Source organism: Larus michahellis, chromosome Z (genome assembly GCF_964199755.1).
Source record: "Larus michahellis chromosome Z, bLarMic1.1, whole genome shotgun sequence".
Taxonomy (NCBI): Eukaryota; Metazoa; Chordata; class Aves; order Charadriiformes; family Laridae; genus Larus; species Larus michahellis.
Window position 1 is genome coordinate 45526983 of NC_133930.1, and position 72089 is coordinate 45599071.

Here is a 72089-nt window from a genome sequence, read left to right on the forward strand (position 1 = left end):
AAAAAATGATCTTTTGGTAGAGCCTCCTGGTCCTTAATCTTCTGTGTTCTTCTATGTGCACCTACTCCCCTGAGAGCTTCTCTTGTCCCCAGGGTCAAAGCCTTAGATCCCCTTGGATTTTCTTGGCTATAATGCTGGGTTTCTAGGTAAAAGTTTTGCATGGTAGTGTGTCAATGTACTTAAAATACTTCATCTCAGAGACAGTAAGATTATCTCTTGCTGTGTATATTCTGCAGTACTTCTTTGCTGAGTGCTAGAGCCAAGCCCAGTTTTCATGTGGCAGAACACACCACCACTACGTACAGATATATGTCAGGTAGTCTGATAAATTGATTGTGTTTTTTATTTGTCCTGAATTAGGTAGCTCTGGTTCCTCTTTTCTAATTTGCTTGGTTTATGTTACACAGCATTGATATGATTATCCCTGTATCTACAGAAGTTTCAGGGTTAAATTTATATTGAAATGTGTTCAAAGGAAACGGAGATACATAAGCATGTTGCTGGGATAGGTGATTTTTGTTTGTTCCTGTATGTCTATTGTCAGTAGAAATTATGCTAATAAAATATGTATGAGCTAAGATTCTTTACTTCATGGTCCTTGGTATATAGAAATATAGAAATTTCTGAACTGACTATAAATATGGAGAAAACTCCTATGCCAGCTATCATCAATAACTGTGTAAGTATAATGGTTATAAGAAGTGCTTTGTGCATATGGCAAAGATGTGTTATTTTTAGGTACCACTTTTGGAATTAGGGGAATATATTGAATCGCCTTTATACAGTGCCTGGAAAAATAATCTAAGATATTTTTCTAAGCTCTGCCACCACAGTTTATAAGAGTTGACATTGAAAACAGTTCATTCTGAATCACTGACATTATGTGACAGTATATTTATTCTTTCAATGGTGCTGGTAACAAATTTGCTCAGTTCATAATGTAGGTGGTTTTTTTCCTAGCTGCCAACCCAATCTGGGATCTGAATTTTGAACATTTTTTCCTAACTTCGTTGGCCCCATCCTGCTTGGTAGCAATGATAATCTTAATTAAGGTATATGAGAAAAATTTTATATGGCTCCCTCCCGGGGGCAAAGGTTAAGGAAAAAACACTGTAATAAAAATTTGAATGGAAAATATTAAATTTGTAAAAGTGTATGATGAAAGATGTAATTCATCTGTATAGAATTGCAGTCAGTGGGTGTAGTTTAGGCTAGGAGTTTGATGACATTTAGATACATCTGATATATTTCCCTCAAGTACCTGTCACTTATAGCATGCATTCCTGCCATTTCCATTTGTGGTTTTTATTCTTCTTACTTACATGAAAGCAACTGAATAAACACTCAATAAGCACTTATTTACTGTCTCTGGAACTAAATGTGACCTGCAAGCTCTTCTTCACAGCCATTGCTCAAGTACAACTTCAAGTCAGCCTAAATCTATGGTCCTGCTTCTGCTTACTGAACAGTGACCCTCATGTTCTTACCAGCATACTGCTCTACACACCTGCGACATCCCTTCCTGATGCCTCTGACGACATCACCTTGCAGTAAAAAATGACTGCTTTTATCCTTTTCACTGGTGGTTGTCTACAAAAAAGACCACAGTTGTAAATTAATCTGTTTAGTACTTTAGGCTGAGCAGTGCATGTACTCTGTGTTGCACTAATTAAAACTGGGTGTCTTTGTCTTTGCCTAACCTCGAAGGCATCACTGAGTGATCTTGAAGCCATCTTTTGTGTTGCAATGGATTTATCTTTGCTCCTTTCTTCTCACCCTTCAGCCACATTTACTCACTCAGCCAGATGATCATGCCATCTGCCTGGAAACCCATTTATTTCATTTCCACATGGTGATGATTTTCATCCTCCCTCTCACATTAGTCTTGACCACACAGTGAATGCCTGTCAATTTCATTCTTGCTGGGGTTCAGCTTTCATCAGCTCTTCAGCAAAATGTTGGTTTAGGTGAAGTATTATGAAACCTGTGTGAGGATAGCCTTTTCTTTGGCAAAAACGTGCAGAAGGTGGTGCAATGTCTTGCACTGTTGACATCTTTGGCATGGCTGTAGCTTACCAGCTGTCCCATTTGATAAATTTAAGGAGCGATAATGCTAGAGAGGGAACTGGACTTTGTAGCTTCATAGTGAAAAGGCTTTAGGGCTAACACTAGTTGACTCGGGAGAAAACCGATTGGGAGATTGCAGTTTGGAGCTTGTTTAATACTGTAGCAGGAGGACGAATATTTCCTTCATCTGTGACTCAGCTCTGTAGAAAAAAATAATTAAATAAATTAAAGTGTAATAGCTGGAAATTAATCTGAATGATGAGAATAAACAGAAACCAAGCCAAAAAAAAAAAAAAAACCCAGCCACAAAAGGAACAAGAGCCAGAAGGGCTATGTCTTTTATGTCTTTGGTGTTATGGTGATATGACTCATCCCTCTGTGGCTTGCTTTATTTGGTGTTCATTAATCACTCCACAGATAACTCCCTGACTCATCTGAGCTTGGAGCTAAACATCTCAATTTTTGAAAGAAATTTTGTGTTCGGGAAGGTCACTGAGCTGACAAAATTGTAGTTCTGTGTCTATGAATTGGCATGGCTTAAGTAGAAGAGCTTCAGATTTTCCCCCACTGTCCCACCATTCTTCTTCAAATCTGCCCTAAAGTGTACACCCCTCTAAGCAACATAAATGTTCAGTCACCTTGCTTGTTGACTGTGGTCTTAAACGTAGATAGGGCACTTTATCAGTCATGTTCTTCTTGTAAAATGGAACAGACAAGTGTATTTATTTGTTTTACTTCTGTTTTGAAGCAGTGCTTTAAGGGTGAAAGGTTCTTTTGTCTTACTTCCCAACTAACGTATCCCAACAGAGATTCATCTGACCTAAACTGTAACTTTATATCTGGCTGTGAACCTGCGTTTAAGACTCTCCACTTATGTATCTTAGAAAACTTTTTCTTTTTCTTTTTCTTTTTTTTTTTCTCAGTTAAATGTCAATACCAGCTTCGAACGGAGTTGCTCCCGAGTGAAACAAGCCTTGAGGTCTCAGCAGTATGCCCTGTCGCGGCGGGCTCCACTAGATGGCAATGTGTATCCAGGTTCTGTTCCCGTCTGTTTTAATGGGAGCTCTTCCAAGTGCATCAGGAGATTTTGCTGGTGGAATAAAATATTAAAAAAATCCATATGACAAACCCCTTATTTAATTAAGTAGTCTTGATTATTTTGTTTGAATTAAAAACATAGAGGTCTGTTTTAATATTTCCAGTTTAATGTGCAAAAAAGGATTGTTTTCGTATGTTTTATTTCCCTGCCCCATATCATAAAATGTATCTTTGTTCAGACAGTATTAGTTTATTGAGACAGATGACTCTGTATAGCAAATACAAGTAATTATGTCCATTCATAATTCAAATAATAACCTTTTTTAGTGAAGGAAACATTGCAAGTTAATTGTGCCTGTCTTCGTATCACTTTCTCTGCTCAGTTCTAGCCTAGTTGAAGATTGATTTTGAGAGCATCCTGACTCATACATGTAAATTGTAAACCACCAGTTAGTCCCCTACAGATTAGGGAGGTCTTTTTGGGGCAGAGATGAGCAAGGAGGGAGTTGCCTTGTCAAAGGAGATAAGCAGGACATACATTCCCAGTGATGACAGGCAGGAATAACTCCCTTTTCAGCCTGCATATAAGATATTCCCTGCTCCTGTATTACTGTTGGGCTCTGGTGCCTTCGTTCGTTACATGAAGTAATGGATAACTAGAGGCAGTTGGTCCCAGGGGCTGCGTTCAGTAATACTTGGGGAGCAGAGGGACTCAGTGCACAAGAGGCTGCATTTCACCACAGAAGCAAACTGGAATCAGGGTGATACTAAGGGAGGATGTTTTAGCGGATTTTAAACAGTTCACACACACACAGACAAAATGAAGCTCATTTGTGAGACAATGAAGGAAGAGGGAGCAGGGCTGTGGGAGAGAGAGAAAAACAGTTCCTCCAGGAACTACAGTACTATTAAGACTTGGTTCCCAGTGGATGTCTGTGCCTTATGGGGTCTAATAGGTATGAGCTCAAATCTAATCTTTGCTAGCAATTGGAATATTCAGAGCCTGCTGAGAAACACCAAGTTTCTCTTTCAGGGGGTATCTCAGGTGACTAATAATGTCAGAATGCATGCTTTAGCCTCTCCATCTTTGGGGCACTAATGTGGCCTCTCTCTTTTCGTTACCTGCCTATTTCCAAGCAACTTCCTTTGAGGCCCCTTTGTCTTATTTGGCTGAAATTGAACATAAAGTTCAAATATTGTCAAAGGGAAAGAGAATGGCAGAAACAAACCGAGGTATGGGCACATAGCAAGAGGTATGTAAAAGCAAGTTTTCATCCCTCATGCTGGTGGAGGGAAGAGCAGAGTGAAAAAATTAAATTTCTGTTCCTCGCCTTAAACTTTTGAGGAGACACAAAGTCAGTACTGAGGAAATGAGGCTGAACTGTATCTCCTGCCACACGTGAGATGACATGTATTTTAACAAAGATGTAAATATTTTGGGTGATGGATATTCATCTGAATTGGATTTCTCAGGACAAATGGAAATGGACTTTATTTTATATGCTGGTGGGCTGCTTATCTGTCATTTTACCCTCCATCTAGCCTCCTGAATTGACAAGAACCTGCTAATTTTCACCACTAGAGCATCTGAACAGTTCTTACCAGACATGGTCACCAACTTTCCTATAATAAAGGCAGCTCTATAGAAGAGCACATTACTGAGGGAATTCGAAAGACTTGCTTCTGTGCAACTGAATCTGTGAGCCGTAGACATGCATCTTTAAAATTTTCCTTCTGGCATGTTGTTGAGTTTGTTCTGGTTACTCTAAGAAATTATTCGCACAGTGTTGTTGCCCTGCCTAGTTGTAGTCTGTCTTTTGGGAATACCTAGGAATTTAGCAATATATCTGAACACCTCAATTTTCAACTTGTTGAAAGCACTGAGCATTTTCACAATGTTTCAAAAATATGTCATTTGGTAACACAAATGTGTAAGGTAACATGTAGGCTTGTTGAGTTATCTGAGTCACCAGCGGAAAATGCCTGTTTATTCATTCTCCGTCTGATTGGTGGCATAACTGATTTCCACATTGATGTGAGACTGACAACGTGATTCTCATTTTCTGATACTACCCAGCTGCTGCAAGCCTAAAGTGACCCTTCTCGATTTTTGCTGTATAAACAGAAGTAAAATTTTGACTTCAGTGAAATTACAACAAAATTCTCACCTACCTTAATAATGGCAAGGATTTCAGCCTGCAGCTGTGTAACGGAGGTACAAGGAAGCTAGGTGGGAATTTTTGAAAAGCACATAGCTGATATGGAGAGCTACCTGGGAGTTATCAGAAATGCCTATGTATAATGCCAAGCTAAGCAGGATTTTTGGCAGTCCCACTGTACTTCCTGTACACCTCTAATAACTCCAGTCCTGTGTGAATTGCTTGATGATACCTTGGTGGATGTAGGCATTGCACCACTTTCCACAGCCATGTCTTGACATGACCACTGAGCTTTTCTTTCCCATGCAGTGGGATTGTGCAATGAAATATCTTGTGACCTTGGTTGTTGCCTTGAAAAGTTCTGAACTGCATCTCAGTTCTGCAGGCAGGTAACTGCAACAGCTACAAAAACAGTATGCAAATAAAAAATCATGCCCTGAAACTACTTCGGGCAAAACAAAACCCAGCGTGACCCAAGAAAATAGAAAAATACCCTCCAATCTGTCACCTGATGTCCTGTGACTAGTTCTGCAATTCAGTCACCAGTGCAAACCAGACACTTTGAGCAAACCAAATGTTCCTGCCTTGCACGATGCAAAACTGCAAACAAGCTCTTTGCAAAAATATCAACCCAAAACGGAAACACTTCTTTAAAATTGGAGATGTGGTAGGTGAGAGCATCAGCAACATACGTTACACAGCATATGAATAAATCAAGTCCCATCGATGACTAACGAAAGGCTTTTTGATATGCTTAATGCTAAATTACTTTTGATTAAAAAGCTTACTGGAAAGAAAAATGTAAACTATAGCTAGGTGAACTCACGTTAGACAGTTATGTGCTGAATCTAATTTGAAATGGATAAGTGCTAACACATTTCATTTCCTGCATACTCAGTGAGACAATGTTCACATTTTTTTAAAACAGTAATTTCGAGTGAGTCTTTCAAAGTGCTTGAGTCAGCAACACAGCAAGAGTGTTTGGAAAGACGATCATGCAAATGGAACTTCAAGTGATTTAATATGCGTACCATCGCAGGTAGATAGCTTGATCTATGGCATACTTAGAATGATGGAACAAGCTGTGTACATCAGTGGCGTATTTCAAGCTCTTAGTATTCTTAGCAAATAATGTTTAATACGGGTTTATCTTTAGTCTGGAAAACTTACCAGGAAGTGTGATGAATGGCAAAATTATGGAAGCAACAAATAAGTAAGAGTTGGTATCTGGATGTAATAGCATAGGGAAGAGAGAAAATAAACTGACTGGGCTGCATCGTAACTATTTTTGAGCTCCTTATGCTAAATTGTGTCAGAACTGTGATTTCTTATGAGTATTCCTCGGACTGGAATCTGGCAATCTAAGAGGAATAGCATGTAGGGTACTACTCATCACAGGAAGGAAAGTATGTAATTATGTGGGAAAGGGTGCAACACTGAGTTCAGGGTCAGTGAAAGAGGAGAAGCAAGTACCTCACTAATATCTGAGGTAATGGAAATACTGGAAATTGGATAACTTTGTACCAGAAAAGGGTGTTTCCAAATGTAAAAAGCCTTGAGGTAAAGGAAAGAAATGTTGTACACTGATAAAAGCTTTTTAAAAAGGTAAGAGTCTGTAATGATTTTTAAAAATGTAGCTAATTCTGTTTGTGATTGGTTTTGCCCAGAGGTTGCATTCTAAACAAAGCAATAGGCACATAGTTCTGTCCCAGCATCATCCTTTTACAACTCCCACAAAGCAATGAGTACACTCACTCTTTACTCAGCAACACTCCCCGAATGGTTATTGCCCTCTGTAGAAATCAGTATAAACAGAAGTGTGTGCCTTTTTGGAAAAGGATGTAGTCTTTGCAGCTGTGGAAGTCTGAATCAGTAGACACTATTTTTTGCACTTATGGTTGCACTTAAAATCATTTTGAAACGTACTGAAATTAGTAAGTTTTTCAATGCAAAGGTATAGTTTGAACATAACTGATATTGTTAATTTTCTTGTGACCAGACTTTGGCCACAACTTCTGTGATGGCAGCAGTCTGCTATCTGGTTTGGTGTCTGTCCTGTAGCAGGAAAAGGAGATGTGAGGCCTCTGGACTATAGTGAGACAGGGTACCAGTGAGTAGGCACAGGTCTGTGCTGAACTCAGCAGGAGTAATACATTTCAACTGTTCCAAAACAGTTGTTTTATTGTGCTTTTTTTTTTTTCTGCTTCAAAATTATACTTCTATTAAATTTCTGCCTCAAAGTTATACTTATTCACAATAATAATTTCTCTTTTGGTCCAATCTGGTTGCAAGCAAATTGAAAAACTATTAATTTCCAGTAGGATAGAAATTGAAAAGTCTACATTGAACGGGATCCCTGGAAATCACCTTGTGCAACTTTCTTTTGAAAATGATGCCCTGGATTAGGTTATCCAGGGCCCTGTCAAGCTGACTCTTCAGTATCTCCAGGAAAGGACATTCTACTGTTTCCAGTGTTTAGTTGTCAGACTATCAAAGCATGGTTGAGGCAGGAAGGGTCATCTGGTTCAACCTCCCTGCTCAAACAAGTTGCCCAGGACTGTGTCCTCATGGTGAAGTATTTTATTCCTATAACCAAATGGAGTTTCCTCTGAAGCAACTTGTGTTTGTTTCATCTGTCACTGTGCGTCCCTGTGCAGAGAGTACCTTCACCTTCTCTGCATCTGCCCTTTAGCTATTGGAAGACTGCCATTAGGTCTCCCCTGAGCCCTCCCTTCTCTAGGCTAAGCAAGCCCCATTTCTTCAGCATTTCTTTGTATATCAGATTTGTCAATCCTCTAATCAACTTGGTGGCTCTTTATGGGACTCTCTCCAGTTCTTCAGTGTCCTTCTTGAGGTGCAAAATAGAATGAATTATTCGAGGTGTGGCCTGACAAACACCAAGACAAATAATGACAGCCCTCAAGCTCTGGTTGATGCAGCCCAAGACTCTGTTGGTCTTGTTGCTGCTAGGACACACTGCTCACTCAGGCTGAGCTTGCTGTCCCACAGGGACCTTCCTAGCAAGGCAGTTAGATGTCCCCAGCCAGGCGGTTATGTCTGTCCCTGGACTCATCCATCTGTCTGATCTGCTGACTCTTCTTACTCAAGATACCTTCCCAGGCTCCCCTCCACCACTCTTTACTGCCTGTGTGTGGATCTTATGTGAGAAAAATCTAAAACACAAGTTAAATGGTTAATTTTTTCTAGTCCAAGGGAAGTAAAAATACAGTGCTCCTGCTAAAGGTTTAGAAAAAAAGGGATAGGCATGTCATGTCATGATGTAGTAAGCTTCTTGTCAGAGAAAAGATACCCTGAGCCCAAATTGTACTTGAGCTTGGCCATTGACAAGGAGTTAGCCTGAATACTTAACCATCCCATCTCTGAGGAAGGAATGACAGGTTGTTTTTTTTCTGTTCAGTGAATTCTTTAATTAATGATGAATGAGTGCATTTTGTCTACCATTTACCTAACTGCTGTGGTGTTGTTTTTTTTTTAAAAAATTTAAGTACAGAAGAAGGGAGTCAAATACAAAAGAGGTATAATGGAGGGCACAAAAGAGGTACAACCAGCTCTCCAGTCCAGGTGTCACTGTGTTGATTCCATGTTACCTTATCTGGCTGAAATATCCTGTTCCTTCATGCCAAAATCAATTATATCATACCTCTTCCTCAACCAGACCAATGGTACTTATGAAGAGAATGCCACTAAACCATTATCTCAGAACAGTGTTTTTTCTCTAACTTTTAGAAACTGACAACAGTTTAACTGTGTTAAGGGTATTATACACATTGTGTTTTTAACTGGGCACTGTTTCTAATGTTCATGTAGACTATCTAGCCTATTGAGACAAACATCTGTTTTTCATGATTCATCAGCATTACTGTACCTACAGAAAAATGTGCATTCCTTTTGTGCTGAACCCAAATTGGCGTTAAAAAGTGCTATTTTTTAAATTCCCTAAATCAGTTTTGGACATATTGTTATTAATGTTCTTTTAGTAAATCTTAGATTAATCCACACACATATGCTTTAAACTGCCCCCTGTGTTTTCTGCAACCCAGAGGAGAGCACCTTCTAATATGTAAGATAAAGAAAAAAGAAGGATAAAGAAAATAGAAGTGGAAGAAACCATAATCTGCATTCCACTTGCAAAAGGTCTTTGCAAATCTGCCTAATAGAATACGTAAGTTAACATTTGAAAAGGAAAAAGTAAATGTAATACATATTGCATGAACATATTACAATTATATAAATTATCTGAAAACAAATGCTTTAGAAGAAGACATGACTTGAGTTTATAACAAAGGCTGAGGTTTATCAGATCACCCTCTGATCTGTAGCTGGGTGTGAATGCTGGGATAGTTGGGTGGTGTTTAAGAGAAAAGTCAAGATAACTTCCAGTGATGTATCATTGGACACCTCAAGAAATAAATGGTGGGATTCAGCTGAATGTTTGTCAGAAAGGGCAATGTACTGTGGCTTTAGGATGACATCCCTCCACATCACTTCACTTTCCCACTTCTCACAGCAATGGAGTTGGGTATGCAAGCCCCCTGCACAGCACACGGCTCTCACCAGTCATTTCTTCATTTTCTGCGGTACTGCTTGCTCAGCTCATCATTTATGTTGCAGCAGTCAGTGGATTACAGGGGCATATATATCCTCATTTGAAATCTTTTCACACACGATTACACCCCCTCTTGGCGTCTTTGCTGCTTATGAGGCTCTAACAACATAGGATAGGTGCAGAAAGATGCTCTGGGAGACTGGGAGTGTGGAGCCTTGTAAGTGAACTGAGTCGTCTGACACAAGAGGAAGAGCTGAGATATAGATTAACAGTCTAGTTACTATAGTGACGAAGGGGAGTATATATCGAATGTGACAGCATCCTTTTCAGCACCTGACATAATACGTATCTTTTCTAAAATAACAATATAATTTACAATAGCAAGAAAAAAAAGGCAAATGTGTTATCTGTGTATGCTGCTTTCTGATGTATGCATATTTATTTCACAAAGCTACAAGATGAAAAAAACCTGCAAAATATCAAGCCTGGTAACAGAAAAAACCTGCATAAATAGGTATACATGACCTGTTACATCAACGAACTAATGACTCACTAACACTAATGCTTTCATGTAAGCTCTTTGGTTACCTGGCAATACATGGAATAGAATCTGATCAGTAAGCATAGTCCTATTTTTAAAATCACCTACCAGTTTCTGTTTTATTTGTAAACACCTACTGTTAGCCCCCTTTGTGACACAGCTCCCACAGACTGCATAAAGAATTGCATTATCAATTAATTTGCCTGGCTTCGTTTCTCGGCTGTACATCAGTGTCATGCTATGCATTAAAATAGCTGTCTTTGTAAATTTTCCAGTAGGAAATAAAATCAGAATGATACCTTTGGAAGCCTAACTGAGAACTGATAATATAGACATATAATGTTTACTCTAGTGCAAAGAGAAAACTTAAATTTCATACTGATAAAAATCCCTCCTGTTGAAAATTAGGATCAGTAATTTTTTCCTAAGAGATTTTAAAATTTCTTTTTCTCATGGCTTCAGTGTTCTCTACTGCAATGCATGTGTTAATGTTATTATATAACTCTTTTCTACTCTTGGATGTTATTGCAAAGAGACCTACTGTTTGTTATCGTATAGTATTTTCAACAACTTTCATAAAATGATTGCTTGTTTTAACGTCACATCATCATGACACGGTTGAATTCTGCATTCTCCTTCTTTTTAAAAGGATTTCTCACAGGTCTGAATCCTCACTTTAGGCAGCAGAGTTGTCATTACTCAAAGAACTACTATCCTTCGTGGAACATTAATGCAGGCATTAAATGTTTATCTGTCTAATGGGTTAAATCTGTATGAAGGAAGAGCTGGGAGGACGTGTAGTAACGCTAATGGGAAATAGCTAGAAGTGACTGGCTGGGGAGTGTTGCAGGTCCTTCGCCAGGGTAGTGTCTCACAGTGGTTGCCCTGCATGTCAACATCTCTTATTCCTGGCTTGGGAGAGTGACTTCTATGAAGTACAAGCTCATGTATGTACAACGCTCATTTAATCTTTCGCTGACTTGCTGATACTGCCAACAGAAGGGTGTTTGAGCCATCTGCAGTGGTCATGTTCTGGTGGACAACTTTGCTGTAGGATCTGATCTAAGATGGCCAACTCGTTTCGCATAGATTACCCAACAGCCTTCAGATACAGCAGTGTTGGTTGTTACTGACCTGGGCTGGATTCAAACTGGCACTTAAAGCATGAAACTCTCCATATGCCAGTATCTCCCCTGAGCCATTAGGTGACATATGGTTTCAGTCTGAGAAAAATGATGCTAAGCTGATCTGAAATTATGTATGCAAAGGTTAAAGGTGCCTTTTGCCATACCTCGTGGGAGCTTTTTACTGATATTTATATCACAGAGGAGAAATTGGTACTGTGGAAATTATAAATCCCCTCATTCATTTAGTATGCCTATTCATGTTAAATTGAATGATCAGTGGTATCCTAAAATGACTGAAGAAGCCTTCAGGCCTTACAGTTGTTTTTTTGTTTTGTTGTGTGTGCATTGCTTTTTTTTTTTTTGAGGAGAGTGAGAGTAAAGATGGCTGTATTCCTATTTGTTCTGTTTTCATCCAGCTATGTTAATTGCTGATGAAAAATATGTCTATTAGTTTAATCTCTGTCCATAGTTACCTTGTCACCTGTCCAGAGTTCTTGTATAGGCTGTCCAACAGGACTCCTAAATCTCCCTTTGCTGCTTTTAGCTGATAGGCACAGCTGAACTCCTCTTTCTGCACTACTCCAAAATATGTTCAGAAAAGCTTTTGAGAAATTATTGGGAGGTGATTGGAATATGCTGTCTACAATGGAAGATCATGTTGAAATTCTAATTTCTTCCAGGCTATGGATAAAATTTAAAATATTCAATTTTCTTTTCCCATTTGAGTGAGTCTAAACAACAACACAGAGATTAGCTTGACCTAACTTACGTTTCATGCAGTCCAGCAGAAAAAGAATGAGCAGACTACAGTTCCCTCCCCCACCAAATTTTTAAGAAATCTACTAAAATTGAGCTTTAAGTACCTGAAGATTTAGAATAGCAAGGTGACCTCGTAGCTAGGTCTTGACTGAGTCTGAAAGACACTGAGTGGGGGAACAGGCCCAAGTTAATTTTCCACTTCTGCTAGAGCTACCCAAAAATTTCAGCTGGAAGGAAAAAGAAGACTAGGAGGATCCCATGATCTGGACTCGCAAAAATCTGGTCACAAATATGTGTTCCAAGACTTGTCAACACCAGAGAATTACTGCTATGCCTACCCTTAACTAGTTCTTATCTAAAATGTTTATAGCATGAGCATTTTAACTGGGAAATACAGCATGAGACCTGAAACAGACCAGGTGATTTCACTGAAAATTTTGTTATGCTTTTATTCTCCTCACATTGCCTTCTTCTTAGTATGCAATATAAGTGCAGATACTACATTGGGCATAAGAGACATGTCATTATTCTCAGACATGGGTCTACAACTGTTGCACCAAAGAAATGTTACTTCTGATGCCCCTGAACTTTTGTTGTAAATGTGTCCCCAGAAGAAGAAAATATGCTTGTTAAGGGAGGGAAATTATATGTGAGAGCATGCCTAAGAGGAGGCAGGGGATGATTGAAGTTTCAAGAGAAAGCCATAGGAGAAAATATCTTTTATAAACCACAGAGAAGCCTGGAGCATACTCTGTGGGATCTGGAGAAAGAGATAAAACCAAGTAATAAAAAAGTGTGCACTGATAGAATGATGTAAGTTACCAGGAGAAAGAAGAAGTGGTTGTGAAAAATGAAAATATATTTCAGACACCTGCTGGAAATAAAGGTGTGACAGACTAGGAACCAATTTAGAAAGTGATCCTGTCACTAACTATGTAAATCAGTTCATAAGCAACAGGAATGGAAAAGGTGTTTTTAGCCTTTACTGCAAATAAGAAAAAATAGCATGTAGTTTAGTAATTCAATTCTGTACGTCATTTTTGTAAACATATTATAAAATACAATTAGCCAAAGAATTGGAATTAGGAATTTTAGACCACTGAGGATGTCTAAGTGGATTGGAATGGCTGGCTGCCGAATAATTCTGAGGACTGAATATATGAAATACAGTACGTGTATTATCCCACACTCAGTATATTTTGCTTCACTTTGTTTCTGTGCCATGTCAGTCTTCTGTTTCTTTTTCTGCTCTATGCTATCAGGTATAATTAACTGCAGTTTGATTTTGTTGTTTTGTGGTGTTTTTTTTTTTCTTAGAGCCATCTACAGAAGCTCCCACTCCCTGTGTTTGTGTAGCTCTCTTAAGCGCAACCATGAAAAGAGCTGTCAAAAAAGCTGTTATGAGCTGGGCAGGACTCAGTGCTAATTAACAGAAGGACTTGGAGGAGGAATAGTGTGATTCTTAGTTCAAGCTTGGGATGTTGGACAGAAAAGAGTGAGGAAAGGCAGTTGCTTCTTTCAGTGTGAGAGCTCGTAAAGCCACAGAGGAGGAAGCTGCAATAGTAAAGATGAGACGATGCAGCAGATGTGTAAGGATTTCAATAGTGATGCTCTTCAGGCAGTGGCACTCCCACCCTGCTGCTTGCTGGGTGGTAAGGAAGGAGACAGGGCAATCAGCTCAAGGATGAAGTTCAAGGTTCAAAACTGGGTCAAATTTTTCAGTAGCTTAAAATTTTTGCAGCCTCCTTCGATGTTAAGTGTAAATCAGCACGCTTTCACTTAATAGAGGCTAGAAGGCCTGAAGGTATAGCTGGGGAGGGAGTGAGGAAAACCCCATAAATTTATCTGTTCATGGGATACAGAGAAGGAAAGAATTCACTTGTGGCATTGCCCGAGTATCTTCTCAACAGAAATGGCAGCTGAAGAACATTTTATTAAAACTAGTTGTACTGTCCCAAAACTGATTTGTAAGCTTTCTATAGGAGGACAGGACTGTTTTATCCCAAGGTAATTTCCATAGGGAAAATTAATCATCTACATTCAGAGTCTAAAACACAGCTAAACAGTGTGAGCCTAAAGATTATGTATGTCTCTGCAGAGTGCAAACCAGGATCTGATATAAAATTTACACCAACAGTGGATATAGAGCTTAGTAATGTGAATCAGGTTTTAAGCAGGTGGTTATTCTACTGGATCTGCTCTGATTTTTTCTATTTTATACTCCAGGGCTATAAATCTTTACTACTTTCTAGTGTTTTACCCCTCAGAGAGGGTGATTTTTTTTTTAAGTTACATGCTGATGTAAATTTTAACATAATTATGAATGGAACATGAAAAGTATGCATTTTCAAGCCTTTTAACTTGATACAGTTAAATGAACACTTTGGTAATAAATGATTATTTTATGCAGGTTAACCAAGATCTTTTTCATTTGTACATCTATTTCCAGTAGGTGGCACTCCAACAATTTCTGTAAGTGTTATGCTGTTTGAGTCTGAACTCTTGCAAAAGCAGAAGAGTCTGCAAATAATGAAAAATTGATCTGTAATTCTTTTATTTATATATCACACCAAAATCTTCAGTGTTTATGAATTATATGTTCGAGGCTGTAAACTGGGGAAATAACAGGGAAGGAGGAGAAAGAAATTTGTTGAATTGTTGGCTTATAAAATGTTGTGAAATGCGCTATAGTAATTTGATTTAGTATTCTATAGTCATCTCCCGAGACTACTACAGTCCTTGCCCAGGAAGGCTGGAGTCCCTGGTGTGTAGGTAGCTCTCCTGCCTGGGGTCTTCTGGCATTTGATTCAACGAAGGAGTGATTCTCCTGGCCCTCAGAGAGCTACTGCCAGTGAGAGAAAAAGGGAAGGAACAGAGCTGAAAGAGAGACTAGATTACAGAAGGACACAAGAAGGAACTATGAGGGAACTGTGAGGCTGGATTTACCTAAATTCACAGTAATGGTAAGATATTCTGAGTAGGTCTATGTGCTAACTCCTGAAGCTGAGCTGACTGCAACTCCCTGCCGTTGTCTGGCTGATGAATGAAGCTGGGGTGAAGTCCTGGCAACGCTGAATGCAATGGTAGAACTCCATTGAGTTGACAGGGGCTGAGGTTTTACCTTGTGGCACTTACCTTCCGTCTATCTGTAGCCATCACTTGTGACACAGATAATAGCAGAGCTATGGGAAAAACCACAGCTTTTTCAGAATGCTCTTTAAATCTAGTTTGGCCAAGAAAAAAGTGTATGTTCTTTGCTTTACATGAAACAAATTTGGTGACTCAGTGCAGTCACTCTGTGTGCCAAGCAGAGGAAGGGCATACAATTCAAAAGACTGGGGTGTCTCATTCCAGAAAAGCTTGATCTGCCAAGGAGCAGCATTATGACTGAGACCTTGTTATGCTGCTGGTGTTACATGTGTTTCCCATGGATCTTTAGTTTTATTCAGGATAGTCAGTCTTGCACAGTGAAACTTTGGCAAAGTGAAAAGTAATGCCTGGGTGATTTCTTAGTTTATTCTTGAATATGGGTTTTAGACATTCAGCCTGTCATTCTGGGTAAGAGTTCATCTGTCCCTCTCCCCAAAAGAAGCAAATTTGAAGGTAAAATATGTCTGTGAGTTAACATACAGTGTAGTAACAATATTCTAGCTCCATTTCCTAAGGGTTAGTTTGGCATGGTTAATGGAGGTGGAAACCAAAATTCCTGAAGGGTAAAAGTGTTTTTTAGTGAAACTTGCTGACATCTGTCAAGCCAAAACCAGATGTAATATTAATTAAGAAGTTCTGACATTGTGTATATTTAGTTTCATGGTTATAGTAAAGGGCACAAGATTTGCCTTCACTGCAGGTTTACCGGGAACATAGAGGACTTCACCCTATCCTAAAGGTATTATTTTTAATTTTGAGGGGATGAGTGAGCATCAATACGCAAAACCAATACATAAACTTGCATTGCCTCATTGTGAAGAACTGTTTATAAGCACGTAATAAGGAACTTTTTGTAACATTAACTGCACTGTAGAAAGTATACCCATTTGACAGCTGTTCAGATTGCTCCTTTGCCATGCCCTTCAAATCGTGTTTGGTCAGAGCATCTTTTTGTGTTGTCTATATTTGTGTTGATTAGTCTGTCACACCAAGTTAAACAACACTACAGCTGGACTGTGCAATATACTTTATTTTTAGGTTTCTGAAAAAGGTCTGTGTCCTGTGTGAGAGCTGTGGAGGAAAGGCATCATTATGGAGGAATCCTAATTGTAAATTGAACCACATAATTTCCTCCATCCCCAAATTAGCAGTATAAGGTAAGAGAGATTGGATTTCAAAAGCTATGGCACTCTTCCCTCTGTGCCAGTTTACTTGTCCTTGACTCATCTGGAGAGAAAACAAGCATGTTAAAAGGCAGTATAAAGCAGATAACTTCCATGTATAAACAAGCCTCACGAAGGTTTGGAAGGCCCAGCTATTTATCATGTTACATTCTTGCTCATTGCCTGGTTTCAGATATCAAAGCAATATGATCATACTTATCAGGCAGAGGAGCGAATTTCTTGTTGTACCTTCCTGGTGAAGGGTTCAATGTTTTAGCTCATTTGTTGACCCTTCTTGACATCCTACAAGGGATAAGATTTGACTCCTTTGATAATTTACTTGTTTTAATAGATCTGAAAAGTAGTTGATCGGGCTGCATAGGCTAACCCTGACTTTTCCTTGGTGCTGACCAAAATAGTTTGCATAGGCTGGCTTCCTGTGATGGCTTCAGCTGGGGGTTTAGGACTCCAACAGATTAGCTATGGTGGATTTAGCTGCAGGAATTTTGGACGTTACCACCCCCACCTGCCCATTTCTCCTTACCAGCTGCAGGTTACTGCATTTCCTAGCCAGGATGACAGAATGGAAATTGCACCTGTACTTCAGTTGTCTCAGGTCAAGGACTTGTGTTTCGGCGCAAAACCTCCTCTCTTGTCTTAAGCTGGTTCACCAAATTGTACCAGCATGCTTAAATGGGCTAGGAGCCTGGGAACTTGGGAGAGAGAGAACTGGGACCAACAGTTAGCTGCCGCAGTACTAAATCTGCCAAAACATCTCTGTGTGAGCCTTATAAAACACCAAAAATTGGAACTTCTGCCTTGTGTTGCACCAATAGATCAGTTTTCAAGCCACAGCGCAGCAGCTGTTCAGAAGAGATGGAAAAATGAATTTACCGTTTGGTTTTCATTTCTTAAAAAAAAAGAATCAGATCTGTGCAGGAATTATGACTCTTCTTTATCTCCTTTTGCTTTGAACTCATCAAAAAATATTTAAATTTGGCTTTTAGCTTGGCTATGAATAGATCTGTGAAATCGTAAGTGGGGAAAATGTAAATGCATAATTGGTAAAATATTTTTATGTATGCATATGCTGTATTTAATATTTATATTTTGTACATTATGTTTAATATATTGAATATACAAATAATATTTTTGTTAGTTGTTGCTCAGCATTTTATTTTGTTCAAACATATTTATATTTTTATCACAGTCTATGCCTACACAAAGTTAATTTTTAACAGAAAGCATATCTTGCATTTGGTTGTATTGAAGATCTAAGCTATATGAATGTCTGTGCTATAGAAAGAAAGGTTGTTTTTTTTGACAAAGTTTTTTAAATACACAGGTCTCACTAATACAACTTGACATGACATTTTAGGATCTTTTTAGGACTTCCTCAAAAAAACAATACCACGTGTGCTTTTGGAGTTCTCTATTATGATATAGCAAATCCTTTCTTCAGGGAGCAGGTAAAATGATGTCAGTATATTACCTGACAGTTGGGGAAAGATGTTAATTAAAGCATGAGTTTGGTTACCTGAGCTTATTAGCCTATCCCCAACTAAAAATGCAAAAGCCTGCTGAGTTTAGGGAACTGAACTATATTGTGTTGAACTCTTTTCCCCCTGTGAGAATTGCTGAGCTGCATCTTTTAATGATGCTTCCTCTCTTCGGAGACAAAGAAATGTTAAATGTTGTCAGTACCCTCCTTCCCAGTTTCTCTTTTAGCTCTGTCTGAATAACTTTCTGCTTTTACTTATTCCCTTGATGCAAATTTTATTGAAATCTCAATTCCTTGTAAATTGGATCTCAAACTGTCCTTTGAGTTTTATCTAGAAGAAACATAAAGCTACTGAGAATGACTGTTCCTCCTTGTCTCTCTCTTCATGCACTCAGTAACTCCATAGACAGTGAATTATTGTATGACTCATTTCTGTGGCACCTTTGCTCTGCTAGCTGACTAAGATATTTATGTCTTATAGTGTGACTTGAAGGTCATTAACGCTGGACTTTGAGAAACTGCCAACGAAGAGAGAATTTTTAAAAGTCAGGACACCTTACCAGTCCTGCTAATTTGATGAAGGAGGCACACTTAATCGATTGAGATTCTTTATGAATTTGCTGGATTTCCTCTGCTGCTAGGTGTAGTCAGGGCTTGTCTCAGAATTTTGAATCCCCCAAAGGCAAGAGCTTCCCAGTCAACCCTCAAAGCCTCACCAGGACTACAGCCAGAAAAGGTTAGCCAAAAGGTGACTGCTCTTCCTCAGGTCACATGAATCATGGAATGAAAAAAGCAGGGGGGCAACATACCATGGCTGTATGTTCACACTTAGCACCATAAAGCTGGAAGCAGGAAGCTGTGCTCTGCATTGATTCCATTTCTCAGGGGAGCTTCCAGGGTGTCTGGAAACACCCTGTACAATTCTCAGTGCTAAAGGCAGCAAAGGATGGGTGAACCTTCTGGATGTAGCCCTAGATATTGAAGACTGTTGAATGCAAGTGATTTTTTGCACATGACTTTATTACAAGTGCAATGAAATTGCTTGGTTTGGGTGCCCGTGGTGAGGTGTGGCATTCGGCAATCTGAATGTGAATATACGCCGCATACCTCTTCCCTACTGCAGGTCCACTCCCAATTTCACTTACATGACGTTTCATTGTGCCCACCCCAAGGGGCTTGTCTTGCGTGAGCCAGGTCTCCCTAACCTAGTAGAACTCTCACGCAGGTTTCTGCGACGCGGATTGAATTAGCAATGTGCAGAGCTGTGCAGCTGCAGGGCGGAAGAGGCAGAGCAGAGGCATGGGCAGGGCAGGGGAGACATGGTCCTTCTGGTAAAGCTGAATTGTTACAGCGGCTCAGTCTCTTTGTGTGATGTTGAGAGCTCAAGGGGGTGAAACTAGTGGAAGCCTCTCTTTGGGAAAAGTAATCCTGTAGAGCTATTTGCATCTGGGGCTGGATAGGATCATTGAATCATTTGGGTTGGAAAAAGCGGTTAAGAGATAGTCTTTTGTCATCATTTGTTTGCAATGTAATAATTTGACAATTTTAACTTACAATCAGCACTGACAGCTTTTAGGATTGGATCTCAGGATTTTTCAAGCTCTTTTACTACAAGACTGTAGAGCTTGAAAGACTGGAGACAGACTGAAAGTCATGTTTCAAGGCTGTTTAGGGACTAAAGATGCAAAAGATGTTGAAGCCTGCAAAGTTGTAGGAAAAGGCCCAAAAGCTTGAAACTCCAGAACAAAAAGAACAAAGCATTTTTACTGATTGATCTCTTGAATTTTTAAAGAAGTATTATGAATTTCAGAAAGGATAGTCCATGAAGTTTGAATGCTATGGATTGGCAGTACTGAGTGGTTTTCTGTGGTGTTTGAGTTAAAAATTATCATGACTAAGAAGAACTCTACCATAAATTCTGAGAAATGTTAATGTAGGGAAGAAGGGCACCTGAGAAAGCAGACTTCAAAGAACACATTCAAAATTTTCATTTAAACAGTCTTTTGTTTGCATAGAGAAATATACAAAAACAGTTCAAAAGCTTTCTTTGCTGGATCTTCTGTTTGGCTCCAGAGCACCTGTTAGTCTGGGTAGTACTGTGCCCTGGCAGTGTTGCCTTGACTTTAATTTCCATCTTCCAATTCACACTTGCTTATGCATTCCTCCTCTTGTCCTAGGGTTTCATGAGAACACCAAAGAGAAACCTTTCCTCCTGTGCACTGAGCAGGGTTTGTCCTGTGGCTGCCCTGCTTCTGCAGCTGGTTGCATTTGGAAGTGAAGTAGGGTTTGATATTATTAAATCTGTAAACTAATTGAAGTATGTACTTAATATATTAGAACTGTAAATTAGAGTAGGAGCTTAATTTAGGAGACTGGGTGCCTTAGGGCTGTACAAAGAGCAGATGCAACAGTTGCAGTACTAAATGTCAGAATTTATCTCCTATTTTTTAAGAAAGAATTCTTTAGGACAATACAACCTTGTAATAGAAGGTTCTCTCTCAAAACAAGGGGCCCAGCATTACTGAGGAATGCAGAGACTAGTCAAAGATAACACTTTTGATGCACCAGCAAAGGAGTAGAGGCCTGCAGTTCACCCAGAAGTCACAACGATGAAGAGGAGTGGAGGAAGTAAACGACGACCAGATGTCTCTGAAGACCACCGAGAGACTCTAGTGCACATGCAGGAGTGGGCAGTACCTTGTAATAGTGAGTTAATGAATAGGTAATAATTTCTTGGAAAACTAGTGAATATGCATACATAGTATGTATTTAAACTGTACATCTAAATCAGTCGGCGTGCACATTAGGGGGACCAATCCCCTGTGCGTCTGGTGCTGCAATAAAGAATACCTGCTTAATAGTCACCAAGGCTATTGAGTCCTAACTTTGGCATTGCACTGCATCAGTTCTGACATGAGAGCAGGCAGCAGTTCTCAGGCAGCTTCTGTCCCATGCAATTTCAGGGTGACAGGGAAGAGAAAGTCAGGGTGTATCTAGATTCCTGTCCTCAGAGCCCCTTCCCACATTGCTACTCGTAGACCTAGCAGGGAGTTGCTGCTACTCCTAATAACTGGAAGGCAGCTTTAAGTAGCTGGGGGAGGCTGTGGAAGAAGATCTGGAGGTATCTTTGGCTCTTAGCCCTGCTAGCAGGATGGTAGTTGTGGAGGTAGCTGCCCTGTGTGGCCATCCTTATGGTATGGCCGTCTGCACAGATCTGTGTGTCTCTTTGGCACTTGGAGAAGATGGTGGAGACATTCTCAGTGATGCAGATACCAAGGTGTAAAACACATCCTGCAGGAAAAGGCTTCAGACTGAGTTTGCCAATGCTGTCATGGGGACTTGAATGTCCCTTCTTTGACCTTGTTCCTCTGCCAGATACCCACTGCCCAAGAAAACCCTCCCAAAAACAACAGAAAAACAAAACAAAAGAATAAAAATCTTCTACTCTAGAAGCAACTTTATTTTGTGTTTAGAGGTTCCTAGAACCTGTGTGCCTGAGGTTGCTGGGGCGATGTGCTGGATCAGTGTTTTACATTCCCTGGCATCATCATCTTCTCTGATGTATTCCTCCTGTAGCTGGCATAAAGCCAGGTGAAATTGTGCAGAACACCAAATATTAAGAAACCAGGACAGAGAGCATGGTGTCTGTGTTGCCTCCAGATTGGAGATGGGGCATTACAAACTGACATTTTCCTAAATTTGAGATTGGAATTGCTGAAGCATTTGGGATAGTGTGTCTGCATGTACTTTTCTTTGGAACAGAAAAACTCATTTTTAACTGCAATTCCAGTCCTCCGTGTGGAAGGCTTTCATTGTTTCACTTATAACTGATTAAACGATGCTGCTTTCACACAGGCAAAATTCGTGTACACTGTTTAGCTTGGTTTCCTTTTTAATTGACGTGTTAATCTGGAGTAATCTGGAGCATCGGAAGGTGTAATCGATTGCTTTTATTTCTATTTGTTTTCAATGATTAAAAATTAATTTTCTGAGACAAGTTTTTCAAGTACTAGTTTCTTCTCAGAAGATAACGTGTGCAAGTCAGGAATTGCTCTGCAGCTTAGGAGATACAGCTTGCAGATCAGGGATACATAGTAATTGCATGTCAGATCAGTGCAAAGCTCAAGAAGCCTGTCACATTGACTAGAATTCATGCTAGAAGGCTATATTTTTCCCAATTAAAATTTTGCTCTTGTCTCTTTGCGACGTAAATAAAGCCCCTCTGTTAAAAAATCCTGCAGCCTGGCTGTGGACTTGTTGCCTACTTGCCGACAGAAATACCAGACTTTCTTAAGGTGCCTTTAGGACTGGCAGCCAGGAGAATTTGTCATTGGATGGGAGCCTTTACAACTGAGTGCGAGAGATTCCTGTTAAGAGAGTACCTGAAAGAGAAGATGGCACTGATGGAACTAGGCAGGGCACCTGCTCAAATTTGCTGGCTTTTGTTGAAAACAGTGACTCAAAACTAGCAGTATTTGGGATAGTCAGTATTGTACTTTTCAAAACTAGCTTGCTGGGAAAGGTGCTAGTCTTGTCATCGGGACCGGCTGTTTTCCCTGGTGATTCCAGGGTATGTAGTGGCAGTGTCCAAGTTAAACTATAAATATAGCAGCTAATGTAGTTGAAGGTATAGTTATTTTCTGCATCCTTAATCTTTGTACTGATATATTAACTGAGTGCTGCCAAAATCCCCACGGTAAAGCTGCACCTGTACCTCCCTTGAGATCTTCTTCAGAGGTGCCTTGGAATAAAAAAAAAAATGTTTCAGTTTTGAGACAAAGAGGATATTCTTTAATGCATCTAGCAATTAAAGCAATAAAACATCCCATGAGACACTAGTATTTTGTCAGAACGCAATGAAGTGTTACATATTAATTACTTTTATGTATTGATCCTAATTATTTGTAATGGCCAAAAGTAACCAAACCAAAAATAAACAAAGCACGTGCAGAAACTGCCTTGACCAAACACATGCTACAGAATTTTGATATGGCTCCAGAGGGCTTATTATGGGTTGGAAGTACTGAAATTTGTCTGTGGTTTAGGCATAAAACTTTTCAAACGTGGCTGCACTCTGTTAGTTTGTTGACAGACTCATTCCACACAATTGTCAGCCCCCTAGTACATATTATAGAGGGGTCATTAGTTCTGTGAAAACAGAGTATTTGTCATCACTGCAGCAGAAGTGCGTACATATCATAAATGGAGCCTGAAGGGATTTAGTTCCAGGTTATTAAGTGTTCATTTGAGATGGTGGATAATAACTGCTGTTTCTGATATTTTAGATTAGACTGCCCTTTCTGCTTATAGGGCTTATTTTCGGTGACTGTTAGTCTTGTTATTACAAATACATACTTCATGATTGAGGTAGTATCAACAAAATCAGTAAACTCATGTTCTGTCCAAAAGCTGCAAAGTATCAATTCATTAGTTAGCACTTTATCATTAACCAAGCTCTAACAAGAACTCTGCTGCAACAATATCCAGTAAGTAATGAGATAGTGTTGTTATATGGAACTTTCTACATGTAAAAATGAACAATTGTGTGAGTTTGTTCACTTATTAGAATACATATAAAAACACTGATACAAATCTTACAGAATAAATTTCTGTTAGAGAAGCTGCAGTGGAATCAACGTCACCCTGAAAAACCTAAATTAAGGTATCAGGGCAAACACAGGTGCTTTTTCAAGAGGTTTGTCTGAAATAACGCAGTTGTTCATTCCAGTAATTTTGTGTTTTCCTTGCCTAATTAGACTCGTAGACTATACTGCAACCTCAAACTCTAACAGTGGTGATGCAATTGTTAAATAGAATAGCACAGTAGAGGAGAAAAAAAGCATTAACTATAGCAAAATCTCTTTGAAAACATATTTTTTGGTGGTTATTTGCAAGTAGACAATGCAGACTGAGCTTTCTGCATCAGTATTTTGCAGATGTGATTCCCCCATGTTAGACATTAAATCTAATAGAATCAAGAACTTTTCACTACTAGGCCTATTTTTTTAACTGTTCCCTATGGTTGAACAGTCAAAATACATTGGTAAGTTACAGTTCTGATCAAATGGCATCAACGTTCATGTTGGATATCTAGTACAATCGCAGTGGAAACCAAACACAAAGGGGCTATTCTTTAAAGAATTGACCAAAAAAGCTAAAGTAAATATTATTATTCAAATTTGTTACTGCATCTTTTTTCCCCCCTTTGATTTATGTCAGATGATTATATTATTTCTGTAGTTGTTTGAAATTATAACTCTCCCTGGTGCTGCTGCTATTTGCTATGGAAAAAATACTGACCTTGATTGTGAGCCTTTGAAGTCATACCATTGTGAGTACCATTGAGGCTGAAAACTGGCACTAAGTATCAGGTAAAAATTAGGCCAGTAGCCTCTCACATTTCTGCAGTCACTAGTAGGAGATTATAATTTAATTTAAGAAATGGCATTTGAGATAAGTACATTTAATTATGGAGGTAACACATAACAACCTATTGTTAAGTTTGGTTTCTCTGGTAATATAACCTTTTTCCAGTCTATTTGTTAGACTGTCATTTTTTGGGATGGAATTTTCCCTGCTTTGTGTCCACCTTAGCTTGAAATATGTTTAAAATTCTGGACACTAAATAACACACAGATAAGTACAGCTGAAATAGGTGGGAAATAGGAGAAATAAGTATATTTTTGTATTGTCAGACCTGACTACTGAATTTTTGTATGCAATTTTGTCTCAAATGCATGACACCATGGATAACTCCTGTCCTTCTCTATAAGAAATAAATAATATAGTAATGCTTAATTCATGAAGGGAAGCGTCCTCAGGAAGTATAAGATTTTCTAGATCTACTCTTTGTTTCATCCCCATATATCTACAGATGCCCTTTTCAATCCACAAGGTTTTTCTATGTGATTTACTATTCCTTATTCACACTCTGGCAGTGAAGTCACAGTCAAGTGCTGTTTAAAAGGCAAGGTAGAGAATAGCATCCCTCAGGACACAGACAGCTTGTAATTAGGAGGAACATTTTGGCTAGGAAATTAGTAATTATCCTCATATTCCTATCATTTAACTGTTGAGCTGTTCCACACATAGCTGTTTTATGGTTCCAGAAGCCAGATCTATGCTGTTTTATTGTAGTATGGGTAGACTCTGTTCCAATACATTCAGCTCCAGTAAGTCCGTTGTCCGAGACGTGTACAGTTATGCATGCTAGCACATCTGCATGACTGTACAATTAAATTATCATTCCTGACCTCAGTTGTTGTATCTGCTAAGGTCCACCTTTAGATCTACATGAAACATGTTAATGTGCTTTGATCCCATCTCTATTGTTTCGGTGGGGTTATACTCACCTGCATCAGCAAGCGACTCAGCACATTACCAGCAACTCACTAGATCAAAGTGGCTGATGCTGAGGTCCCTGTGTTCAACTAAGCATGGTTCAGGGATTTATGGACTCAATCTAATTTGGTTAGTTGAACCGAATACCCCTACTGTGCAGGGATCAAAACTGTCTGAAGAGCTATTGTTTTTCTCAGATCCTTAGGGGCTAGGGTCCTCTGGTGTGCTCTTGGACCATGGCTTCTGGTTCGGTTTAGTTTCCTCCGAAAGAAATCTGGCTTGCATGCCTTAAATTTGCTCTGTGATCCAAACCAGTGTGTGGTAAGCACAGTCAATCAAGGGTTTCGCTTAAAAAAGGCTCTACTGCTCTGAATTTAAGTGCTAATTCAAGTGTAGCAGCTGACAGGTGTTGAGTGGCTGCTTATTTAAACATGTCCCATCTGTAACTTCTTGTGTGAGTGCTTCTGGATGGTATCCGAATGAAGTCAGACTGCAGCTCATGTGGTTTATATTCACCCTTTTGACTGCCTGAGTTTGAGTAAGCTGGACTTCAGCAACTGGCCACAGTTCAGAGACAGTTTAAGAAGGCAATCCTTACTGTCTCTCAAGCACTAGTCACTGGTTCCCAGATCAGACACAGATCTCAAGAGTAACCATGCAAATGAGTGCAGTATGTGCTCACATTGTTTGCCGTGCCCATAAGTTTGGTCATTGCTAAGTGGGTGTTCTGCAGCTGACATCAGTATGCCAGCTTAAGTGCATTATCTCATAGATATGATCCACATCTATTGCATCACAGATCATATGGTTAAAGTCCCATGACCACCAACATTAGTCTGACCTATGCTGTACAATTTTAGTTGTTGCCTGGTGTAGTCAAGTGCTGGACTGGCTTCTATACAGGTGTAAAACATGGTAACATCTTGCTAATGCAGGCTCAGGGTGGTACTGATTATGCAGACTAACATATTCAATTCCAATTCTTTTTCTATTAGGCAAATTAATACTCTCCAAGGAAAAAAATATCTGGGTAATTAGTTTTTCTTCTCAAATAGCTACTCCAACTTTCTTAATATAACTATTGCAATCTAAATTTTCATTTGAATCTTCTTTGTTATTCATTGGAAAGGGGGAGGAACTAGGGGCAAGGGAGGAAAAAAATGCTGTGTTCAGTTGAAGGGGCCTGCTCTCCCAACAGCTTGTGCTCACTGGATATCCTGTTTTATCAATGGGGGCTGTGTATATGAATGAGACAAATGTTTTTTAATATAACAATTCAACTTGAACTGACTTTTGTTTGCTTGCTTTTTTTAATGAAAGCCAGGTTTTACATTTTCAGGCATGTCTGAAATGCCTAAATTCAGGCTTGAATTTCATCGGTTCAGTAACTAAGGCAAAAGAACAAAATGCTGTCACCTTACTGTCTGCCTTCAGCTTTGCAATTTGCAAGCAGCAGCATATCTGGCTACATTTGGGTGTTAGACTTTATTATTTCGGGTACTTGATTCCTTTCTCAGTCTGATTGTATGTGCAGTAGCAGTGAAAAATGGATGAACACCCACTTTTGGGAACAGAAAGCATCTGGTGTTCAGTATCACAGAGGTGCCACGATACTGCTATCCTGTAAAATATGAGTTAGAATAATGACTAATGCGTATGCACTGGAACAACTCACAAAGAGCTGGTTTTGACTAAGAGTGGGAGGATTTTAGTCTTTCACACTTGGATGCACACGTTCTTCACTGCAGTGGATGTATCAGAAACCCATTCACTGCTGAACTGGGTTCCATGTACTGCTGAAGATAAACAATGCCCGCAACACTCCTCCAGTGTGTAGTCAATATGATGCTGCCTGCTTGCAGTGGAAGTGATTTCACACATCCCTCAACCTTCTCAGAGCTCCTCATGGAAAAGCTACGGCTCAGTGACCTAATGTGGTTTTTCGATACTCTCTGACGAGTGCTGAAAATTGCTGTTGTGTGTGGATTGCATCTATTGTGTGGTCTTTTTCCTGTGTCTCATATAACTTCATAAACAGCCAGATATACCGTCACTAAAGTGTTCCTTATGATTAAAAACATTGACGTTAAATGTAAAGGAACAATACATGCTTATTGGGCCAGCTTCTCTTGGATCTACTTCTCTTCTCACACTGGCACAGAGTAGGTGTAACCTACTGATGTGGTTGGCATTACAACACCATAAAGCAGTGGCTAAGTTAGCAAAACTAGTAGATCAGGTTTTTGGAAGTGGGGAGTCTGGTGTTTCAATAGCCCTGTCTATGTCCTTTAGCTACTGCTATAGAATAGTGAACTACTGTTAGATCTTCTTCACCAGAGATAATGTCCAGCCTGGGTGGCAGCAAAAGAACTTTTTAAAGAATAGTGGGAAATAAATGAACACAGAAGAAAGAGACCAGTCTGCAAAGGCAAAAGCAGCTACAACTGTATTATTTTTCAGCATTGCATTTCTAATAGAAAAAAAGAAAACAAACAGTGGGAGAAACAATAGCTTTTTGGGTTGGGTTATATGAAAAGAGACAGATTCTACATTCCCTTCAATTTTCAATAACAAAGGAACATTTTATAAGATTTCATTGTTTTAATCCTTCGTTCAATAGCAACATTTTTGTGATTTTTTCCTATGGGGAAATGTCACTATGTAGAACTGTGAACATTCTGTAAAATTGTGTCTTTTAATTAAATGTTGTTTTAAAAGGATAAAAAAAGCATTTCTGTGAGGTCAAAATGGTCTATTTTTTGTTTTGTTTTGAGATTTGTCACATGTATTCCTATCTACTTCTTCATTGTAAACACAGATGCAAGGTAAAATTCCATCTGGCTCAATATGGTTAGAAAAAAAATAGTTGTTTAGACTTACGGCTCTTCTCTTGCATATCAATGAAATAAATTAAAGAGATACAACATTTTTAATCCAAAGGGTATGGTGTTTAGATATACAGACATACAGGTAAACAGAACACACTATTATTACCCTGTGTTTGGTTATTCCTCCCTGTATTTCACCTGACCTAGAAGATGAAATGCAGCGTTTGGATTAGTGCACACCAGGTATGGCAACTGATACCTTGCAAAGTGAGCATTCCTGTGCTGTTATGATTAATTGATTCACTGCCTTCTATTTCAAACTCTCTTTCATACTCACTTACTCTGACATTTCTGACTGATTCATAATAACCTCAGTAGTCTTTTTCTTACCTATGCCACAAAAAGCAAAATCCTTTCCTCTCTTTATTTAATGATTAAGATCTGTAAATTTTCACATATGTTGATCAGAAAAGCTTGTTTTTTTTTTTTTCCTGGTTCCATTAAATAATATATTTCTCCTTCTGTCCAGTAATCCTTAACTCTCTTCACTGTGGTTCATCAAGACAGGCAGAACAGCTTATATCTGTATTAAGCCAGACTCGATGAGCTCTGTAAATGGAAATGTGCTATTTTGCATGCAGCTGTCTGAATGTATTATTCCTATTAAACAAGTGATTCTCCTTCCTGAAAATATGTTGTGTCACTTGGAAATGCAGAGTTACATAAGAAAGTCCTGCTGCATTGCAGTAATAATATATCATGGAGAATTAAAGGTGTCTGCTTCTCATCTATCCCTTTGCATTTTTTTTGAGATTATGTACTGTGGCCTTATTCTTGCACTGTATTTCATTAGCAGTTTATTAGTAGCTCAAGTAAATAGTCTGTAAAAGGGCCAGATTCTGACCTTTTGCTTGTTCAGCAGTGTAACTGCAGGTTTACAGGTGCATGCAGAACGTCAGAGTCAAGCCCAATGCTTTCTTGTGTTTTCACAGTAACTTTAAGCAACAGTTTTATCTGGCGAGGGAAGAGCCTCGATGGACAGCAGCGTCATCTGTTCTTTCTGCGTTTTCGTGTGCGCCTGGACTTGCCTTGCTCGGCCTTCCAGCCGCAGAGTCCATTCGTGGCGGAGTCTGCAAAGAGAGGACAAGTGCTTAGCAAGTACTGAGCCAAATCCTTCAAAAGAATCCAGGCCTTTTCAGCAGGGTAGAAGCTTTCCTCTCTTTCATCACCATAGCACTTGTCCCGTATTTACTTACCATCTACACATCTCTCTAGCTTGCTAGATTGGGAATGCAAGGGAGAAAGGGATAGTGCTGATGCTATCAGTGGTTGACATTGCTGGATTCCTAATGAGTCAAACAACTGCTGAAATACTGTCAGTGTGAAGAGCTCTGTTTTTTCCTCTGGGGTATTCTCAAAGCCACACAGAAGTACTGTCTATCCAGAAAGGTCATTCAATGTGTAAATTAAAAAATACAATTGCACTCCCTGACCTCCCAAGTTTACTCTAAAATGCGGTGCAGAAGAGCAAGAAGACCTTTAAACATGTCCATTTGGGTTTAGTCTGAAGGAAAAAAAGGAAAAAAAAGGAACCACTTTGTACCCAAAATCTCTGCAGACGTTTAATGAAAGGAATTGATGTCAGATGCAAGCGAAGCCACATAGCTTCAAGACACAAGTATAGTAGAGACAGAAGAGAAAATCACTAGGGACCACTGCAAGATATTGTTGGCTGGGTCATTTTCCAAAGGAAATGGTGTTACGAAACACCTGACACAGCAATGCTGAAGGATTAAGTATCATATGGTAATACCAAATGCATCATGGAATATATGGGTTTTTATATTACATTTGGTGTGTTAAAAAGAACAGTAGTCAATGATTTCACCTGAGAATAACTTAGCAGTAGCTGTTTCACATGGATACTTGTGTTAGTTTGGCTTCTGAGTTTGATTTCAGATTGTGTTTTAAACTTTTCTCATTTGGTCTACCCTGTCTTGGCTTCACTATTCTCTTGTGCGTAGAGTTAAGCCTCAAAAAACCTGTGCAATTAGTTAGTAAACTTTTGCCATTGAAAGCACTGGTGTTCATTGTCAACTAGTGTCCTTACTGTCACAGAGGGAGCGTTTGCCTGTACATAGAGCCATCTAATTCTCCAAGGTGCCACTTCCATAAGGTAGTGGACCTGTAGATTTTGAAATGACAGTGTCTATTACCTCCTGAAAGCCTCTTTTTTTTTTCAAATTAGAGAACACTTTTTGAACTATCTGGCCTTTGGTAAAGTGACCTTGAAGGAACTTGCTTGGGTCTGTTTCAGTGGGAACCAGTCAGTTAAGACACATTGAATATGTAAGTTAAGACATGTTCTAAGTTCTTTTGCTGGTTGGTTTTTGTTTTGTTTTTGTTTTGTTTTTTGGGTTTTTTTTTTCATTTTAGATAAGATCTTATAAAAACTTTTAACTTTTTTAACCTTGTGAAGTTGAAAATATCATCTACGCTCCTAATTGCAATTGGTTTGAGACGTCTTCTTGTGGTAATTTTTTATGAAGCTAGAGTAACAAATGTTTCCAGTGCCGCTGAACACTTTCCTGGCTTTTATTATACACGCTTTGTCTCCAGCAATTTGGAGATTTGTGTTTGGGAGTATTACTGACTAACCAGATCCTGCGAGCAAGACAGTCTGCATCTGACTCTGTTGGGACACAAAGCCTGCCCAGATCTTTATTTCCTCATCTTTAATATGATGATAGTAGCTTCCTCCTTGGGCACAAGGGTCAGAGTACCTGGAAATTTTTTTAAAGAAACAGCCCTTTACCAGCACATTCCAGTTTGTTGAAGCCAAATTAATTTATTTGAATGTCCCAGTTTTGAGGAAAGTTTACACAGGAAAATCTGTGTCAACTTCAGGAGGAAAGCCCATCAGAAAAACACAAGAGGCACAGGTATTTCTCATCCTCTTTCTCTGTCTGTTATTAGTTGGGGGATTCACTTAATGTGTGGGACACCCTGGTTCAGACTGCTGAGGTGGAACAGGTTGAGCAAGTATTTGAAGCAGTCTACCAGACATGTGTGGAGTTTATATATCACAGTCACAGCTCTTTCTAGGCAGTACCTGTTGTTTTATACTGTTTTGTGAAAAAAAAATTAAATACATTTAAATAGCCTTAATTTTATCTGTTGTATGGCAGGAATGCTTATGAAATGCATTTCACAGGACAGGAAAATCATATTGTACTGTTTCTATCTTTGGGCTTATATGATGCAAAGTGTTGTTAAACATGGTAAAGATGATATGGATTTGTTTATGCTACGCATTAAATGAGTGGCTTGCCTGTCCCTTTAAAGTAATACTATTTTATTTGTGTAGCTGTACCAGTTCCAGGTAAAAATCCTGATATTTTCTGTCTATCACAGGCCATAGTGCCAACGTGCTTTATTTTTATGTGGCTATACTCCAAGGCCTTTGAAGAATGCTCATGGGGTTCAGGGATAAGGAGCGTCTGAGTTTCCATGCAGAGGAGCCATGGAAACATGAGACAAGCAGCTGTGAGAGGGAAAGTGCCAAGATCCAGAACACAATCTGTGCTATGAATAAAGCAGCACAATAACGGGTTACCTTATTTTAAAGCACGTGATGACATGCTTTGCTGTCTTGTGCAAAAGAAAAAATACCACTTACTTGTTCAGGGCACTTTTGCTTAACCTAAACTCTTCACCTTCTCGTTGCTTAGTTTGCTCTTGGATGACTTTTTCCCAGAAGTTCTTCAGCCCTTCTGCATCATGACCACCCATATTGTGGCGTCTAAAGTTGGTATGCTTGCTCATTTTCTGAAAAACAATTCGGAGGTCAAAGCAGTCAGAACCCTAACCTGAGGCAGATACTGTGTTGCTTAGCCCCTTGCAATTTCTTTCTCATGAAGTGCTATTAAAGTATGTCACTTGAGAAGAATAGGTAACTGATGCTTACTCTGCCTTGAAGCAAAATATAAGGCATTGAAACAGGCCTTGGGTGATACTTAAATGGTACACCTATGTTTTTGTTACTGAGTTATGACTACGCATGGCACAGTTCACTGAAATATTGTGGAAGCCTCAGTAAGTGTGAGATTTTAAGTGGTTTTGGAAGAAATAGGGAAAAATACTTCCAAATATAGTGCCATCGTCACTGAAGTCCAGATGAGATGTTGTGAAGAGCTTTCCTTTTTTCTACCTCCTGTAGTTTTAAAAGAGATCATAGATGGTTGTTATCTAAGGGAAATACATCGCTCTTAAATGATTCTTTTTACTACTCCAAATGATATCAAACACAAAATATGCAGGGGAATTATGAATCTAAAGTCAAAGCACACAGAGTGCAAAGCCCTGGGGAGCTTGTTATGGCCTTGTTCTTTAATTTATCAAAATTCAGTCTTAAATACTGTTAAAAGTAGAGCTTGTTAAGATATACAGATGAGTGAATTTCTCCTTGCTAAATGCATCATATTCAAACATAGAGGATTTTAAAATACTCGGCATGTCTGAGGTGCTTGCTGATATCACCAAATATGCATTGGTTATCAGGTCTTAATGGTACTTTGAAAAGTTAAGTCCTGTTGTTTATTCCTAACGGAAATAATCATATACTATATTTGTTGCTGGCCAAATATTGCTTTGCTATGATGTTAAATAAGGTGCCAATAACCCGTTACACTTCTACCCCAACTGTGAAGCAGGGTTTCCTGCATCAGTCTCCTCCACTAGGCCCCTCTAGGAAGTGGAAGAATGCAAGAAAGAAAAAACCAAACCAACCAATCCATCCTCCTGAGCTTTCTGTGACTAGATCAGCACATAATTTGAGGGTTCCTATGAAATCCCTTTGCGTCCTTGCGTTCATCTGTATTCTGCTGTCACTAGATACTTTTGCCAATTGTTCACTCCATAATGCTGATGAATTATTGCCTCGTAGACCCTGATATGTACTTGTGAGTCTGCTTCATAGACTATGTCATACTTTATGAGCTATCCTTGATAAATATTACGAAGACTGTGCTAATGTAGGCCAATCTGAGGAAACCTTTGATTTGTGCAATGCTGCAAACGGAAGATAGAGAAAAAGAAAAGGACAGTCAGATGCAACCCAATGAAGGCAGAGTTGTGTAAGGTCTTCCTATCAAATACTGTATTTTAAAGTCCTGAAGTTTTAAAAGGGCACAAAAGTAAGATCTTGGCATCTTCCTAGATTGAATATTTTAGATTTGGCATCATTTTCACAAACCTGTCTCTTAGAAAGATCAATAATAACAAATAATTTTGCCAAACTCACTGCTAAGTGTGACTGGACTGGAAAACTTGCTTAACAAAAAGAAAATTCTCTTCCATTTTCAGATGCAGTATTTTTCCACATTTATGGAATTATTTAATTCCAGTTATTTAAAGACTGACACAGTCCAACTGGAGTGGTAAGTGTGAACTGGTTAGTCCATGAAATATAATCTGTTATATGATGGAGGATCAGACATGCTTGAGGGGTTCAAATACTGGTCCTCTTCACAGCAAGGTCTGCAATATCACCAAAACAATCAGATATTTTCTTCTGAGGCAAACTGCAGTTTTCTGGTGTTTCCCTTGCTGTGGACTGGGGATGCTGTAGATGTACCACAGTGGGATACAGCAAGTGTTGTTGCACCGGTGTGGGCACAGCAGTTTTACTACCACCTTTTGCTAAATGTGCTTTGTTTATCAATTATGTGGTCTAAATGTGAATACGGGTAATCTTTTATCTCACTCTGAGGCTCTAAAATAACAGTATTACTTAAGGCTTCATCTTGCCAAAAGGTATGCATGTCACGGACAGACTGGAACATGCCCTATCTGTATCTTAATTCTGTAGGCTTTAAGCAGTGTTAAAATAAAAGCTCTGGTAATAGCTTGTTACAGTGAGTGATGGAATGTGATTATTTCATCATTCCTAGACCAGCGGGTCACCTGGGTCTTTGCACCATTTAAAGGCTTTTCTATCAGTAACAGCTGCCCACTTGACACTCTTCAGATAATTATCCCATTGACTCAGATGCCAAGTGCAAGCTGCTGACAAACTGAGTAGGTTTGCCCTCCAAACCCTATTATACTTTGCCTCATGTAAAAGTCTGCCATAACACATTAACCTTTCATTAGAGATTAACTTTTTATCATTATTAAACTTAGAGTAGATGTTCTTCAAGTGGCAGAAAGAGGGCCTCCAGTCTTTATATGGAGTCTAAATTGGTTAGATTTTTGGGGGGCGCATGAGGGTTTTGGCTGCCTTAAATCTTGGCTACTCCACTCAGAGGAACAAGCTGTAGTCAGACAGGTACCCAAAAGATGGAGGTACTTCTGCAAGTGTTAGTATGGTACATCTGTGGGACTTTTTGCAAGCCAAGAACATTTGACTTGATAACAGTTCCTAGGAATGTCAGTGACAGCGAATATTTCACATGGTATTGCTGTGGTCCTGGCTAAGACAGATTCTTGATTTAACACTTTTGAAGATAGTGCTGTCTGGCATTATTAGCCAGCATCTGTCACGCTATGATGTGTGAAAGCACCCTTTTTTTGAGCCTGGCATTACAACATCCACGTATAGCCATTAGAGTTCACTTATACTGTGTAATACCTTCTTTTTTTCCAATTGAAAGATTCTTCTTAGGAGTTTGATTTAGATTTCTGAGTAATTCTCTAGGTTTGTTTTCTTTGTGTCAAACAAATTCTTTATTATTGTTTTATAAAACATGTTTTTCGTTGTTGTTTGTTGAGTGATTTTCTGCCTTTTTTTTTTTTTTGATGTCCCAATAACATAAATTAATGGAGTTACACTGACAATCAGACTTAATTCTGGCAAACCTGTTTTTGATTCCTTCACTCAAATCCTTCAAACTAGGAGGATAATTAAGTTTTCTAATTTCTACTTTTTTTACTTTTTTTTTTACTTTTTTTTTTTACTTTTCTTTTTTTTTTACTTTTTTTTTTTTTTTTTTTACTTTACTTTACTTTACTTTACTTTACTTTACTTTACTTACTTACTTTTCTAAAGTAAGTAAAAGCCACACTTTCTTAGAGTGACTCCACCAGTTTTGCCTGGATGGAAAGCAAGCAAGAAAAAGAGGTTCTTTATCATCTTTATTTTCATTTTGGATAGTCAGATATCATTCCAGAGAAATTAAAGAAAAGTCGAGGTGATGTCTTTCTGGCTACTAATGTCATATTGTTTTGGCATGTTTTTCCACTGATATGAAAGTAAAACAAGCAATAACAACAATTCCATAGGTTAAAAATGGTTCATTCAGAAGACTTGAATCAGTGTATGTATATTTTATGGACTGAAAATTTATGGTATGAAAATTTCTCCAGTACATTTCCTATGAAGGACAACTAAAATGTGTATAACACTGGTGCAAGGCAGAATCCCTTATTAAATCTTCAAATAAGATGGTTGAGGAGGACCTATTTTTGTATAGCTTATGCAGCCTACCTGCCCATTTGAAGTGTAGTTGGCTGCTTTTTTGGGGAGCCAAGCTGATAAAACAACATTTAAATAAAGGTAAAACTAGATCTTGGCTAAAGTGACTTATGCATTTGGCAGCTTTGAAACTCAACTGTCAGAAATATGTGTACATGTGTATCAAAGAAGTTTTTACAGCATTCATTATTTATGGGAACTAACTTATGTGTTGAGAAATTATTCATTTATAGAGAATGACCACAAGAAGAAGTAATAGTAAATAAAATTAATGGCACTGTAAAAGAAAAGTCTCCTACATTTATAATCAAACCGTAAATCACATGGCCATGCAGCAATCTGTAAGACAGCATATCACTCATGAAACACAGATGACATCTATGTACAATATACTGGTTTAAACTCTGAGCTGCTATCCCAGAGCATGTTTAAAGGAAGTTCCAAGTGTGAACCTCCAAAGCTACCTGAGGAAGTAGCTTTCCTCAACAGATCTCACCAGTTCAAGGGAGAGGAAATTTTGCTTCCAGCTGGAACTTATTAAGTGCACAACTTTTATTCACTGCCACAAAATTAATATAGAAACAGCCAATGGTACAACCTTCTGTCTTTTAATCTGATCTGCAGGCTGAGTGTGCTTTGGAAAAGTGTTAAATTAGAAATGGCTATTGATGTTTTGAACAAAAGAGCTATTTTTACTAACCTTTATTTACAATAAACAAACAAAAGAAGAAAAAACTTGACTGAAACTTCAGGAAGCATTTTTTGCCTTTTTTTAGTCTTTCTATTTAATACATGTCTTGAGCTAGCCATTGTCTTCAAAATTCAGTATTTTGTAGAGAGAGACAATACTTGTTCATACAATGAGATTCTCTGAAAATTTTTTAATTTTTAGTAAGAAGTATTTTCATGCATTCAGTAAAACTGTTAACAGAACATATTTTGAGAAAAACGTCAGTATAATTTTTAATCTAAGTGATGTGTAATTTAAAAATAAATTGGTTTAGCTAATAAAAAGAAACGAACCAACCCTATTTTTTGTCTTACTGGAGAGCATTCCAACCAGCAAGACAAAATAATGTTTGAACATTTCTAGATTTTATTTCCAAAGTGTTTCCTGAAAGAACAAAATCTCTAACAAGAATGATTGGGTTTTTGTATCTTAAAAAATGTTTCCTTTCTAAAAGGTGGAGGTAGGGCTAATTTCAACACTTTCAATGAGTTTGAGGATTCAGCCAATTTTAATGTTGAACATGAACATGTTTCTGAAAGAATTTCCACAGTCATTCAGAGTTTTCTGAAGACAATTGTAAGCAATGGAAAGATTATCTTTGACTTCAGCTGGACTCATTCCCTTGGGTTATATCATGACCATGAGCTATTTTATCTTTGTCAGGCCACTAATTAGCCTCCTATTCCTTTTGCCCTTCACTGTTTTTTTTTTTGCCTAAGCATACAACATTTTCCAGCATTGGAGAATTATTACAGTAAAGTATAAGAGTTCAAAGGGTGTTTACGGTGTTGGGTTTGTTTTTTTTTTTAAAAAAACTTTATGTTCTGAAAAGTTTTAAATTACACTTATAGAATGCATCATTAAGATGAATATCCCCTTATATGTTAATTTTATGATGGTTTTCCTTTCAGCTGAAGTATGTGTAATACAGAAGTTTTAGTAATACTGTGAACAGACTTAGGAACAAATAACAAGTTAATAATTGAAGTTAAGGTTAGAGTCAAACAAAACAAAGGCAACATACCTCTGATATTTTATAAATCTAACTGGATCAGATTATCTTTCAATAAAATATACCATAATATACAGAATTCAAGGCCACGGAGAGAAAAAGAATAAAGCGTTATTCAAATTCACTCAATTTAACAAAAAGTAAAATAAATGTATATGCATGTATGTCTAGGCATGTTTAATAATCAAAATAGGAAGAGAAAATCTTATTTTGGCCAAAATACAAGAATATAAATGCTTACTTTGATTGTATAGTATCTTCCTCTTCTGTCAAAGTATGGATTTCTTGAGTGATTACTGAATAGTGTCAGTTTTACCTCTGGGTTCCCCTTTTCAAGAGGACTCCAACTGCCAGGAATAACTGATGAAATCTTTTAATCTGTCACTCATTTTTATTTGGGAGTGATGACATCTGCTATTATGAATTAGTTTAATGGTGGGGGGGAAAAAACCCAAACCCACAGTCTCATTTTGTGTAGTCTGCAACACACCAAGTGGAATGACCAGACAGTTACAGGGCACAAATTCTGAATGCCACATTTGATCTGTGCTATAATTTTTGGCAGGTGCCACTGATGTCATAACTTGGCTCTGGAGAAACAGTTATTCTTTGACAAGTGCAGATCACTGGAACATAACTTCCATATGACTTGTGAGAATTCAGTAGCGTCCCCTCCAAGAAAATGAATAGATCTGGAAAGAACATCTTGAATAACACAGCTTGTCTCAGGATTGTGCTACTGAGTGACTGACAGATAAATAGATTTCTTTTTCACCCCTTTTGAAGTGCTGGTCTGTAAGACCACCTGGTAGGCTACATGACAGGATTCCAGCTAAGCTGTTAATACACTGAATAGTGCAGGAATCTGAACTCAGACAGCTGCAAGCTGGAATCAGAGTGTATATAATTTGTTACAGAATCTAGCACTTCCACTTCTTGGACAGATTCTTCCTACTTCCACTGGTACCACTGGGTGAACAGAAAAACACAGGGAAGTAAGGTGCTATTTACTCTGACAAAGGGAGCAAAGACCAAGAGGGACCTCCTGCTCTTAGCTATTATTGGCAACCCAGTTCCTTATTTTGTTTGGATGTCACCGTCTGAATCTGGAATCATATTTATCTTTTCCAGAGATGTACCATGCTCACAAACACTCTCTAATGGATTAATGCACCCACCTGGTTCTCCTCTTATTTTTTCCAACCGATAAGGTCCAGCTTATAACAGAAATTTTATTCAGATCCTAAGTTCTTGACCTGCCTTTTGTGCCACTTTCTCTATTTCAGTGCTTCAGGTCATCTGTTTCTTTTGTCTTTGAAATTCAGTCCCCTGTGATGATGGCAACCTCTCTGTCCTGAAAATTTTTTTTAACTCATTGTTTCATTTTGTGCCAAATGTCACCACTCAAAACTGTAGTAAGACTGCTTCTAAGACAGCTCTGGAGGAATTCCTTTTTTAACCTTCTCGCAGGCAGGGAGCTTTTGCTAAAAGATGTTATCTGATTTTAGCCACTCCTTATCTACTTAAATGTCTTGTATGAGGGTTTGGTTTTTTTTTTAACAGCTTATCTAATACTTTTCCTGTGGCACTATGTTAAATATTTTACTGAGGTTCACCATTTACCTGGTCCACATGTATCTGCCCACATTTATCTTGGTTGAAGAGAAGCACTGAAGTAACGTGCCATGGTTGACCTTTGGCAAATCCATTTTGTATTTTTTTCATTTGCCTTCAGGTCTTTCATTATTAAATCCTCCAGAGTTTTTCTGAAAGCCTTGAATGGTGTAAAGTCAGATGAATATCTCTATTTGAAATGTGACAGAATATGGCTCCACCTGTAACACAGTAGGTTGTATTCCAGTTCTCTGTCAACGCTTGAAGTTTGGATGAGATTCATATGTAGAGGTAATATCTTTTCTTAGATCAGCTAGTATAAGGTGGGAAAAATGCACAAGGTCTGAAATAGAAGCAGCAAACTTCAAGGCTAAATATCAGTTAGGAACAATTGTTCTACGTTTAAATAGATAAACCTCAGTGAGACCATCAGAGAGAAAATTTGGTTCCTCTGTATGAAAGAGAAGATAGTACAGGAGAGGTAACGAAATTTACCTTATCTCTCACCATAAAAAGAAACAGGTTATTTATTGCTTGCTGAATGTACTTAGTTAGATGGTGAGAAAGGAAGACAGAGGGAGATTGTAATGTGCCATGAAGTATCCCTATTGAGTCCATAGCTAGTTTAGCTGAACAGCAAAATTAATTTTTCCACTAATCATTCATTAAGACACTCAGCACCACCATTGTTCATGGAAGATAGCCATGAAATGTAACATGAGTTTGGTAATTCACTGCTCTGGGGCAGACTGCTCTGTCTGATAGCTGATCCTGGGCCCTAGGCAAATGCCCAAGATGCTGCTGATGGTGTCAGACTCTTGCAGTTTCTCTTCTTGGAGCTGCTCCACTTCATATAAATAATGCAATACTCTGGGCTTGAGAGACAGAGTCAACGGCACACTTGTTTAATCTCCTGTGTGACTCAGAGCGGCGTTTTGCACTTTCCCATGTATTGGATAGATTGCCTCACATTTTGTCTACTAGGGATTCTAAGGAGTGTTTTTTCATGGCGAGGGAGTTGCTTGGAATTTCCTTTGAAATATCTTGATTTCACTATGGCCCTGACATAAAACAGATCTCAAAATGCTGCTTGTACTCTTTTGTTTGAAACTGCCCAAACTCAACATGTCTGAGAACTCACCCACAGTTCTGCTGTGTAATTTCAGTAATGCCTACTGGCAAGAAAGCATATGAAACTCTAGGCAGAGGACAAGGGGCAATGGGCACAAGCTAGAACATAGGAAGTTCCATTCAAATACACGGAAAAACTTCTTTACAGTGAGGGTGACAGAGCACTGGAACAGGCTGCCCAGGGAGGTTGTGGAGTCCCCTTCTCTGGAGATTTTCAAGACCCGCCTGGATGCAGCCCTGAGGGACGTGCTTTAGGCAATCCTGCTCTAGCAGGGGAGTTGGACTAGATGATCTCTAGAGGTCCTTTCCAACTCTGAAGATTCCGTGATTCCGTGATTCCGTGACTAGGCCACTACAAGGCACACAGAGAAATAATCAGAGCTTTCTGATCTTTGTAAATTAAAGTGGCTGAGACTTGGCATGCAAGACTCAGTCTGATACTACATAGAGATCAACGATATAGTCTACTCTGGCCTCCTGGTAGTACAGAGTCAATTGCATGAATATCGTGTAACTTCAGAATTTGCATAGATTTACTCTATAGATTTGCCAGACAAATAAATATTTTGAGTTATTTCCATTATTTCACTTGAAAAAGCACTTAGATACCTCTATACATTTGGAGGTTTATAGCCTAACCTGGTAGTTTCACCTAAGAAGTTGGCAGGTCAACGGTGTAGTGCTCCCAGTATGGCTCTGACAGTTGCTTTTGCTCATTTGTAAGGATTTAGAGCTGTGAGTAGGTCTCACATAGTGTTGTCTTGCACTGACATAAATATAACTGATTGTGTTTTGGAAGTTGTATTATAGAAATTCACTTTGTTACCCCGTCACCACCTTGGTTTTTTTCCTAGATGGTGCAGAAAGCACCATTTATATAGGGCTTTTTGTGCTTTATGTGAGCAGTTGTAGAATATGGCTGTGAACTGTGGTGTTTATAACAGTCTCTTTTGGAGTGTTTCCTTACTGTGTTACTCTCAGGGCCTGGAGAACCTCAACAGGCTTTCACAGACTTGCCCAAGCATCCTGTTTCAGCTAAGGGCCAGGAATCTTTTTCCTGACTGAGTTCTGCCAAACAAATTCCTGTCTCCAGCCCTGTTTCTTGCCTTGCCTATAGATAGACCTCAGACCTACATTGCAGAGCAAGCATCTGGCAAAAGTATGGAGTGACAGCATCACAGGTAGTTTGCCTTCGGACCTGTCGCCTAGATGTGCCGTGGGCCTGTTTCATCCCCTTGCCATTCCTGGGGCTGACAATGGATGTTGTTACCAGCACCTGATGTAGGAACCTGTTTGTCCTGCCATTCTGAGATCCCACAGGAGGATGACTACTTCTTGGTGAAGGTACTGCCTGTGCTGCAGTCACACTTGGCTCCTGTCTCATTCCCCTGTCATGGGGCAGCTCCACTTTTGTTTCTACCTGACCATTACTATGGATGCAACTCCTTGATTGATAGCAATATAGGTGCATCAAAGATGGTGGAATACAGTCATTAAACCCAGGAAAGAGTGTGGAAGAAAAGACTGCCTTGCCTACAGCTGGGGATCTCACTAATATCTGTGTAATTTTGTAAAAAATGCTGAAAAATATTAGTGTTGACGGTGCTGCATTCTACCTTGTTGATGTGGAGTCTATGTTACTAATAGCTACAGACAGTCACTAAACCATCTTGTACGCTGAGAAACCGTGAACCTGTCTTCCATGGCTGTCATTGCTGTTTGAGATGGACTTACATTAGTGGCTCAGAACAGTTTTGTTTCATCTGAATGACTGAAAAAATACCTTATTACTGTCAAGTCCAGTAAGAAGGTGGAGAACAGCTGAACACAAAATACTTCCCTAGTGGTTAGTGAATTCTGTTATTGCATGTGGTCAGTTGTGTAGATACCTTTATCTAAACATGGTACCTAAAAGTGGATACCTAAGGCTGCAAAATGCCTGTTTCTTTCCCCAGTTATGCTTGGTCATATGCACTTGACTACCTGAAGAGTAGGATGCCCAGTCTCAGATTTTTGTTTGACTTCCATTTCCTTATCAGGACTCTGTTTGCCTTTTGTATATTGCACGTTATTTTCAAGTATGAGGGGAAGCAGACATCAAAAGGAGTGAAGAATAAATTGCTCTACAGCAGCTGGTTACTGGTTTTTATTAACACAAAGCTCCTCCTAGCTTGCAGGGCCTGCAGTACATGCTGTAAGCTCCCTCATGAAGGGCTGTGTTATGGATGCAAGATGCATGAAACAGGACAATGTGAGAGGTGCTGGTGATGTGTAGATGGTACTACAGTCTTCCTATGGTCTGTGAAAGTGCCCTTACTGTCTCAGCATTGTTCTTCTTGCGTTCCTACTCGGCAAACCCAGGCACCAACTTCTTATTCAGAACATCTCTGTAGCGTTCACTTGCTGAATCTTGTCTTACTGCCATGTCCTTCTTTTCTTTACTCCCAAGCTTTCACCTATGCTGTGTGGACGTGTCTTCAGTTATGTGGCTTTGGCCAGAAGGGTCAAGCTTCCCAAAGCTTGAAAATCAAGACGATTAATGTTTTCTCTGCAACTAGACAGATGAACAGCCCACAGCATTTAGGGCTTTGTATCACCATCTTCTCTTCTGTGTCAGGGGACAATGCTGCTAGTGGTAAGGTCTATTTCAATGCTCTCTGTGTGCACCAGAGAGGGAGACATGGGGGGTTCCCAGGAGAAACATGCCAGAGAGAGTGCAAAAGTAGGGGATGAGATGAAAACAGTGCAGTGTGTTGGCCCTGTGAATGATATCTCTGAGCCCATGTAGACAGACATTATACTGGAGGAAGTGACATTATTTCATCTGTGTTGTTCCAGATTGGCAAGCATGTCTCTCCAACAAACTCAGCTGTTATCGTGTCACTGGTCCTGCATGAGCTAACTGAAGAAATGTAAAATAATTGGACAAGAAAAGCAATTGGAGAAGCCTGGTATCTTGAGAACTAGGACATTGTGTAATACTACCTTGATCTACAGCTTAAAGGAAGGCTTGAAGGACTGACCAATGTGAAGCAAAAGTCTAAGTACAGAAAATGTCCAGAATGGAAGACAATACAGGGGCCCTATGTGAGGGGGGCTGCAGGGTCTAGAGAGGAACGGGAAGGATCTAGTACCAAAAAAGAAATATTTGTGAAAAGTCCAATTGAAAAAAGTCCAATCTGCAGGAACAGACGTCAGGGAACCAACATAAAATCTATCAGTGCAAAATTAACCTGTCAGAATATTTTGGCTGAATCTGGTTTTGCAATCTGAGTTTATAGCCGGTCAGTGCTTTGCACTGTAGATTTGTATTACTGGAACTGAAAAGCTGGCCTCGCTATTTGAAGGAAAAATGGCTTAGAAATGCTTGCCTAAGAAGAAATAGCAGGGTATCCAACTTGTTCAAAATCCATGTTTAATAACTTAATAGCTCTCCAAAGTAGAGAAGCAGTGGACAGATTATTATACCCGTAAAATCTGGCAAAATAGGCATGTAGAGGAATTTATACTTCAGCTGACAGTGAGAAAGGAATTATATAAGAACTGCTATTTCCCAAGTTGATGTTTTATTCATATTAACATGTTCAGATCTGCTAATTACACTTTGATGTGCTAAAGAAGTAGTGCAGTGGTTTTCTTGTTGTTGGTTTTTTTTTTTTTTTAAATTAATTAGTTTATCTACAAAAAAGAATTTCTGTTAGTACTCCACTGAATTTTAAGCCAACTTTGCTTCATGGTATTTGCAACCTGTTGCAACCTTGTGTGTTCTTATAACATTTCAGGAAATCCTTTTATGGACATGAACATTTAAATTTTAAATACTTTCTAATAAATGAGTGAGCTATTCCCAAGTCTATATTATTTATTTTACTGAGCCATTCCTTTGAATTGCTTCTTTAATGATTTATCATGCCCTATCTCATCAGGGCCGCAAGCTGTTCAGGTTGCAAACCATATTATACATCACAGAATTTAGCATGATCAGTCTGTAGTCCCAATGGGCTGCTTGGTCCTTGGTATTCTATTGTAATACAAATAAACAGTATTTATGTTAATAAACTTTATTTATTTTTAATAGTACTTAAATATCAACCTCCTCTTAAATTTTTGACTGTTGTCTAGGAATATCTGTGGTCTTAAGTACACAGACAAATCACCAGTGATCTCTGGTAACTTTTTCTACATGTTATTTTAGGCTGTGGCAAAAGTGAAGAGCCTGGAGGTTGCAAAGTATTCAAGGAACAGTCTAAGTCAAATCTCTACAGTAACAAGTAGGGCATAATAAAAAAGCATCATTAGGGCAACACGGTGGTGAGACCCTGAAGTCCACAGTCTGTGCATTTCAGGCTCTTTAACAGGCTCACATCTCTATTACAGACAATCTCTACTCTGATCTGCAAGTCTGTTAGCAGTTGGTTGATGTGTACTGGGTGGGCTCTTGCAGCATATCTTTTGGCTTAGCCTTACCTGAGATGTCTTTTTTTTTTTTTTTCCTTTTTTTGGTGGTCTGAGGAGCGAACCAAAGCCTGCTAAGTGAGGGCAGTTGGGGAATTAATTTCAAACATGCCCTTTGGTTTCAAGCCCCAGTGCTAAAGTATAAGCAACCTAACTATATTTTAATTCCTGTTTGTTACAGGCTAATAAAGTGGATCCACAGAATTAACATCAATCAGATGATGTATAGTAACTTGCTCCACATAGCAATGTGTTTATGTATACAAGCTGTCGAGGCACTGTATTTTCCTTTTTTTTTTTTTTTTAATACTAAACTGAGCTAATTTCACAAATTATGCAAGAATATGGTCTTCTGACTTACGGTTAATAATTCTTTTTTCTAGAGAAACCTAGGACAAAAAACCCATTGCCTCAGACATTTTAAGTTAGGCCGGGCAAAGCACTGCCAAGTGCACTGAGGAGTCAGTAAAATGGCAGGAAAATGGATTGAAGACCTCATAGGTCTTTTCCACTTATGATTTTTATAGTTCTATATCCCTATATATTTGCTTGCTTTTACTTTTTTTTTTTTTTTTTTTTTTTGTGACAGGTAGGCTAAAGTTAGGGAGGCAAAACTGATTCTATGAGGCACAAAACACAGTAATGGAAGGGTCAGCAGTTTGTGGGGTTTTTTTTACCATGTTCAGCATTTCACAATTGGGCAGTTGTAATATGCATTCTGTTATTGTTTTTTATTGTTCTTGAAGCTTGGTATGAGATTTGATGAAGGGAAGCTCTGACCTGAAATGAGGAGTCTGGCAACAGTAAGACCAATCACAAACAAATGCAGACTCTGAAATGCTTGGGTCTGGGGAAAATCTGTCACTTTCAAAAAGCAACCCTCCTAGGCAAACCTCCTATACTTTCTAGAATGGTATTGAACAGCTTTACAGTTACTCTGCCAGTTCCCATAATTTGTGTAGTTTCTTTATGAGACCCCAGCTAATACTTTTTCTAGAAAATGAGACCCATCTTAGCTGACATTGTCTGGGTCCTAAATATTTTAAACACAGACAATAAGAATGTTGAAATTTCTGGTGGCAACACTGATTTTCTGGCCAGCTATAAGTGACAAGAATCCCTTCTTCCACTACACAATGCCAAAGGGAGGCGTATCACAGTGAGGACTCTTACTTTTGGCTGGCATGCAAGCATCACAACATATGAAAATCTTTCTATCTTTTTCTAAATAAGCAGTAGCTGTCACAAGATAAAAAACAGTTTGCTGCCAGCAGGTGATTTGTTGACTTTTGTGCCTTGCCTTTGCTTTGGTTTACCCTAAAATCTTAAAATATTTCATTCTGGAGCGTCCTCCTAACATATTCTGTAGCTCTTAGGCTTCATTTTTACTGTATTGTTCCTCCTTTCTGATTTTATTTAACATTATATATCAATGTCATATGTGTTACTGGCATGTTCACTGTTACACACACTATGCACACATTATTTCACATTACGCATGTTCAACACTTCCACACCCTGGATGCAGCTGCACAGGCTGAGGCGATGGCCACCACCATCCTGCCCCAGCTATCCATCACCTCCCCCATGCCAGTAGTTACCTCCTCTCATGCTCTGCCAGATGCAATGCTGAAAGGAGTCACCAAGCTCTTCATCCAGTGCAGACCAGAGGTTTAAAGGATCTGAAGAGTAGATCCCTGCTTTTGCAAATGTTTTGATGGAAATGGTTTGGGGCAAGATCTCATGAGAAGCTCAGCTGGCAGGTTGAAGACAGGAACTGAGACTGTCACAGGGCCAGCTCACTGCGGCTAAAACCCACTTGTAGCAGTCTGTATTATCTCAGACATGAAGGAGAGCATAAGTCTGTGTTTTCCTAATGCTCTTATTTGTTCTCTGTAGTCACACTGATTAACTAAACGCTATGTTTCTCTATTCGAATGTTGTTTGGGTTTTGTCCTAGTTAGAATTTACCTTAGAACAATAGTTAGCTCCGGGAATCTAAGAGGAAATTATAAAAGTAACAAGTATTTTTAAATGAGCAAAACATCGCCTGAAGGTGGTGGAAATAAAACTGTTCAGAAATACTTAAAAAGAATACACGTCCATCATGGTGATGGATGTTTCCAGGTGGGGAAAATGCTATGGCTAAGAACATTTTCTACACTGTTTTTTGTGCAAATATGGATAAGGCAGTGAGCACCCTATTGCCAAAGCATCTTTAATTTAAATTAAGTGATAGCCTAAAAGCTGAGAATAAAGATGAAATCAGTTATATCACAGTTGGACGTGCTTTCCAAAAGGTATAGATGAAGTCTAACAACATATTTAAGTGTGAACATCCACTGATTCTCTTTCAAGGCACAGATTGCTACTGAAAAATTATGTCTTTATGAGTATAGGACAGATGATTTAGAAAAATAAGGATTTTTTGAGAAATAAAAATATTTTGGCAAATGCAGAAATAAAAATCAATGCTGACGTTAGACTTTGGGAATTCCAGGGTCCTGGGCCCTGGACAGTCATCCCAATGAGCTTCCTTCAGTCTGCCAGCTAGTGTGTGAAAATGACTTCCACTTTGCTAGTCTTACTCATTTGCTTCTGTGTCCTAAAAACAGTGTTTTGGTTTGGATATCCTATAGCCATTTTAAAGAAATTGTTACCTTAAACTCCCATTGCATGAAAAAAATTGCAGCAAAAGAGGTGAAATCTCTTATGGAAGAGAATTTTTAGAAGAGACATTTCCAACATACAAGACATTCTAAATTTTGGTCTTTTCTGCCTTCATCTCACTTTTAAGCCGTTTTTATGTCTTTGGAGTATGCTATGAGTGCAAGGTTATGGGCAGGGATGGGGACTTTAGCATCTCAGGTTTCACAGCATAAGAGCTCCTCAGGTGGCTAATGAATGTCAGTTTTTCAGACTAATTTCCTTAGAGGTGGTCAAGCAAATTGTAAACTGTCCCAGAAGGGAAAGGTTCCAAGTATATTGGAAAGCACAGGCAGAAAAAAAGAAAAAAATATTAAAGGAAATTAAATTAATAGATATATTGGGGAAAAAAGAGGAAACACCCCCCCACACACACACATTCTAATAATTCAGTGAAATTTTGTTTGGTTAAGAAATATATTTCTGTTGAGATGTTACATCCAGGTTAGTTTAAAATTAGATCTGAATCTAGTTATGTTCTGCCCAGCCTACTTTAAATGCAGTAATTTTCCTTTATAATCAAGCTATTAGAATGACATTAAAATGTAATCCTCAGAAACAACATAGTAATTTATCAAATGTTGCGTTAGCCTGCTTGACATTTTAATTTACAAGCTTTTTATTATTAGTTTGGTCTCTCAGTTATTAATTGCTTGAAAAACATGTCATTTTTCATGTCTTATATAAACAAATACAAGAAAAGGGGTCAAATTTTAATCTTGATGAAGTCAGCATAAATCAAAGATAACTGTACTAAGCCAGTGAAAAGTTACACTAGTATAAGACAGACATCTCCTCTCATATCTAAGCAGACGCAAATGAAAGTCTCCTTCAAGCTTTATGTGGGAAAGATATAATTTCTTTACTTGGATTAAAAAAAAATTAGGCTGGGTTTCTTTTGCCAGTAAAAGAGACTCTTTCCCTTTTGTTTCTTCAGTAGTAAAATCCTATAAAGCAGCATCCAATTTCTCAGCTATTGTGTTTCTTCCAGTCGAGCTATGTCTTGAAACGGTTCCTGTAAGGACTTGGATGTCTGAAGTTTCTGAAGCCTATAAATAAGGACTTCTTGAGCAAAAAAAAAGTAAAATCGCCTTCTGCTCCCATTGGAAAAGCACAGGGCTTGTGCCTGTTTATTAGCTGGTATATATGGCACATATATTTATTTTATTGAAAAATAATTACTCTAAGTTTTAGCTGAGAAAACTTGACATTGATGTAATGCCTATTGTCATTTTATTCCATTGTTAGGACCATGATTACCAGACTGCTTAACAGTCTGCTGTTTTTGCAAGCTGTACGTGAGCAAATTTGCCAAAATCCTCCTGTTAAATTGTCATCGTAGAAAGTAAAATATTGAGCACATATAACCGTCTGACCTGGAAAGCGCAGGACTGTACATCAAATGAAAACTTGCCCTTTACATTCGTATCTCAAGTAATAGACCTAAAAAAAGTGATAAGCTAACACTGCGGAGGTGATATCAGAGGAGATGTGACTTTTTTTCAGAAATTCGGAGAAAGCAAGAGTGGCACAGCCATCAGTAGCAGAAGCATGAGGAATGGTCTGCTTAAGTATGGAGCTTTTTACTTAGAGACTTTGCAGCATTTTATTTGGAATATAAGCATTAATGTTTTCATTTTATGGATGGTAAGAATGAGACTTTGAGGAGTAAAGTCATTTGTTCAAAGCAACTCTATAGTTGATCCAGGAATCCATTTATTATACAACTGCAGTGAACCCGCCCTGTCCCACAAGTACACTGGAGATTGAAACAGAAACTTTTGCTGAGTTATTCACTTTTTCATCTCCTTTTTCATCTCAATGAGCTTTCTTTGGGCCGCTTTTGGGCATGAACTAATGCTGGGATAAAATCTGTTGATGATGTGATGATTCTAATGCAGGAAAAATCACAGAGCTTCAGAAATCTTTCATGTTCTTCTGCTGTTATAGAAGCTCAGTAGCCCTGTAAATACCGTTAATGTGGCTGTGTCACCAGTGAGTAATAACTTTTAATTTCTTCTTCTATCTTTTAATCTCATTTAGCCTACTATTTTCTGAATTGCCATAATTAGACCTTGATAAAGTATTTTAAAGAGAGAGAGAAAAAAACCACACCACCTTTCAGCATAACATCTGTCTGCCTTCACACCCTTTAATGTGTATTTTAGAGAACACCATGTGTGTTATGAAAGAAACCTTATTTCTGCTTTACTGTGGGAAGTCAGGGCATAAAAGAATCGACATATTATTACCACTCCATATCTTCTACAGACAAACCACAAGAAGTTGCTGCTGGCTCTGTATTTTTTTCTTTGTGTGTTCTCACATTTATACTCCGTCCTTTTTCTTGCTGTCCTTTATTTCCAGATAGTGTTCAAGGTCTTTATCCAAATAAGACAGTGAAAGATTTTCAGTTAATCTGTCAAAAATTCCTGATGGGATCTGACTTATTTCCAGACAAGATCTGCGTGTTTTCCATTTGTTTTGTGACAGTTTATTTATCTATCTGATGTCCACAAGTCTACAGTTCATCTTGTCTATATTACTTTTTTTTTTTTCTTGGTTTTCTTTGTAAATATATCATCTCCACCAGACCTGTCCTAAGCAAACAAAGGCTTCTTAAAGACCCAGCCCTAAATCTGTAGGACTAGCTGGACCTAACATCATATTTTAATATGACTGAAATTCCTCATTCAGTCCAAATTCAATGCCGTGGTACTATCTGAACATGTCAATTAATTTGGTCTGAATGTTATGAAAAATGGGAAACTCTCTCTTGTGGATTTCCTGGGCCAGTCCAAATCCAGTCCATAAGCAGGAGATGCTTATCCTCCTTTTCTTTGGAAGAGGGGTTTCTAGGATTTGGAAACAACTGTACATGCTGGCAGGTATATGAGTGCTGGAGATGTAAGAGAATGGGAACAAGGGGATGGAGGAAAACAAAGCTATAAAAGTTGAAAAAGTGAAGTAAGTGTTTTATTTATGTACCCTGAGTAGCCAATGCATGGCTTGCAAAGGCTACGTTCCCTGCTCCTCTGTTTTGAGCTGGGTTTTCATACTTACTATAAATGACTGAACGGGCAGTTTTAATTATAGTAAAACACAACAACAGAAATGAATCCTCATGGTTAACAGGTCATGAGACTGCATCGCAGTCCTCGGGGACTGAGACGGCGAGGACTCAAATGCTTGTAAATAGTGCAGGTGTTGAAAAGCAATATGAGGTTATATAACTTCTTGACCAGAGAAGTGCCAACACACGTCTTGCAGCATTGTGGTGTATGACAGTAGATTTCTGGTGGCAATTTACAGGCAGAGAAAAAGGTCTTTGATCTCACTACAGTTGCCAATCTTTACATTTCATATTCACTCATCACCCTCTCAGGATATGCTGTTTTCAGACAGAAGTAATAAGACTAAGAAAAAGTGGCCAACTGTGCTGCTAATTTTTTAAGAAGAGATCCACACAGTTGGTGTGAATAAATTTTAGACAGTTATATATGAAATACTACTGTTATTAGTTTCAATTTGTTACTCTTGTGTGACTAGGGATCTAAGCCCCACAGCTCTGTATCTATTGTTTAACTGAGTGACCAAAGCTTGAGAGGAGAGCAGAAAAAATGATGAATGGCTAATGATAAAGAATTGGTGTAAAAATAGTGGCATTTCTGTGATGATTGAAAAGTAATCCATTGACACATGTCCATGAAGACACAAGATGGGTGTCAAAAAACTGCATACCAGTGACATTGGTTCATACCATTTCTCTGAACAAATTTTTGTATTACGTTTTGTAATTTTTGTTCACTGTTGATGTCCATGTTTAAAGCTCAACTTGTTCTCTTGTCCAGTCAAACTTGCTGTGCTGTGTAAGGTGATTCTCACAGCCCAATTAGGGCATAAGAAAGAGCAGACTTTATGAGATGTTTGTAAATAGATGCAATACTTTCAGGGCAAGGTTTTAAGGAACAGTTTTCTGTTTTGTTTTTGGTTTACTTTTCTGAAAGAACTTGTGTTTCTGTAGTGCTACAGAAATATTACTCCTATAATTGCTCGCTCAAGCCTCCAAAATGTTACAATATTGTAATTTCAAGTCAAATGATAAGACATTCCATTTAAACCACACTGTTGCTGTACAGTTGCTCACACTGTGAGCTGTACTCCGGTTTCTCTGTAATCCAGATTTATTACCCTTCTTATTGTCAGCAAACGTGAGCAAACAAGAAATAGTTTTCTATAATTATATAAAAAGGAGATATAAACCATGTTTCAAAACCTTCTATGAGATGGCAAGACCAGCCGTATGCTTCTGAATAATTTCCTAAGCATCTATTCATTCTGACTATTGCAGTGTCCAACAGTGCAGATATGGTATAAATAATAAGGACAGTACCATTTACTGGGGTCTAATCGTGCAACTGTATGTTTTGCAAAAGTCCTGCTGAAGGACATGGAGTTTTGAACATGGAAATTTTGTGGGGCTGAGCTGGGATTTTAGACCAATCTTAAAAATCAGTATCCTGCTTCACCTTTGCTTCAACAATGTGCAACTATAGCCTGAAATCAGACATATAGCTACACAAAGGGAAACAGAAAGAGTTAGTATATCCCAGCACAGGGAATTAGCTGTCCTTTTCATAGTTGGATTTTGCAGAAGACAGGGGTTTGAAATGTGATGGTCTGCAAAACTTGGCAGCTGGTGCACTTAACTGGTGCACAATAAAAATCTGATAGGAGACCTCACTTCTAACTGTGGCTTCTCAAATGACTTTCATAGGTTGTTTTTAATGTTGAGTTCATAAAAGACATCAAGAAATCAAAGACCTGCCAGTTCAGAACCCCTTTTCACAGAAGAAAGTGTCACAGATTTTATCCCATGGTGACACTACTTTTTTGTTGAAATTTCTGCTGTTTCGTGGAACGTCAAGTAGGAGAGACATTATCTTGATAGCTTTTTTGGTGACAGCTCCAATGTATATTCTCATACAAATACATATTTTTATAACATTTTGAGACGAGCCTGAGTCATCCAGAAAGACTTGGTCCCTATTCGGGTCATTTGCGGCTTCCTTGGCTTTCTGGCAGCTGTTCCTACATCCCTCTAGGAGAGGGAAACGCTCTACATTACACCAACAGCACACAGACCTCGTGTACAGCTGCCAACACCGCCTTCCTAACCAGAATACACACTGTGTCTCTCATGCTGTCTCAGCAGCTAAGACTCCAAGCATGGCTATTTAGTGTCTCCCAAAGGCTGTAATTTTACCAAGATCAGTTTAGCAGTGTGTCTGTCCCAGGATCACTGAGCAGACCAGGTGCTTCAGGATACCTTTGTGGCTGAAAATTATGGTAACATGCAGCAACATCTCCTCTAGAGAACACAGGAACTGGCACATGTCTGGGTTGCTGTCAAGGCACACACAGGTGTATTTGTGGTCCAGACCCAGATCTGAGCCTGCTGTTTATCTAGCCCTGTGCAGGACCATGACACCCTGCCCAGGCAAAATGGGCTCAGTGCTTCCCTGAGAGAGAAGGAGGATAGGGCCAGTTGTTTCCAGCTGAGGAGATAAGCCTTTAATTATGACTGTTGTAGTGAAATTTGCCTTTTCTCACAGTTCCATAAAGAATTGTGGAGAGAAAAATATTAAGAATAAGAAAAATTGAAAACTCCTCTGTATTTCAATATAACTAATACTTAAAGTAAGGCAATGAATAGAAAAAAACGGAGTTTTGAAAGAATAAGAAAAGTCACCTCAGTAATTTGTTAATAACTATCATCTGTAATGAATACATTCTATCAGAAAAGCAGAAGTACAAATATTGGCTGTCTTTTGACTGGTAATTGTCAATCTTGTGCACTCCTGTCCTGACCCCTTCTGTTGCCTAGTAAAAACTAATGATCACTTCCATGATGGGATAACGTGTACACTGGGAAAATATGTTTAATCTAATTTAATTGTTTCCAAGTTAAATAATGTTTTTTCTCTCTGGTGGCTCTGGTTCTCCTTTTGTGATGAAAGAGAGATCAGAATTAAGCTAGTCTACATTGAACTGCTCTTCCGACATTTACATGTAATAAACACTGAGTGCACTGAGTGAAGGATTGGTGTTCTATTTCCTTCCTCATTTTCATTTATTTGTACGTGGATAAGAAAAATATACATGAAATGTATCCCTTTAAGTGCTTAAACCCTACCAGAAAAAAACCTGTGTGTTAAAAAGGGTTGACACAACTTTCTGCTGTTATCTTAACTACATATCAGTGCTTGCTATCTTATGACAGAGTAGGACATGGATGGCCAGTTAGGGTTTTATGGAATACCTTATGGACTGGTTCTCTTAGCCTGGAGCAATGCCAATAATTTATTAGGTCAATCAGGTTGTGGATATTGCTACATGTGTGCGTGTGGATGGAAAGCATAGAGCCAGATATTGTTGGCAGAGTTAATTGAGTGCAGCTGTATACATTGCTTCTGAAAAGTTGGCTGAAAGCAGAACTTGTCCCGCGTATACATTGAACTTATTTGTCACAGATTTGGCTGGGCGGGAAAAAAGTCCATTTCTGAGCTCTTGATGATTTCTTTGTCTTTTCTCAAAAAAGTTAAAATACTTTAATCAGGTTGTCCTAAGGGAGGAAAAGACAAAAACTCGTAGGACCTATGGGGAATCAGACAATCTTTGAAGAAAATTTTGGTTAAATAATTTTTTACTTCCTTCCATTACACCAGCTCTATCCTAATCAGCTAACAAGATTTTAAGCAGGATTTCTGTGAGTAAAATGCCTACCGTTGTACTGCGTAGAACTGTACCCGAATCCATTTTCCCTGCTGAAAATTACTCACAATGACTAAGTTACCAGTGGTCTGTACAAGAGCAGTTGTGTGACTAAAATTCCCAACGTAGGAAAGAGTTATGAAAGAGAGACTATTGTTGCTTGTGCAACAGATCCCACCTGAGTATGAACATATGTTGTTTTTCATACCCTACCTCACTGACTGTATACGGGTAAACATGGACGTTTTTTGTGTGTAGAAGTGTATTGTGAGATACAGTACCATATCAGGTTACGCTGAACTTCCTGTGTTAGGATAGGCAAAGACCTCTTCTAATTCCTTTGATTCCCTTGTGGGGAAAAAAAAAAAACAACCCAACCAACAAAACCTGCTCTTGGGAGTAAAGAAATCAATCACTGAATATGGTGAGAATTAATGAAATAACCATGACCCAAGGATGCTGTGTGTCCTCTAGATAAATATTAATATTATGAGTCCTACTGCAGTGATCTATGTATCATAAGTAGCTTCCTAAGATTAGTAGAAAGAGCAGTTTTTCATTCAACTGGTGCTAGTTTTAAAGACATCATGCTTAATAAATGAATGTCAATAAACCATTATTGAAACATATATTTAGCATTTGGCTTCAATGATGTGCTAGCTCTGTTGTAATGGGCATAGGTATAAATCTGCTCTGCAGTACTCTGCTCTGCAGACTTTTCCCTAGAGGAAAAAAAAAACCATGAAAAGTGGAAATGAGGTTGAATTTTGTGGTTTTCCCAGCCCCATTTTTAGTTTCAAATGAAACTCTTCAAAGTAGAAAAGTAAACAATTTGATCAGTTAGTTACTTATCAGAACTGAAAAGGCTCTGAGCGTGCACATTGAAAATAAAGACATCTTTATTTTAAGGTGTTAATACGTCTCATGTGAATTTTCCAGTTCTGCTGAAATGAAAAAGTATAACTGAGAAGAGACCCCAAGATCAAAATGTTAAAGAAAAGAAAATCAATAATGCTATTTTAGTTTTTGAAAGGAAGATTTGATATCTCAAAATTTCCCTACTCTGTATTACCTGGTGTTTTCTACATAGTTTACGTGTTGGAAATGCAGCTTCAAAATTCTGACAAGCATTAGTACCATACGCTTGTCATTTTAAGAAATGGAACATACTAAATGTTTGAATTAGTTTTGAAATAAAAATTTACTATAAACGCTAATAGCAACTAGAAAGGTGAAATACACACCTAAAACCTCAATAAGTATTTAAGATGCAAACTTTTAAAATCCTAATTCAAGACAAAACTTTCTCTTGGAAAAAAAATCAAAACCAAATAACCCCACAAAACCAACAAAACCCTACTCCCCCAAACAACCTTACACATAACACTATGAAAACAGTTTTGTCTTCTCAGTAGCTGAAATGGGCAAACAATTAACAATAAGTTTTAAAAATAGCTAACAAGTATATAAAGAAGTTTTTTTTCTTCCACTGAGAATTGATCTTTCAATACTGAGCAATGTGTCAGTTGTTGGATGTAATAAGGCCATTTCAAGATGCAGAGGGGTGGGGTTTTTTGCATCTTCCTTTCAGTTTCCAGGAAAGGTGCTATTCCTCTAGTGCTGTAGCCCTGCCATTCGTGCAGCTGTGGGGAAGGTGGACATGGAGGTACCCTGCAATCCTCCCACCGCAGGCAGATAGCAGTCCAGTCTGGAGCTGCCAGCTACTTGAAGCTCCATATGCAAACTGTTTTGTCAGTCAGGCTAACACTGTTTTGTTCCTTTCTGTCGCTCCTTAGAGAAGCTGCCAAAGCAGTGGGAACAGGGTTGGCACAGGAAGGATGTAGGCTTTATGCTGAAGGCTCAGTCCTTCAGAGCTGGGCCCAACCTGCATCCAGTCAGGAGGATTTTCTTTTGTGAGACCTGAACAAACGAAAAACTTCCATTTAAATAGCTTTAAATTAAGCAGAGACAAGAATGATTTGCCTGGGTTGTTTCAAGTTCTTTATTGCTTTAAGCTGCTTCCTTTCAGCCTTTGCAGAAACTACTTCAGCTGAACAGGCAGTGATAGAGGGTACTTAAAGACAGTGTTCACAGTTTTGAAAGAGCAGCAAACAGCAGCTCAGAACGTTTAAGAAATGACTGATGAGATTTTATGGTGCTTTGGAGAGAAAATATCTGAGTATTCATATGTAAATCTCAGATATTCACCAGAATGTTGCTTTTTAAGTACTGCCATATTTTTCTTTGCAAGTGCATATGAAGTAAGTAGCTGGAGGTAATGTTCCCTCTGGAGACTCAGAAATTTGTTTTAGTGTGAAACAAAAATGTCAGAGTATTAAAGCTCTCAGGCCTTTTCTTCCTTTGCAAGGAAAGTCCTCAAGGGAACACGGATGGAAAAATTCATTCTAAAGAGATTAACAAAATCCAATTAACCTGGTAAAACCATTAAGTAAATTAGCAAATTTGGTAATCAGAATGTTGTCCCTTTTTGTTTGCTTAATTCTAACATTAATAGCTTAAATGGTAAATGTTTAACAAAGAAGAGCCCTCTTTTTTTGTCACACCTGAACGTAGGTAAGTTCATGCATTTAGAAGACTTTTGCTCAAACTGAAGAGCCTCTGAAAGGAGTTCACCATAGTTACTCATGAATAAAATTAGATCAACATCTCTTTTGGATATAGAAAGCCAGTATTTTGGTGTTTTAGTATATTGTGTATATATACACTATACACATAGATAAATATAACTGTGTATTCATGTCTCTGCATGTGTGCCTTTTTTTCTTATGTATACATGTATGCATGCACAGACATTTTAAGTTTCTAGTAGGTCAGATAAATTGGAATCACTCATGACTGAAAGTCGAAAATTTGAAGTGTTTCCTCTATTTGCTTTCCTACAAAGGGTAAGTTTCACACTTTGAACAAACCTAAAAACTCCAAATATTGTTTATCCAAACCTTTCAAGCTTCACATTGAATTTAATTTTCCACACTGTGGAAAGAAAACCTCAAACAACCCACTCCAACCCCCCAAACCTCTACTTCTTTCCTAAACTAACACCATAAATAGAAACTATATAAGCAATGCCCTGTATGTGCCTCAAATCTGGGTCTACATGAGTCATTGTAGGAAGAAGAGACTACACTTGTTTTTCAAGCGTCTCTCCACTACTGTGATGGGTCAAATGTCATTGTTTCTAATGTAGAAAAGATTTGGCAACTAGTAAAACCTAAGGTTACTAGTGACAGGCTGGGCTTGATGCTATCTAGTGGAGCCTGTCTTCACACCCCTGAGAAGATTTCTGCAACCCACATTCCACAGCCCCAAGTCCCACCTGTCCCCTTCCAATCTGCCCCAAGCCACATCCACCCTTTTTTCTGTGGGGAAAAGTAAGTGCCACTTTTATTGCAATTACGACTTTCTGTCGCATTGGTGATCAGGGTCATGAGAACATGGTTATGGTCGGGGGAAGTATCAATAGATGCCTAAGAGCATTTAACGCTTTGCAGCTGAAACCGATCTCCACAAAGAGTTTACCATTGCTTTAGGCAGGTAAATTGACTCAGTGATACTCAGAGCCATGAATAAGACAATGGATAGCTGGGTGCTGGCTTAAGGATTCCCAGCATATAGGGCATCCTGTGTCTTTTAGCACAGCTGTCTCTCAGACCGTGGGGAAAACAGTGAAGGACCCCATGGACACACTCGCAGAGCAGGCAGCCGTCCATGGTCCACTCCCCATGCCTCGCAGTGCCACAGAATCTGCAATGTTAAGAAATAAGAACAATAATTTAAAGAAAGCCTGGAAGGAGAATTACATGTCTTGAAAGTAAGCTTGAAACTATTTCTGGAAAAAATTTCTGCTCCACATTATGCTCACCTGATATGTTTATCATGTTCACAATGTCTACCAGTAAAATACTGTGGACATATGCAGAAAGTCACCAGGAAACAGGTTCCTCCTATTTTTGGCAGTGGTTCCTATTCAGCTCACAGGCTACAGTCGGAAATAAGAGGTTATTGCAGGAAATTTCTTGAGCAAATAAGGTACCCGCTTTAGCTGCCGAGGCCCACGGTTTAAGCTTGATGCTTTTAAAATTTGCTTTGTTTGCCTATTGGAAAGACTACACGGTTATCCCGCCTTCTTAGTAGATTGAAAAGGTCAAAGACTAAATTAAGCAACATTCTCATAAGTTTTAATTACTCTTTCAGTGACAGATACAATTGCCTTCAGGCTTTTGTTTTAGTTCCTGTGCTTAATCAGAGATTAAAGTTTGTAGAGGCATTCAGTTGAGGACCTGACCTTTCATATGTTCTTTAAAAACACAGCAAGAGTTACCTTCTTTGATCCAGTTTTCTGGCTACCAAGTCTGGAAAAGACATGCATAGTCTGGTGTCCGAATCGGCGACTACAACTCTCAATTAGACCATTTCTGGGCCAGATGGGTCTGGATTCTTAATAAAAGGGAGTAGATAGGAAGCTGGTACCAAGAAGAAAACTCTCTTTATTAGTGTGTATTTTCAGAGATTTTTCCAGAAGATGCTTCCAGAGAGCGAAGAGAGACAAGTATCATATATTCCTAGTGAGCAGGCACTGAAGACATAGCTGCAGTTGAAGCTGGTAACACACATCTTACATCAAGTATAAAAGTACCAGTTATTTATACTCTCCATGGGAGCTAGGAGAAATGTTAGAAAACATAAAAGGAAATAGCTCTCTCTGAATCAGGGCAATTGCTTTCAGCACAGATCCTTTCATATTCCCATGGCAAATACAGTGCTACAACTTTGTTAATAGCACTAGGAGCAGGATAAGGGAGGCATCTCTATTACTGCCATTTTCTTTCTTCATCTAGAAATTTTGAATTAAAAATCTAGGATTTTAGAAATGCACTTCTCCCCAAGCGAGGGGAGGAAGAGAATTTATAGGTGGTGACAATCAGTGCTGCTGATGCATGTTCCAAGGCACCGACTGGGGGATCTGAGGTTGGCCTTCTGGGCCCTGTGTATGAAACACAGGGTGTTGTTTTTTTACATACTGGCTTTTTGAGCTTGAATCTGCCCTCACATCTCAAATTTGGGAGCACAAGGTGAAAAATGTTTTTCTGATGACATACCATCCAGTGTTTAATTGGCTGTACAACCTGAAGTGGTTGCATTACCTCTGAAGGGGGAAGGATTTGGCACAAGCTTCTGAACTTCTACATCTTCTTCCTTTTCTTAAACAAAATCGTCAGCCCTTTCGAGCTTTCTGCACCAACTAACGAGAGTAATGAAATGATGATGTGGCACTTCCCATTTCTCCATAGGACCAGTGTATTTCAAGTACTTCCGTGGATAGTTTAGCAGGCATTTGTGATGTCTTCAGGAGCGCAGAAGAGTGCATTTTTGTTCATGAAAGGGCTTGCTAACGGTGCTGCCGATGGCTGCCTGCATACTTACCAGGCTTCACAGGTTCAAGGACACCTTGCTATTTGCTAAAGAAACCACACTGTGGTGTAAAGGTCCTTTGCACAGAGTCTGCATGTTTTCACTAATGCATAAGGATTTCGTTTGTCCAGGTTTTTTTTAACTAATATAGCTATCAATATGTACCAACACCTTTTGTGCATTTGATTGTGCATTTAAAAGATGGTATCAGAAAGCATACTCTGGAAAACATACTATTATGTGACCTTCATGCCTTTTTCCCGCCCTCTAGAATCACCTTCACAGTGGACATGAAAATCAACTATGTCCTCATGTGATGGGCAATTTACCATGTGTTAACCCAGTGAAAGGTAAGGCATCAGAAAGGTTTCTCCTTTTCTTCTTGGATCTGAGGTTATTAATTTCCTTAAAGGTGTTTAAAGAAGTGCTCCAGTTTTCCTGGTTTGGGGGATTGTTACAGTTTTCCTCTTCACAGCCTTTAAACATATAAATTACAAAAAAGACAGTAACATTCTTGGGAACGACTAAAACACAGAATTAATATATGACACTACTTAGAAAAATTGACAGCGTAAAATTATTTCTTATGAAAAGTCAAAGCTGTAATTTTAGAAAGTAATAGAGAAGCTAATGCGTGTTTTATATCTTATGCTAGCTATTTCTCTTTTTGCTTCATAGTTCAATTCAGTGTTATTACATGGGTTCAGGAAGTGGTGGAATGGTAAAAGAAAAAAACACTGGAATTTTTGAAATGTTAATTTTGTTATTTACATGAAGAGTAACAAGGGATCAGGGCACATACTGTGGGTCCTGAACAGGTGATAGATAGATCCTATAACCAGATCCTGCTCACTCTGAAACTCCATGTGGATGTCCTCCATCCTTCAGCATGCAACAGAGACTGGCACGCTGAAGAAGCCAAAGAGAGCAACATTGTGGAAAATCCTAAACCTACAAGCACGAGCGTAATGTCACTCACAAGAGTAACTTAATTCCTGCATGAAGATTTATGAAAGCTGAGACTATAAGACAGTAGTTATTTTAATGCTAGTTATTTACATGAGGGAGAAGGAACAAATTTTAGTATTTTCTTTGCTTGATAGAACCATCACCCATCAAAAAAACCCCACAAGAAATAAAGGTTATGTCTCACCGGTTTCAAACTGGAGTACTTGTAAAGGTAGTGACATACTTAAAAGAAATCTGCAATGCAAAGATAAAGATACAAGAATAATGAATTCACAAAAAACTGATTAAATTATAGCATGAAGTTAGTTATTTTAACTATAATTATGTAACATAAAACGGTAAGGGAAGTAAGCCATTATCTAGGTACAGCACAAGGATTCTGGGAGAAGTGACCTCCCCCCACACTTTTAAGTAACTACCGGAAAAAGAAGTGTGAAAGGTACAAAATGCAAGAATTTACTAAACAAAACTGATAGATTTTTTTTTTCTGTAAGCAGTAGTGAACATTTTAAAGACTGCACTTTTATTCTTTTTTTAAAAAAATATTTTCTTACCTAAAAAGCTTCATATTTGTTCTCTTTGATCTGCCTGTATTTCACTCCCTTCTTTGCACATTAAATTCTTCTGCTATAACTTTACACTACAAGGTACACAAAAAAGAATTACCTTGACAGGGAAATTTTGGTGAAATGTAGAAATGAAAGTAAAGCCAATCCTCTGCCTATCATCCAAGAAAAAATTGGTGTACTTTACTTTCTGAGCTTTAATAGTGTACTCCCTGCAGCAAGTCATTTACAGACGATCAACACCTTTCTACTCCCGCCTCCCATTTCCCTACTTGACCTCTCTTCATTAACCCAGCAATTTGCAATGGCATTGGGTGTTGGATTTATCACAGGGACTGCTCTGAAGTGGTCTCTGGGGGCAACAGAGCTAGAGGTAAATTGAATTTCCGACATGAAGGCCTCTTCTTCTTTTTTCCCTTTTTTGTTTTCTCTTGTCTTAAAATGTAATATCAATGCCATGATTCAGGTCTGGTTAATGACATAAATATAGAGCTATATGGTCAACATACTATAATCCCTAGAATAAATCAGGAATTGATCTGAAAGGCAATATTTTGAACTGGATTCTATTTTAATAATTTTGATACGGCTTTTTTGTTTAGAGAATATTTTTTATGTTACATGTAATATTTTCCAGATTGGTTTATTTTAGCTTGACAATATTAGGGTCTCAATATTACTGTCCTGGGAAATGAGGGAAGGAATTTGAACCTAAACTGTTGTGACTTAATCGAAACCAAAACGCCACTAAGTGCCAGAATTTGCCTTGCTTTAACTAAACAAATGTCGCTAAAATAGTTCAAGTTTGTGTGGAAACAGTTGCAATGAAATCTATTACCCTCCTGGACATGTACATGCCTCAAAGAGTATGTCTTTCATATGTCATTTGCAGTAATGTCAAATCTCTGCCTTTTTGAAATAACTGGTTGACCTCACCACAAAAGTTTCTTCAAACAGTTGAGTTAGCCTGAACCTTTTGACTTCACTTGGCTTGCATTTTGTGTCTTGATATTGCTTTTATTTTCTGGCTTTACTTTTCCATAGATTGCTTCTGCACTCTTTGGAACAGACTGGTCATTGAATGAAGACCAGGATTGTCATACGACTGTGTCATACCAGGAGTTTAGGTTAACGGTATATTGACGTACCAGGAAGAAGACACATGGGCTTTACATACAGGAAATACTTTTCGGGATTATTTGCTGGACTCTGGAAATTTGATCGGAGATCGAGCTGGTGTAATTGTCCTAGCCCTTGCTTGGTTTTGCCCTTGGAGTTCAATTGAGAAGGAGAGCCTATTTAAGAGGCATAATGAGCAAGGAGTAGCTTTGCTCTATTGGACTAATTTCCCAAAGCAATTCATTGCTCCTCTAATGACTTGCTCCCCAAAACTTATGCTATCTCTTCCCACCATACCTTCGGCATACACACATGGAAACGACTTTGAAACAATTACCATCCTCAGCATCCTGGGACAATAGAAGGAGAATAAGATTTGCAAATTGAAGCGGTGGTCATTTCTATCAACTTTGATTTAGGTTAATGATTGTAAATAATAATTAGTAGTTGATATTTGAACACCTTGCCATTGAAAGCTCCCCGGTGATTACAGCACATTTAGGTCATTCAGATGAACAGTTCCACTCCTTCCAAGGCAAATGAGCAGGATTTGTGGCTGAAATCTAGGGCCTTAAGCATGGTTTAAACTTTTGCATGCCTTGAATAATCCCACTGGAAGTGTTTCAGTGTGCTCTATCACATTTGTTTTGTGTGAATTACTATTTCACCATTTTGCCTCTCAAGATGAAAATTCTGGAAGCACACAGGATAGATGAATAATTTTAAAACCTAACATTTCCTTTTTGATTCTTTACAACATCTATCATTTTTAAAACAATATTTAATTAAACATTAGGATAAATATGAAGTTGCTGTAGTGAGCCCTGAGGAGTCTAGGATTACCACAGGAATACTAAGTGTGAAATGATCTTGCTTAGTTAACAGACATTACTAGGAAGTTCAAAGGCCTTGCTACACTATTTGAATCAAAGCCTATTTATTTTCTCTACTATCCTGTCATTTCTTTAACATTTGGTGGGTTTTGCTAAGGTTTATTAGTAGAGAATTTATTTTGACCAAGCATTTTCTTAGAAGTCTTCGTGTAAAATCAGCATATTGAAGATTGTTTTGAAATACTAACCACTGTTTTAAACTTTAGCAGTAAATCTCAGAGATAAACTTGCTTTTTTGTTGCTTTCTTGTTAAAATAAAAATAATGATTTCCTGCTTTCTTTAGATTTCTTTTTGATTTTTTCTGCAAGGCAAAATTGGAAGACAGTGCTTTTGGGTATGTGCAATAAAACTTAGCAGCTTTTTAAAACCTAATGGGTGGGAGTGGGTGTCTGTGCCAGGGCGGAAGGCGTTTAGCAAGGCAGTTTACGCAGACTGTTAGAGTTTGTCATTGTTGGGTCTTACCGTCATGTTGGCCTTTGCCTGATTCTGTGAAACCAGTGTGGTTTCTCAGAAGCACAGATTAAATCTCAAGAATGTTAGAATAAAATAGTAAACTCAATTTTTTTTTTCCAGTTCTATCAATATAAATGACAGATTTCTTTAACTTGCTTGCTTCTTACATGAGTTCTGCAGTTTCTCTCCTGTTGCCATATGACATATCCCAACGGTATGATCAAATCCAGTATTCCTTTAGCACACTAGTGATTGAAACCCTTGAGATGCATTCTAACCATAACATCGCATGAGTAAAGTGAGTAAAGCTGGTAAATCACACCTCTTCCGAAGACATTATCCAGAAAGTGCTAATGTTCCCTTACCTGCGAGTTGTTTCATATCTCTGTGGTTCAGTTCCCCATTTATAAAACACAGATGAAAGTATTCCCTTGCATCAGGAGAGCGTTATGAGCCTATAGTCATTCATAAAAGTGATGAGTTACATAAAGATGTCCACAGACACATTGCTAAGAAAGTAGTGTTATAAATGGCTTCAGGATAATGGGCCTGCCTATCTAATGGTTAAAACTATTTTCAAAACAATTACTAAGATTATTGTTTTCATCTTTTTGATACACATATTATACCAGGAAAATGTAGCTCTCTGAATCTTGTAAAGATGATGTATAACTCTCTTTTCCATAAGCTCATGGAAATTTAACTGGGGTCACTGTTGTCAAATATGTCTCATATTCTACATTTTGCTAGAGATAATTTACAGACTGACCTGCACATTTTGTGCATCCCAGTGGCACCATTATGTAGTCATTTCTGCATGTGTTTTTGGAAGGAAATGAAGGTTTCTAGGATGCTTGAGGCGTTCAGGGTTAGAGAGCAGGAGAAGAGGGAATTTTAAGAGGCTAGAGTTGTCTAAATGTAGGTTCTTTGTGCAAGGAAAGTCCATGGTCAAGATAAGCAAAAGAAAACAATGACAAAAAAATCAGATTTTAAGGATAAAATCGACAAGCAAAACTGTATATGGAAATTATGCTAATACTTTAAATATATCCTTATGATTCCTTCTGTTATCAAAACTTTTAGGGGAATTACAAAAATCTCTCTTCAGTTGCCTTAATTAGGGAGGGATTCTCTATGTGCATACTTAGGAATCTCAACTTTTTTTTCAGGTTTGGCTCATACTGAGGTACTATAGACCCCACTTTTGGGACAACAGTACTTCAAATGTCTGTCGACTCTGCTCAGACACCATGATTCTTTGAACCAAGAGGATTTTATTTGTGATGAGAACAAACAAGTCATCCAATGAAAAGAACTGTTGTATTCAGTCTGTACAAGGCCTCACTTTACAAAACTGAGCATGGGTGCCAATATGTTTGCTCCTTGAAGTATGTCTGTTTTAAATGCAGGTAAACCCCATGTGTTTTTTTACTGTGTACCACAGTATCATAGTAGATGTGTCTTTATCTGTTATTGGTGTTGTCCAGTCAAACAAATATAAATTGAAACTTACTAATTGGTGTTTACAAAAATCCATTTCCCAGTCAAGTTCAAAATGCGAATATAATGCCTTGTTTTCTGAGAGCTGCAGGTTTCAAGGAGAGGTCATGCATGGTACTGGCACAAATAAACTGAGAGTTAATTTCTTGTTAATGAGTTAAAGATGTCAAAAGGACGATAGCTTTAGGGCTCAATTATGTCTCTGCAGAAACAGATGAGAGTGTAGAAGAGCACATCAGTATGGTTTATTTCCTACTCAGTCATGGAAATGTCAGTGAGTTCCTCTTTTTAAAGTCCTTTGGGCTCACACGTGCTGTTTCTGAAATAAATAGTTTGGTATTTGAAACTGTAGATAATAAGTACTTTTTGGAGTTGTTTCAACACAGATTATTTCTGTGATCTGTTACAATCTGACCCCATAAATGTTTGTATTGGTAATCTTAGTGCGTGTAGACCTGAGACACAGGGCTAAGAGCTAAGATATGGTGTTAGTTTCATCCTGAAATTGCACCAACCATCTTCAAGGAAATAATATTTCCCAAAGGAGTTTATTTGTTGAAAGATACGGTTGAAGGATTCACAAAAGGTCTATACACTGCCCCACACTCTGCAGCTCCACACCTGGAGTGACCCCTCCCGGTACCTCTGTGCATAGCCTTTGTCGTGCTAAGCAGTGTCTTGTCTCGCAAGTTAACAGGCGACACAAGTGAAGGCAGAAGAGTATCCACATGTCTATTATAAGCCACTGCCTTCTTCACCTGTACAAGTGAGGCTGACTGAGGGAAATGCGCATCTCTCAGGGCTGTAGAATATGACACTCTGGCTGTCTTCTAGACTGAGTGAGAACAGTGTGGAGGAGAGCTTACTAACAGCTGGTGTGAAAGAGTTGCAGAGGCAACTTTTTTCTCCAAGTGCTTTGTGCAGTTACAATACAACTATAATTGTGGTTTTCAGATATTTCCTTCAGGGATTAATTATACACTGCTGTAAGAGACAGAGGTAATAACATTTGTCTGAATACTCACTGTTTAAGTCTCAATGATGAACACGGTATCTCCACTGTTGGCTTGAAGGTTTATACCTATTTCCCTGATATATCAACTTCATCTTGTTTATACTTATGGCCTTTTCTTGGTCTTTCTTGTCTTGCCTGCTCTAGTGCCTCAAGCCTGTGCACTGCATCCCTGCCCACATGTGTTCAGAAAATGGGTGTTAGCAGGTGTGACAATGAAATGTATCTCTTGGTGTTTTGTTTAAAGAATACGCAGATGTAGAGAAAGATCTTAAAATAAATTTAAAAAATAATTTAAAGACACCTTGGCCCCGAATATCACTAATGCACAGAACCTTTACAGCATCTGAGATCCCATGAAAAACATTTTTCCAATCAGGAACCTTACAGAGATTTTCAACTTGGAAAAATAATCAAGGAACTCTGCTTCTTAATGCTGAAATTACAGATAATGGTCTATATTTCCACAACTGTGCAAGGAAAAAAAAAAATTTTCTTTGTGAATGGTCATGTTGCCACTATTTCTTTTGCTCCCCTTACCCATACTGAAGGCACACGATCCTGTTCCATGCCAATCTTACCTATCTTCAGTATTTTTCAGTGATTGGACAAGGTGTCTGTAGATTTGGCTCTTTCTACCTTAAAATTTTCCAATATTGTCCCCAAAGACTTTGTATCTCCAGATGCTCCCACGCTACTCTCATGCCTTACCCAGGGCATGCAAAGACACCACCTCTGCAAAGTGAAGAAAACTTCCCTCCAATTGGCTGCAAAACAGCTCCCACATTAACAGAGAAACCAGGAGCTCAATTCCTCCTTTCTATCCACACCTCACAATAATTGTTATGTCTTAAGGTCATCAGGACATGACAAGGGGCTAAGGTCTCTATAGTGCAGCTGCAGCCAGTTTGTACAACTTCGTCTCACAGGCAGAGAGTTGTCCTTGTCCCTGTTTTATTTAAGGAGAGATTTCATTACTAGTGTTCTGCTGCATCTCCAGGCTGAGACTGGTGTAAGTTTCCATTTGGCCTTTCTGGCCTAGAAGTTCTACTCTTTCTGCAGTCTTTCAGTTCTGCGTCACTACCCTTTCCCTTAAATCAGTTCTAGATGACAACATCCTGAAGCGGTACTTCCCAAGTCAGATTGATCCAGATATATAGTTTTCCAAAGTAAACATTAAATTTAAACCCGCTGCTCCTCCTCTTCTTCCATTAGTTGAGTCAGAGTAGGCATCTGCATCCCTATGAAACAGCATAGTCAAATCCAGCCATCTGCATCACTGCAAATACATGTGCCATCTGTTTCTTATTAAGGGCTATGAAATTCACATCATTCAGAAAGGGGTCTTTGCTGCCGGAGGAGCTGTTCAGAAGTGGCACTGGAAAAATAATGAATTCCAAGAAGATAATCAAAGGAATGTGTTAGTTTTACTTCTCATACAATTTTTATATTTTCTCATAGATATGCTACAATCACGAAGAGAAAAATGGTAAGAGATGGCTTTCCCATCTGAGATATCTACCCGTAGTACAAACCAGTTGGTATGAACAAAGGTAGGACTGCAAAGGGGCAAGGGATTTACCATGAAAACTGTGTATGGTAAGATAAGGTGTGGTGGATGCTATATGCTTAACAATTCTGTTCTTTCCTGCAAGTGAGGAAAGTAAATTAATGTAATATTGCCATGGAGACATGGGCTTAGTGACACTGTTTTGGTACCAAACAAATTTGTAAAACATCATGCTATCCCCACACGGTAGAAACATTCAGAATTGTAAAGGAGAGAGGACCCTGATAACCACCAAAAGACTGAAGCAGGATGAGCTTGACCTTGATAAGGAGTTCAGCTAACTTACCAGTGATTGATTTTCCTCCCAAATTTGGAAGGTTGTAGTTCAAAGACCTTCTGGAAAACAGGAGTGTTTCGGTGACTCCTGATGAAGATCAGGAGAGAGGGACTGTAATTTTGTGAGGAGAGCAGAGTAGTTGCCTGCTAAAACTGAACTGGAGAAATGCCTTGGACTTCAGGAGGAAGACAACTGTGCAGAAACTGGCAGAAAAAGCAACATTCATTGCCTTCCACAGAAACGGTGTAACAGGCTCCTCGACTGAAATGCATGAATAAGCTACAATTACCCTTCTTTGTCTTGCTTTTGCACTAATCAGGATCACATTCAGTTTAGCCTAGCGGGTTCCTCTTCAACATACATCAGAAAGTGGATGGAGATGTAGCAGGTCCTCTCTCAGACACTGACAGCTGGGGGTGATGTAATTTGTGTTTTAATACTAGGAAGCGTCTAGTTGTTCATTTGTGGTGTGCTTTACTAATTGACTCCTAAAGTGAGTTCTGAGTCATGTTTAAGATGGCAACTAATAGGGATTAGTGTCTTCTAAGGAGATAGATTATGTCAGAACATTATATCTGTGTCACCATCCTTATTACTAAACTATCATGGGGAGTAGTACATTCATTATTTGATTAAAAGTTGCTGTTTACCCATTAATGAAAATCAGCTGTTATAGGTGAGCTGACAGCTTTTATGAAGAGAGAACAGAATGAAAGTGAGGAAAATGGCCTCTGAAAACTGAAACACTACAGACGTAAATTGTTAATACTAGTACTTTGGGATCTCAGACTGGACCCCTTAAACAGCTTGAGCCTCTGGGCTTGTGTCGTATCACCGTCATCAGGATTGTGCTTGGAAGAGAAGATGGGTAGGTTGGCTTTTTGCCTCAAGGGGATGTAAGGCTGCCATGCCCCATTTCAAAATGAAGCTGTGAGACCCGTGGGAGATCCGGAGGCCCTCTTCCATCAGCTTCCTAGGATAGGTATTATACTGATGTGAAGATTTTGTGTATGATTTATAGGTTCAGGAAAACTGTTTTCCTTTCACATATTGCTTATGTGTACACATGATCAGCTTCACACCAGTGAATTTGTTTTTTTCACAACCAAGTTCAAATACCATAGAATAGTTGAGTTTTTACTAACAGAGATGCAGTCAGGATCTGTAGGGAGATCTGGGGCTGAGGAGAATCTGTATCTCCTCCTTGCTGAGAATGTGCTCTAACTGCTGGGCAGAGTACCTCAACTAATAAAATGGAAAGGTTTTTCTTTATCCGTTTGTTCCATATACCTTCTGTACAAGCTGGCATTCTGGCTCTGCTATGTTCAGTAGGAGAGATGCTCTTCTTGGCACTTGTGAGAAATATGCTAACCACACTGGCCCTGTCAGAGGCCTTGTTTGCTGCCTTGCCTACTTTCGTGCCTAAGCGAGGCATGAGTGAAGTGCCTAATGGCTTGGGCTGGGGCAGCTCTGGGAGGTCCAGTAACAGAGCTGTGGGTATGTAGGGCAACACTTAGGCTAAAATGACAAAGGTTTTGGAAACAGCTCCTTTAGGGCTATGCAGCTGGTGTGTTTTGATCTCATATGTCTTAACTTTGGTGGTTTTGGTGCAGCATGCTGGGTCTCCTGAGTCTTTAGAAGAGAAAGATCAAATTAAATAAGAAGCTGGTCTGAGATGAGTTTTAACATTTATGTTCTGAAAGAAAAACTGGTGGTACTGTAGATAAATCACTCTTACAGCTCAGCTATGTGTTGTCTCATTCTTTGAGAGGTATGAAAGTAAAGAAACATTACATCAGATTTTCACTAGGAGCAATCTTTAGCTCCTGAAAGCCACTCTGTTCAGATAAAGCAAAGTCTTTCTCCGGTCATTTGTACTGTGAATTTGAGGAGCTTTATTTCCATTTTCTTGAAAAAATATTGCTCTTGAGCTGAAAGAAATTACAAAAGAACATATGAAGGTCATAATAATCACAAAAGTAATTCTTGGTGTTCATAATATATGTGTAGAGAAGGGTTATTTTGTTGAATATAATAGTCTCTGACCTGAGATGGCCACTTCCTTGAATAACCCATTTTAATGTGAATATATGTTGGATGAATAAATGCCTTGTGTACAGAAGATGCCCAAAATGAAGAGCTTCTGTGCAAGCAGTTACATATACAGTTCTTCCAAAAATTCAGCCTGGATCAATTTTCATGAAGGATTGTTAAACATCATGTTGTGTACATGCTGGATTTTTCTTTTTTGTTGCTTTGCCCAAAATTTCTGGAGGGGTAAGATTGCAAAACAATGATGGAAAAAGGGTGTTTCTCCCCCATCTAAGCATGGGAATGAAACATGGCTTTAAAGAGAACAGAAGAAGCTGTCCAGAACAGGTTTGCTATTTGAGTGGTCATGATAGAGACTACTGTTTTCTAGAAAATGATGAATGGAGTAAATCATAGTACTGGGACATGTAATTTATGAATGAGCCAAAGCCATACACACTAACAGTTTGCAATTTTTTCGCTGCTTTGGGTGTATTTTGATTGTGTTTAGCAAACAGGTAGTGTTTCCTGCTAGATGGGGAGCTAGACTAGTGCAGAACTGGGATTATGACCAAGCTCCAGCACTGTCAAGTTATGTGCCCTAAACCACAATGGTTCCCTGCCTTATTTTCCCTATTGGTAAAAGAATGAGGTAATAATTCTCATCTTCGAGTGCTCTGTGACTTATTAATAAAAATAACTGTCTAAATTTTGGGTATATGTTATTGTTTGGTCACTTGGATTATTTTTTTTTTACCTGTTTAGAGCAGTTATTAATGAAATACTTTTGCATTAAAACAGACTGGGGAGATAACATGTTAAATAGCTCAGATATGGGCAGAATGGAGTCTGTCTTAAAAAGCCAGGATGAATGCTGTGCTGCATAGCCGTATTGGGTTTGCGTGGCAATGTTTTGGTAGCAGGGTGGCTACAGGGGTGGTTTCTGTGAGAAGCTGTGAGAAGCTTCCCCTTTGTCCGATAGACCCAGTGCCAGCCAGCTCCAAGATGGACCTGCCGCTGGCCAAGGCCGAGCCCATCAGCGACTGTGGTAGCACCTCTGCAATAACATACTTAAGAAGGGGAAAAAGTTGCTGCATGACTGCCACTGCAACCAAAGAGAGGAGTGAGAATATGTGAGAGAAACAACTCTGTGGACACCAAGGTCAGTGAATAAGGAGGGGGAGGAAGTGCTCCAGGTGCTGGAGCAGAGATTCACCTGCAGCCTGTGGTAAAGACCATGGTAAGGCAGGCTGTCCTGGAGCCCATGGAAGTCCACAGCAGAGCAGATATCCACCTACAACCTGTGAAGGAACCCACACCAGTGCAGGTAGATGCCCAAAGGAGGCTGTGAGCCTGTGGGAAGCCTGTGCTGGAGCAGGCTCCTGGCAGGAGTTATGGACCTGTGGAGAGAGGAGCCCATGCTGGAGCAGGTTTGCTGGCAGAACTTGTGACCCCATGGGGCATCCACACTGGAGCAGTCTGTTCCTGAAAAACTGTACCCCATGTAAGGGGCTCAGACTGGAGCAGTTCATGAACTGCAGCCCATAGGAAGGATGCATGTTGGAGAAGTTCATGGAGGACTGTCTCCTGTGGGAGGGACCCCAGTCTGGAGCAGGTGAAGAGAGTGAGGAGGAAGATGCGTCAGACAACCTTTGATGAACTGACTGCAACTCCCATTCCCTGTCCCCCTGTGCTGCTCATGGGGAGGAGGCAGAGAAAACTAGGAGTGAAGTTGAGCCCGGGAAGAAGGGAGGGGTGGGGGAATGGTGTTTTAAGATTTAGTTTTTATTTCTCATTATTCTACTTCGATTTGATTGGTAATAAATTAAATTATTTTTCCCCAAGTCAAGTCTGTTTTGCCCGTGATGGTAATTGCTGAGCGATCTCTCCCTGTCATTATCTCGACCCATGAGCCTTTCTTTATATTTCTTCTCCCCTGTCCAGCTGAAGAGGGGAGTGATAGAGCAGCTTTGGTGGGCACCTGGTGTCCAGACAGGGTCAGCCCACCACAGCAGCTCTGCTCTCCATCAGCCGTGCTGCTGGCAGCCCTCTTCTTTTGGGGTAGCAGCTGATACCGTTCATGGGACCATTCAGCAACACACAGAGTCCCACTGCTTTTGCTTTTGGT

The 72089-nt window shown here is 38.9% G+C and overlaps 1 protein-coding gene across 1 annotated transcript; it reads right to left on the bottom strand.

Annotated features, from left to right (window-relative positions):
• Nucleotides 1-27834: 27834 nt before the first annotated feature.
• Nucleotides 27835-37830, bottom strand: LOC141736489 (protein FAM240C-like). Its single transcript, XM_074570710.1, has 3 exons — nucleotides 37699-37830; nucleotides 31921-32069; nucleotides 27835-29371 (listed from the first exon to the last, which is right to left on the bottom strand). The coding sequence occupies exons 2-3, from the start codon at nucleotides 32064-32066 to the stop codon at nucleotides 29239-29241; spliced, it is 279 nt and encodes a 92-aa protein (XP_074426811.1). The 5' UTR covers nucleotides 32067-32069; nucleotides 37699-37830; the 3' UTR covers nucleotides 27835-29238.
• Nucleotides 37831-72089: the final 34259 nt, after the last annotated feature.

What these genes read in the sequence shown, in the direction of transcription:
- LOC141736489 (XM_074570710.1), bottom strand. Translation starts at nt 32,066, where the DNA reads ATGAGCAAGCATACCAACTTTAGACGCCACAATATGGGTGGTCATGAT. An exon ending in AGCAAAAGTGCCCTGAACAA is followed by an intron (nt 29,372 to 31,920) that starts GTAAGTGGTATT and finishes CTCTCTTTGCAG; the next exon opens with ACTCCGCCACGAATGGACTC.